Source organism: Melospiza georgiana, chromosome 1, assembly GCF_028018845.1.
Source record: "Melospiza georgiana isolate bMelGeo1 chromosome 1, bMelGeo1.pri, whole genome shotgun sequence".
NCBI classification, from domain to species: domain Eukaryota; kingdom Metazoa; phylum Chordata; class Aves; order Passeriformes; family Passerellidae; genus Melospiza; species Melospiza georgiana.
In genome coordinates, this window is record NC_080430.1 from 13,980,949 (window position 1) to 14,041,896 (window position 60,948).

At 38.7% G+C, this 60,948-nt stretch overlaps 1 protein-coding gene across 3 annotated transcripts; it reads left to right on the forward strand.

The window, feature by feature from the left end:
- Positions 1 to 2,691: 2,691 nt before the first annotated feature.
- Positions 2,692 to 43,177, forward strand: CUL2 (cullin 2). Of its 3 annotated transcripts, none has more exons than XM_058025754.1 (21): positions 2,692 to 2,711; positions 5,534 to 5,672; positions 11,532 to 11,634; positions 13,457 to 13,551; positions 16,148 to 16,253; positions 19,103 to 19,185; positions 24,338 to 24,434; positions 24,526 to 24,636; positions 25,871 to 26,033; positions 27,223 to 27,347; positions 28,902 to 29,009; positions 31,029 to 31,088; positions 31,472 to 31,600; positions 31,708 to 31,794; positions 32,301 to 32,453; positions 32,829 to 32,906; positions 34,670 to 34,736; positions 35,816 to 36,018; positions 38,361 to 38,462; positions 39,174 to 39,290; positions 42,376 to 43,177. In XM_058025754.1, exons 2-21 carry the CDS (start codon positions 5,554 to 5,556, stop codon positions 42,505 to 42,507), a joined length of 2,238 nt encoding a protein of 745 aa, XP_057881737.1. In that variant the 5' UTR covers positions 2,692 to 2,711; positions 5,534 to 5,553; the 3' UTR covers positions 42,508 to 43,177. The 3 variants fall into 3 exon arrangements, with proteins under 3 accessions (XP_057881737.1, XP_057881728.1, XP_057881718.1); XM_058025745.1 differs by lacking the exon at positions 2,692 to 2,711 and adding an exon at positions 2,795 to 2,816; XM_058025735.1 differs by lacking the exon at positions 2,692 to 2,711 and adding an exon at positions 2,823 to 2,919.
- The last annotated feature ends 17,771 nt before the right edge of the window (positions 43,178 to 60,948 follow it).

The window sequence follows — 60,948 nt, forward strand, 5'->3', positions numbered from 1 at the left end:
AAACCAGCTGTTAAATAAAGCAGTAGGTGCTATAGTGGCACATTTAATACACTGTTTGTATTACCATAGGGCTGTGGGATTCCTAGTTCTGTACCAGAATAATACAGTGTTAGATGTAGCATCAACATAAACAAAATAGACAGCTCCTTCCAAAGGAATTAATTACATAAGAGAAAAGAAAACAAGTTAATGCAAACAGACAGAGACACAGAAGTATCAGATAAGAGGAAACAACCGTATATAAACAACAGGGGAACTCGGGAAATACTGCAACACTGGTTAGGACAGTGAGCAGACTTGATAGCAGATGTAATCAAAGAAACATAAATTTGTGTATTTGGTGGCAAAGATGTAAGATGGCATATGCATGTAGTAGAAAATAACTTATGTCACTCACTACTGTTATCAACAATATATGAAGAACTGGTAAGAATTTACTGGGAAGAAGTTGACTTCTCCATAGGACTATCCTGCAAAAACTTCCAGAATTTCCATCTGTCCCCTATCTGTGTTTTCTCTGTCTACAACTGCTGAAAGACAACACTAAGCCTTGGTCAAACGGGATTTAAAGCAGTCTGCACATCTGCTGTCATCTAGAAATGCATCAAGACATGGCTGAGGTAGCTGAGGGTGCCACGTTAATTGGTCATGCTTTGCCAAATAGCAATTTTCATTGCTGGCTGTTTTGGGCACATCTGCACAGCAGGTTAATTCAGATTACCAACATCTGGGCTTCAGCAGGTAGCAACAGCCCCACCACAGAGCTAGCAGTGAACTGAACTCACTGAGTCATAAATCATGTATCCACTCACAAAAACATTGGTGCACTACACACAAGTTCTAGCCTTGCTCTTGGCAGATACATTATCATCATTTCTTAATAGACTGTATGAGAACCTTTGTTCTTTTGGAAGCACAGGCAGCACTGTGGGAGTGGTGAGATGACCTTAGCAACACACACAGTAATGCTCTCAGCTTGCTCATCTGACTCCTGCAATACCCCGTTCTGTGCTTTCAGGTGGTCATTCTCTGGAATTCCTAAATATTTCTCTGTTATTTCCTAAATACATTTCAATCCAACAACAGTTTTTAAATACCTTACATAAAAGCAGTAACAAATACTCATGTTCTTCCTCTGAATTGTGACTCCCTAATTGTGCTTCCTCAACTGCAGCCTTGTAGAACAGAATGTGCAGAATAGGTACCTAATTGAAGTCTGTGCTTATTGTGAATATTCATTATTTCAGAAAATTGCTACATGATTCTTCCATGCTGAACAACCCAAATTATTAGTTTTGAAAAACACTTCCTTTCCTGTATCTGTTTCCAGTTTATAACAGTTAACTCAGGAGTAAACTTCTTCATATAACAGAAATTTACAAAATATGTACTTGGTAATGTTTGGGTAGTGTATAGATAAGGATGTTTTTCATTAATGGCCATCTAACTTGTGATATCTGATCTTGTACAATTAATACATTCACACAGCAGGTTTAAATAGCATTATTAAATTGTGCCAGCATATATTTGAACTTCTAAGAGTTTAACTCACAAGCTTGTGACTAACACTACCACTAAAAAAGAGCCTCCAGTTCTTAAAAAAATGAAAAAGTGCTGCAGATACAATTCAACACTTGCAGAAAATAACAAGCACTCAAAAGCTTAGTTACAACCTACCTCCCCTCAGCAAATAGAAGAGCTTTAAACTCTGCTAGTTTCTGTTAAACTAGCAGAATAGAAAAATAAAGGGGTTTAGGGTGAAAACAGAGGAAGTTGAAGCGCTGTTTAAAATGTCTAGGAGACCAATAAATTTAAAAAGAGAACACAAAGGAAAGCATTAAGGCTTAATGATAAAGCTGCAAGTACTGGAAATGAAATGGGCAAGGGCTTGATTTGAAAACAGGGAAAGCAATTATTTTGACGTGAGTTTTGAACAATAGAGAATTTTCAGAAATAAACATCTATTTTCCAGAAGGCTATTGTCTCCTACGGAGCGCTGCACTATGTCCTCTAAACGAAGCCCTTTTTTAATGTTTGTTTTTTAGAGCAGAGCTGCTGTGCCCAGTTGCGATCTCCCGGGCCAGGCTCAGTACCCACCGGGCCTGCGGCTGCCACAGCGCGCACGTGCGCCCGGGGCACGTGAGCCCGCCCGGCTACTTGGTCTCCACTGCGACTCTACTTTGTTACTCCCACCCAACAACTTTGTGTTGCCCCTTTCTTTCCGCCGGGGCCCGCGCGGGGACGGCGGCCGCTCTGCCGAGGCAGCCGGGGCCGGGGCGCTGCCCGGGGCGTCCCGCACCGGAGCAGGGCGCTGGGAGCTGGGGAAATTCCCTGCTGGGGCCGGCGGTGGGAAGGGGACACTTCCACCTTCTGAGGTAACGGCGAGCTGCTGACACGAAGCCCGGGAACGCCGCGCCCGCGGGAGAGGCCCGTTCCAGCCCCCGCGCCCCGCGACTCCATGTCGGGAAGGCGCGGGACGAGACCGGTCCCGCCATGGAGGCGGAGTGACGCGTGCGCTGCGACCGCCCCGCCGCTGGGAAGTGCGGCCGCCCGCGCTCGCCGTACAGTGCGGGCCGTACCAAACCCCGCTGCTCCGGCGGGGGAGGGTGCGATCAGAAAGTGACGGAGCGGCGGGACCCGTCGGCCCCAGCTCATCCTGCGGCCGACGGGGAGAGCCCGGCGGGGAGAACGCGGGGGTGGCGGCTCCGCGGGTGAGGCGGCGGCTCGGCGGCGACAGCACCGAGCGGGGCCGGGGGCCGCGCCCCGACCCCGGCAGTGGCGGCGCCGGCGGAGGGGCGGGGCGCGAGCGGCTTTGGGTAATGGCAGCGCTGTGAGGACGGAACGGGGCAGCGACCGCGGCCGAGGGCAGGAGCGAGGGAGGCCGGGCGGGGGTCGCTGACTCGGGCCCCGGGCCGCCAGGTAACGCCTTCGCCCGGCCCGGCCCGGCCGCAGCGCTGAGGGGAGGGAGCGCAGCGCTCGCGGGGAGGTGGCGGTCCCGACCCCGCCGGGTGTGCGTGGGGGCGATCGGGCCCTGCCCCCGTCCGGCCCCGGGGCCGCCGCTGGCCCCCGCCCCGGGCCCCCATCCCCGGCCGTGCCTGAGCGGCAGCGCCCGCTCGCCCGCCGCGTCCTGCCCCGGGTCCTGCCCTTGCCCCGCGGCCAGGGCGCGGTGCGGCCTCTCCGGCGGAGCCGCTCGCTATCCGCTGGCTGCGCCCTCCGCCAGTTTCGCTTTTGTTTTGGTGGAGGGAGAAGGTGGGAGCGGGCACCGGGCGGGGGCGGGCGGCACCGGTCACCTGTTTGACGCCAGTGCTCCTGCCTGTGGCTGCGCACCCGCCACGGGCTTGTGATGCTGCCGATCGAGGGGGTTAAATAGCTTGGAAATTTGGGGCGTTCTTTGATGCTGGACAGAATACTATGTTTGTTTGTGTGAACAAATATTTGCAGTATGACAGTGGTGTGGTTTAAAGAATGAGGCGATGGAAGCAGCATCCTTTCATTATCATGCCGAGTAAATGTGTTTCAATAACATCTGTTTACTTTAGGGCTTATCAAACAGGTAAGGCTTCCCACGGTCTAATAGTCTAAACCCTAGGGTAGATATTCTGCCCTCCTATAGTTCTTACCATGATCAATACAAGACATTTAATCAAAGTTGGTGGGCTTGTGCATTGCTGACACTGGAGCACAGCATACTTGAAAAAACCCAGTGTCTTACAGTAAAAGTTACACCATACTTGTTTAAATGTCTGTAAAACACATTTAAATTTATATTTCCATGAAAGTTGTAGGAGAATGCCTAGTAACAGTTATCTTAAACTATTTAACTCCAGAATACTTGGATGACCATGTGGATGCTTTACACAATATTAGGTTTTAATCATCCTGAACACGGTGATACTGATTAATGACATTGGGATATACTGTGGGGAGGACTTTTTCTTCTCCCTTCCTTCTTCCCCTCGGATTTGCTTGTCTTTGAAGAAAGGGCTCTTTTACCTTGGGTGTACCACATGTGTTTCCAAGACAGCAACTTCTAATGTAGCACAAGTACAGCTTTGTTACCACAAGCACTTATTATGATTGTTAATGGTTTTTGTGGACCATGATTATTTTTTCTTGGAGCCAGCTGGAAATGCTCTCGTGTTTCCCATAAGAAGGGTATTAGGGCTTTTTGAAGATTACTGCTTCCCCCTCTCCCATCCTGGAAGTGAGCTGTTGTCTGCCTCTGCTAAGGTCACATTTCTGTGAACCAGTGTGTTTTTCAGCTTACTTTCTTTGCTGGATCTTTGTTTAGTCACTTCTCACTGATTTTTCTGTGTAAGCTCCTGCTGACATGTTTGGATTGAATTAATTACCATGTTACAAATATCACAACATTTACAGCAGTTGAGGAGCTTAGTTAGAGGGGTGGGTTGTATGCCTGCATGCTAAAAGTTGCGTTTGATTTTACTGCTTTTTTCTTAAACTGAGAAGTGGTGAATCCTGTGAGAGCTGGTAGTGGTTAAGGTAGTAAGCTGGTTGCTAAATAGTTTTTTAGCATGACATTTGATTCTTTCCCTTAGTGAGGTCTGCCCCTGTGCTCAAAGTCTGTCACTAGCTTTCTACTTTCCCTTCTGACCTTGAAATTTGGGAAAGACAAGAGTCACTTGTCCATCTGTTTGAAATGGAAATAGAAGTATTCTTTCCACTTTTTATTGTAGTCTTACAATGTCATGTTTCTGAGCAGGAGCTAGACTTGCTTTGTGCATGGAATGTCACACATCAGGTCCTTTCTAGATCAGTGCACAGTTGTCTTTTTAAAATCACCTTACTTTTTCCCATAGTTTTGTTTAGATAAGTTAATGTTGATTGGGTGTTTTTTTTATTTTTTTTTTTGCAATAAATTTGCTGGTTTTGATAGGATATTACTAGCAAAGCTTCTGTATCCTCAAGGCATATCTTACTTGAAAGACGTCACTGTCCTACTGCACAGTGCAGTAAGCTGTGCACAAGCTCTGCATATTGCCCTGTGTTTTCTTTTTCACATCCCAATCAAAGCTTTCGGGTTTTGTGGCTTTTCAAATGGAACACCAAAAATGTCTTGAAAGCCTGAGGTGAACATAGGCTACAAACTGACAGTGGGAATTTCAGATACTCTGGTAACAGTTTAGTTTGTTCTTACCCCAAATTTTCTTAGATACAGTTGAAACAGTCTTGGAATAAAATTCAACAAATCAAAATTTACAGGAAAGTTGTTTTCTTCATGTTACATTCTTAAATGAATAGTTTGGTGAGATAATGAGCTTCACAAAGCATGATGCTCTTAGATTAGTTGGTGTTATGTTATAGGCTAGACATGCCTATGGAACATTAATGTTGCATTCCAAGGCATTAAAAATGAGGGATTGTAGCTTCATTTTGGAGGGGGTGGGTGTTCTTTGTGTCATTGTATCATAGTGGTGCAACTGTGTACAAAGTTTAAATTGAAAAATTCAAAGGAAGTGTATCTTTTTTAATGATTGTGCAATGTTGTCTGACACGTTTAATTCTTCTACAGATTAACACTAAAGCCCCACAATGTCCTTGAAACCACGAGTAGTTGACTTTGATGAAACATGGAACAAACTTCTAACAACGATTAAAGCTGTTGTGATGTTGGATTATGTTGAAAGAGCAACGTGGAACGATCGCTTCTCGTATCCTTGAAGTGAAAAATCTGACTTAACGTGTTTGTGTGATGTGTTTAGCCCAGAGTAAACCTGTGTTATATAACAGTGATCTTGAGCAGCTTGTTGTTAGGCTGCACCTGTTATTAGAACTGTGAATAATTTGAAAGGGATGGGAAATTCTGCATATTTGGGAAGTAATCTATGTGAAAATCATCATGCTGATAAAAAGTAAACTTGTCTCAGTTTTAGTCACTTTTGGAAGCTCTAATACTTAGCTTATGCCAAAGCTGTTCTTACAGGTATTGAGTGTCCCCTATTCTGACAATGAGGTTTTCTTGTATGTTTAAGTGTTTGTGTGTGGCCAGGGAAATACCCAAGACAGGGAGCACATCTTTAAATTGGAGATGTGAGGGATGATGAGGTTGTTCTGTGTAAAGATTTCTCTCTCTTCTTTGCATTTCTAACTGTACTGATAACTACCATACTAGACATTTCCACAGCAGGGATTTATTAAAAAGCCTTTGTCCTTTCCCTCCACTGTTACTACCTTATTACTCATGACAGTTAAGCTATATTTAAGAATAACTACTCTTTCTGCATTCATATGGTGTTGCTGTTCAAATCACAGCTGTACATACATTGTTGTAGTGGAAAGGTTTGTGTTTTACATGTAATATTTTGCAAGATTTAAGTTTCAGTGAACTTCTTTTAAAAGAAGTCTTATGTTTCTAACCAGTTATTCTGTGCCTTGTGTCTATATATTCATTAGCCATTACATCATGGTGAATAATTAGAGAATTTTAGGAGGCTTTGCACCTCTTCTGCAGGGATTGGTCACAGCTGGGTTTAATTGCAAGGGAGAAGAATAGTTTAGATTTATTGATTTGTTAATTCTTGTGGGTGAGAAAAGAAGCACCTGAGAACATCCTTAGACATAAGTTTTTACAAGATAAGCTTATTCTGTGGGCAGGGGCTTGACTCCAAAGTCTCATCTCATCCTGAACATGTTAACTATTTCTCAGAATTGCTTTCTCATGTGCCTGTGTTTTGAACATGTGTATGTGTATATGTGCATCGCTCCTAGTTCTTGTGATGTTTTGTGGTGTAATAATCTTAAAGAGCTCTTTCATTTAAAACCTTTGTAATTAATTTCTGGGAGCATGACCTGCCACCTTGTACTGAATTAAAGTTCAAGTGACTCCAGAATTAAAAAAAAAAATTGGGTGGGTACTTACATGCTGAGAAGTTGTTTTGCAGTCATTCTTGCTAAGCAGTTTTGAGGATTACATAATTCAGTCTTTATCAAGTGTTAAATTCTGCAGCTTAAAACTTTAAACATTTAAACAAGGGTATTTAAAATAGATTTGAATATAAACTAAGAATTGTTGCAGGAGATGTTGTGTTGATTCCTTGTCACACTGTTTTGGTTACAACTTCTTATGTGGAGACCTTGCACACGAGTTTGCTGTTGATCCTCTTTTGGGATTTAGTCCAGTTGATTGAACATCAGAAAAGGATTGCTTATGAATAGCAGACTTAGGAAGCAGTCTTGGAATAATCATTTGGCATGTAACTCTTAAGACCTTACTTAGTATCATCTCTTAATTACTTTCCTTGGAAAGTGGCACTATTAGTGCCTGATTTGGCACAGGCAGGAGCCTTTTGGCTTTTTGTCTGTGGCTGAATGGCCCAAGGAGTTTGTGCAACTTCCAGCTTGAGTGTTGGTTGTTCAGTATTTCTGCTTCCTGTTACCAAATTTTGTGTTTTAACGCAAGCTGCTCAATGAGTGCTCAACAACTTGGTGGAACTGGTAGTTCTATACAGCTGGAATAAAAGCTTTTTCCAGGTTTTATACATAAAGAAGACTTTAAGGATCTTTTAAAAAATTGGCATTTAAAAATACGTCATCTTGTTCCTTGTTAACTTTTTATTCTCTCTTAAATTCATTTTAATTGTAGTAGTGTTTCTAAACATCTATAGCAATTCTAAAGGAAATGTTCTATTAACTCTTTTTCTTATTGCTTGAATCAGCACAATAGAAAGATGGCAAATTATTTCAACAAAATCCATACAGGTTATTTCATTGATTATAGTATCAGTTGATCTTTGTACTGTATAGTCAACACAGTGATGTGGAAACAAAGGGTAAGATACAGCAAGCAATCACTGTTTCAATCTGCATCAGTGTATTCTAAGAAGTGTTAGCTTTCCCTTGTGCTGTTTAGGGCAGCTGAGATCCAGTGGAGTATGGAAGCTGACAGTATTTTAGGGATGACAGGCTTGTACTGCACATACTCCTCTTCTAGAACTAATTTTTGCCCCACTAGTTCCCCAGAACTTGTTTGTTTTGAGCATAGTGTTTCCTTTGTAACTTATGGTAATTTTGTTGTTAAACATGGCTTATCTTTAAATAAACATTTTACCTCATACTTGAAATGAGCTGGGAACCACAATGATGTAAGAGTTAAAATCTTCTGGAAAAGATCACCTGAAAGACCATATGTCACTTTATTTAAAATGTGAGTCATCCTGATCCACCTTTGACCTTCAGATTTCCTTTTAAGATTCTGTGCAGAAAGAAATGTGTATGAACTTGTTTCATTGTCTGGTAAGTGAGTGACAGTTATGTCTCTGTTTGAGGTGGTGTTGGGAATACATTGTATCACTTTCAGGGCTGCTCAGCAGGCACAGGAGTGCTTTTTAGGTTAAGGCTTGGTTAGAGAGTAGTGGGTAATTCCTCTGTGCTTTGGCAACTGCCTTTTAACTAGAACTTTTTTGAACAGGTAGGACATCAAACTCTTCCTGTTGTTGTCTTGGGATTTCTACCCAATAAGTTAACATAAGATCAACAGTACCCAGAGACAGCTGTACTTCAAACAGAATTATTTTAAAAGTATGCAACATGGCCATCTGCTTTTTTTCACCATTTTTTCTCCAAATTTGTTCTCCCTCCTCTGATGAACTGTTTTGCAAGGACCCTATGATAAACCAGAAACTTAAACATGTATCTTTAAAAACAACTGGTTGAGAAGGAAGAGTCAATAAAGTTTATATGATCGTGATTCTTTCCGACTAAGTCCTGAAATTCTATACAAATTTCTGTTCTGTTACAGAAGATTGATGAATAGAAATTTCCCCAAAGCTCTACACTGGTTGCCTAGAGAAGTCTTAACTAGGTGCTTTTTTAACTCCAAGGACAATATTTGTGAGTTTTTTTAGCTTTGGCTATAGTATTTTCTTGTTGATAGTAATTTTGTTGTTGGCCCTTCTTAGTTTGGAAGTGCTTCAGTTTCCCATTGCTGGGTAATACCTCTCAAATAGCAGCTACCAAAGCACTCAAGGGTCACAGAAGGGTTTTGATGTTCTTGTTCTCAATAAGAGTGAAGGCCCCTAGGCAGTACTTTGGCTGCAGCTTCCTCTGGCCTTTCTCACCCTGCAAAACTGCATGCTGAACTGGAAGCACAGATGGCTTCCACCATTAAAGATAAATTATTGAACAGTAAAGGCTTCTTCCTGTTGTTCTATGGGACAACAGTACAGGAAAAATATGCTTTAAGTTTATGGAGTAAAATACCAGTGATGATCAGTGAGATTTTTTTCAGAGATTTTTTGTTGTTGTTGTTAAGAGAGTCACAACACTTTGAATTTGACACTGAAATTTGGATTCTGGACTCAGAGATAAAATGCATAAAGAAACAAGTACAAATTGAGGAAGAAAGAACAGTTTTCCTTCAGCCAGATATATTCCAGTCTCATGATGGCTTTCTTTTGTATAATTCTAGAGAAACTTGATATCCAGCAAGTAGTATTTGATTTACATAGGAGGGTAGGTGCCTGCTCTAGTGCTTAAGCCGTGATTAAGCTCTTAGTTTGTGTATCTGCTGTTATTAAGCACAGTGGCAAATGTCAAGAAAGAGTACTAGATTCAGCTTTCTTCATTTGTAAGGAAATTTGTTTGCTAGAATAAGGAAAGGCATGTTTGGAAGATGTGCATTTTCATGAAGGAGTAGAGATAGCATTTTCATTCTTAATTAGGATTATTAAAACTAAGAAACTTGTTCACAAGGTAAAATCAGAGATACTTGTTTGGTGCTTTCATCAAATAAACTGTAATTGCTATATTCTTGTGCTGCTGTGGTGAAGACTGCCTCTTTCCTCTAAATTTCTAAGCTGTTCTTGTTGTAGAGATCTGTAGGTTGTGGTGATTCAGGTAGTGTAGTTGTGGATCAAAAGAGAAACAAATCATATCCCCTTTGCTTGTGAACAAATTATTAAGATTTCTAATTCTGAGTTTAATTTCTCAAAAATACCTTTGCATAATGAAGAGGCTTGTGGCTTGAATTCTATTTAGGATGCATTTGACTACTCACCATCCTTAGACTGAGAAAATTTTTTGGGGAGGGGAAGGTGTGAAAACCAATTATTCTTTACAATCTCTTTAATAGAATATTTCATTCTTCACTGTTTGTATTTGTTTTGATATTTTATTGGTCATTACTTTGCACGCTGGTGTAGTGCAATGGTAGCTACTGTTACAAAGCAGGGGATGTTGCCCATTATGTTGCACAGTGTTTCCATTTAACACTTTTTGCTGTTCTGAGGAGAGTTCTAAGCAAAGATGATCTATATGAGTGAAATAATGTACTCTAATTTAGATTCTGGTTGGGGTTGCAGATTCCAGTTGCCAGATCAAGGGTTTTTTCCTAATTAGTTCTCCTGCATCAGAATCTTCTTTGTTTTGAGTAGTAATTCTATATAAAGATTGAAATGTGCATTTGGACAGGCTGTGTGATGAGAGCTTGACACTGTTCTGTAGATTAGCAGGTGACTCTTCAACTGTCTGTCTTCTACCTCCTTTCACACAGGCAGGTGCTTTTTAGGGTAGAGGAAAGATCTTGTGTCTTCTCTTGATTGAAGTGATATACTAAATTATTGATTTCTACCATGGCTGGCTTTATGAAGTGCCTAGGCTTAGTGCTTAAGCCATGTTTTAAAGTAATTTTTGCACAATTAGTTTATTTCCCACAGTTGTTCATGTGAAGCTTGACCTAATCCTTGCTTGACTTTTCTGAAAGCAAAGTTCTCAGTCATAATTTCTCTTCCTCAAATTACTCTTAAAACTTGATAAAAACCAGAAGTGTAGCTCTGCAAGGCAGTTTAGGGACAAAACCATCTTAAGGGTGGCTTAGCAGGTTGCTGCTGCCTGTTTAAATTATCAAGCACAACTGTTTTCTGTGGCTGTGATCTAAACAGGATTACTGAAATTATAATAATGGTTAAAAAGAATACAGACTTTGTTTTATCCACACCACCATTGTGATTATTTAATTTTCAGTGTCCCCTGAAATTGTTTTACCTGTGGAGGTGAGGGCAAAATGCAGGGACAGTAAGTTATTTTGGATTCCAGGAAGGAAAACTTGAAGTCAGCTTCACTGTGTGTTTGCTCTGCTCTGTCCTTGACTAATCATGTTCTTAATCTAATTAGATTCTTCTTTCCATTAAATGAGAAGAGTTTCAGTTCATGTTGGTGACAAATACAGGATGGTGCCTGAAAGCTGCTTTTCACCTTGAGGTTACTGTATATTATACATGGCAAATAAAGGGTAGAAGCCACATCAGTATGAGGCTATCAGAAGTTTCAAGATCTTAGCTCTAACATTGCCTCAGCATCCACTATTTAAAATTTAATATTGATGCTGTAAACTTGGATTTTGCACAAGCCAATACTTACAGTAATTTCAGAAAATTATTCATTTTATCTTTTTTGCTTGATGTAAAAAAACCCCAAAACCTAAACTACAGGTGTGGAGAAGAAAGGGTTCTCTAAATCATAAACTTTGTTGCTATGTTTTCACACTTTATTACAAACCTTGACTTTGAGCCCAGAGACATTTATGCTTTGTGTGTGGCCTATCCTGAACCTCTTGGAGAGAGACTTTATACTGAGACTAAAATTTTTTTGGAGAATCATGTACGCCATTTGCACAAGGTAACCTGTACAGTTCCTGATATCCTGATCCTTTTTTTTGACTTTCTGTAGGTCTTTATGAGACTAAATCACAGATGACAGAGTTGCAGAGACACACTGTTTGAATGTATGAAATATGTAACACATGTCACAACATGTACACAAATGTAGGCAGGTATTATAGATACCTATTGATATGCAACGCAAAAGAAATAATTTTCTTTCTAAGCCAACAGTTATAGTTTATGCAATATATTCATTGGCTTCAAAAGCAAGTTCTTTCTTTTACATTGAATGCTTATAATCAAACAAGTTAGAGAAACATCTTCATTTTGCAAATGTTTAGTAGTTTGGCATTAACCTTCTGTTTCAACAGAAATGTATCTGCTCTAGTGTCTTGGAAACTGATTGTGTATACTGTTAAAAAATAAACAAAAACCTTCTGAAATATGTGAGACATAACACAAACACTTGGGAGGAGAGGAAATAATGGCAAATTATTTATTATGACAACAATATTTGTATGTCTGTATAGCTGTGAGTTAACTTCTGTTTCATCAGCTAAGACAGCAAATTTCATTAGAATTATGATTCATCGTGTTTAGTAGATAGGACAGGTGAATGGTGCCTCGATCTAGATCAGTAAAAAGAGAAGTAGATTTAAATAAGGTGCTTATCAGTCTTTAGTGTCTTTATAGGGGGTAAAGTATTGCAAATTGTGCAGAGTGCTGCTAAATGGCCTCATGCTTAGGTACTGAGTATTTGACAAGATAGACTGGTGTCTTAATGGGCAGTTCCACTGGTTACAGAGAGGATAATTCTGGCACTCTTATAGACTAAATCAATTCACTAAATAGCAGAGAACTCTGCCAAATAATTTCTTCCTCATTTATTTAGTGAGCTGAATGAGCTCACTTAGGATAATCAGGCAGGTGCCAGCACAGTGGAAGCTTTGGGAAGTAGCAGAAAGCATACATCAGGTTTTTAAATTGGCTATCCACTACTTTTCTTTGGAAAACTTTTGCAAAATGCATACAGCAGAGGAAAGCGTTCTCAATTCTGTTTTATCTACCAGCTTTCTTCTTTCATAATTTTTTACCCTTTTTTGCATTTTTTGCATGGGCTTCTTTGCTTCTTGAGCCATATTTTAAAATTATAAATTCTAGAGAGAATTAAAGTTGAATTCCTAGGATCTTGTCCCCCCTCACCAATCATACTCATTAGTTTAAATTGTTGAACGCCTCTGAAGTATGAATCTATTTTGATAAGTTCAGTAGCTTTTTAGATGATGATTTGCTTAAATTTCAAAAAATTTGGGCCTAGATTAGAAAACCCTTGATGTTTTTTTTTTCCATTTACATGTATCTGTGATGTGTTAAACTTGTTTTATTCTGTGATTCTTGGTAAGTATGAGGACTTGTCTATCCAGTAAGACATAGTGGTTTTAAATGGTTGTAGTTGGTCAGTTCTTCCAGTGTGCAGTGCCTGTAGCTGGGTGAATATAAAACTGATCTGTGTCAGTGAGAGAATGGTTCTGTGAGTTGTCTCACCAGTTTGATATGAGAATATGAACCAGGCTTATTTAAGCAGGTACTTCTGAAAAGATCAATAGAAAATAATTCAGTAGACAGATTGCTATTTTTAAATGCAAAATAAATCAAGTCCAGGTGTTCTAGCTGGCTTACCAAAACTTGGTAATATTAAGATGTGTTAGCTTTTTGGTCATTGCCACAATTCTGAATATGCAAATACTATTCCAAAATTATAATGCCATGATAACTTCCTAAGTATGTGTGCTATTTTCATACTAATTCTGGTGTGTGGGGTGTGTGTGCCTTCACAGAGAGTTCTGGAAGCTGAAGAACAAGTACTGGTTATGTATCACAGATACTGGGAAGAGTATAGCAAAGGGGCAGACTATATGGACTGTTTATACAGGTAAGCTTTGCAAAAGAGTTGTTAAACCTTTGAAATTAACATGAAATTTAACATGATCTGCAGGTTAAGTTGAAGAGTGTTGAGAGAGCAATAGATGAATATGCCTCAGGTTAATTTTGGAGAGAATATAGTTATGGTAGCAGAACATGAGCAAAAAGGAATAATGCATCAACAGGTAAGTATCCAAGATGGTTCCTAAAGTTCTTTCATTGCTAATATATTCTGCTTGATGTTGCAGTGCCAAATGTGTTGGTGCTAATCAACCCTGCAGTGTATAAGCTCATAATCCTGGGAGTTCTACAAGGATGGCACTGTACTGCAGTTTGCAGTTGAACCAGCATGGTTTGAGTCAAAGCTTTAGAATATTCTAGTTTTTATGAATCAGTTGGAGTTTGTTTCTTATTGCATGCCTGCTCTGAAAAAAGTACCATAATTTAGTTGACTCTATTGTATCCCAGGCTGTAGTTTGTATAATTCTTCCTGCAATGAAAACTGATTAATGTCTACAGGTGGTAATCTGAAAGTTATTTTCAAAGAGATTCCCTTCAAATTTAATTAGGCTTGCATCTCTGCTTCTAACCTGATAGGCAATATTTGAAATACTGCTCAAATGTGAGACACTTTTGAGCAAAATTCCTTAAATGTGAGATCAATCATGTAATTGGAAAATGAGTTAAATCTTTTCTTCAGTGTTGATTTTGGTTTGTTTTTTTTTTACCTATCCTCCTTGGTGCACTTTGCTAGGAAAACAAATCTGGATTCAGTTTGAAAATTAAAATCCCACATGTGCTTGACTAAACCAAGGTGATAAAACTGATGCAATAAGGAACACTGAAAAAAACTTCTTCAGATAAATAAATAAATAATAATAAATAAGTAAATAATAGATAAAACCAATGCTGGACATTAGGCCTTACCAGTGTCTTGGTGCTGTAACTGGTTTCACAGGTACTTTAAAAAAATCCAGTCTGTGTACTTTATTTCAAGTGATTGGGAAAGTTTCCTTATCCAGTAAATTGAAATTAGGTCATTAAAAAAAACAAAAAACAAACAAACAAAAAAAAAACACCCCAACTGTTACAATTTTTTGTAATAAAATCCTGAAAACTAAACACACATGGTGCAGCTTTTGCTTTGTTCCATTTTGTCTTTAAAATATTTATATAATACCAGCATATCATGATATAGCAATTTTTAGTTTTACATGCTACTCTGTATGTACTGATGCAAGAGAGAGTAAGTGAGGGGAGTGCAGGACTTTGCTTCTTAGCAAGTTTAATGAGAAAAAGCAGATTGGCAGCTGTTGGCTTTGTTCACATGGGAGAATATGGGAAAATGCCACCAAGGATCCTGCTTAAGGCTGGTGTTTGAGATGTTCCTAATGTCCTCACAGGTTTTGTATGACCTGGAGGCCTGAAGCCTTCTAGAGAAATCATGGTTTACAGTTCATGGTTGGTATCCATGGTAGCACAGGTTACAGTAAGAGTCTGAAAGTGGCTGCTGTACTCCAGTTTTTCATCACTGCACTATGACAAGTCCTCCTTCTTTGGACTCTGTGGTGTCCTAAATTCTTTCAAGTTCACAGGATTTCACAGTGTGTTCCTCCTTCTCTCCTTTGCTTGGCTTTTGCCTTCATGTCAAGGGTGTTCAGACATCTCTGGTCTGGTGCAGCCTCTGAAGTCTGAATCTCTCAAAGTGCTTCAGTAATCTGGTTCTTTTCAATGCCTGAAACTGAGCATCTCAAAACTCCTGGTTAGATCAGAAATTCAAAAAACCTTCTCAGTTGCCTTATTTAAACATTTTTAATATAAGAAATATTGTAAGTGTAGTTGGGAAATATATTACAAATTTTTTTCCCAGTTATCTGGGAGAGGAAAGAATGGTTCCATTTAAAAATGTTACAATATTTGTTCTGTGGGAATACTGAGAGTCAAGAGGAATGTTTTAGCAGGTCTTGCACAGAATCCATTCTGTGTTTTTTATAAAAACTATGCATACAGTAGTAAATACTGAATTTTAAAATAGCATTTATAGCATTTATTCTTTATAGCTGTTACTTAAAATAATTTCTGAAAATTCTTCTCTTTAAAATTTGTAATCTGGCTGTTAGCTAGCTACTATGACCTGAGTAAGGGATCATAACAGACAAAAGTTTGCCCTGTTAAAATGAGCAGTACTTCTGCATTTCAGTTTGAGAGAAACACAGAACAATAAACAGTACAGGTAGAAGGAAATACTTTTAAGTTAAAAGTTTGCACATATATGTATGTATATGGAACGCATGTATGTATGTATGTATGTGTAAGCAGTGCATGTTGAAAGATTGGGTTCTTACACAAGTATATTGCTCACCAAGAAAATGCTGACAGTGATATTTCAGGTTCCTGTTTGATCTCTGTTACCAACACTACTGTTTTAATGTGATGGAAGTTCTTTTAATGACATTTGTATTGTAACATTTTTCTACAAATAGCAATGGCATTGGTTTAAGGAGGTTATATATTTTGTGATGTGAAACACATTCCACAATTCTGAACTTAATTTTAAAAGCCTTTTATTTTTGCCTGTTTTGATGAGGATATCCTTATTTCTATAGGTACCTCAACACACAGTTTATTAAGAAGAACAAATTGACTGAAGCTGATCTTCAGTATGGTTATGGAGGGGTGGATATGAATGAACCTTTGATGGAAATTGGAGAGGTAGGTGTCTCTGAAAGTGGGGTGGGCTACAAACGGTATTCAGAATGCTGTGAGTTCAGCTTTGTCCTTGAAAATTTTCACTTTTTTATGTCACAGAAATATTGTACATGTAAGCACTGTTCCCCTTGTAAAATGAGATTACAGTTTTGGTGTAGAAAAATAAGAGTGACCTGGCAGGGAAAAGAAACAAATATGGAAACGGTTGGAAAACTTGGATTTAAAATGTGATAATGGAAGCACTTTGCAAATAAACTTCAGATTCTTAAGTGATACTGCTATCTAAAGAACATGTTGAAGAATTAGTATACTTTTGGTTTTGGAAGCCCTTGAAATATTAATTTTTAGGCTTCTATTTCTTGATGTGACAAAGTATAAAAGCTTTTCTTGCGAATCTCAAGGCAGTAAAGTTAATATCTGTTCATGACTGGTGTAGGATTAAGTTTATTGCAGTCACTCCTTTGTCCTGAAAAGTAATGGTGACTTGAGTCCTATATTCATGCATTAAATTTACAGCACTATTTTGGTGAATTCATTGCTCCATTTCTTGACCTACAAAGCACTTGGCAAGTTTGTCAAGTCTTTGTTTTGAAAGCATTTACTCTTTCATTATGGTTCCTGTAGGATTCTTTTATTCTTTGAATTGTACAAGGGCTCTAGTAGAAGTCAAATTATTTGTTGTTCGTCACTTTAGAATGGAAAGAATTACTGTTTATGCCATTTAAGATCACTGAAATGATCTGGCCTTTATCTACCCAAGGGCAAACATGTTTATTTTATGTATTGTTCTCTTCAGTCTCAGCATGAAGTTACAGAAATAATGCCCAGTATTTTTAGAAGCAGAACTGCACCCTCTGTTCTGAAGTTTCTGTCTCAACATCACTCTTGTGTGGTAACAAAACTTTGGGAGCTTTTCAGTAATCTTAAACAAGTCCATTCTTGCCCAGTTCTTCTGAGGGGTGTAACAGTAGGTCTGTACATGAGAGCAGAGCTGTGTGTGTGAGGTGTGGGCACAGCTTCAAACAGTTCTTCTTCCCCCAAGTGTTCCAGACATTCAGTAATTGTACTAGGAAATATACAGGATGAGATAAGTTAATGAAAATAGTCTGCCACTGCTTGCAAGTGCTTGCTTTTTTCTTCTCTGTATGTTATGAATGCATGGTGAAGGACACTGCTTTTCTGAGTTGAGCTCCTATCACTGATTTCAAACTCTTGAATTTTCAATGGCTCTGTGAGAGCCCCGAGTTTAAATACCTTTATTTAAGATGTGCCTTCTGGTTTTTTTTACCCCCAGAAATAGATTCTGAAAAATGGGGAAAACTGCCATGTTGAGTACTGCCAGTCTAGTTGGAGAAGTAAGATCAGTCCCTATCCTCAAGTGGGAGAAACTGTCTTGAACTAATACATCCAAGTTGCTGGATTGATCTGTCTATAGTTTATTTGACAAGAAAATTCCAATAGGTGATTGACTTTGCTTCCCACTGGTAGCTCATATGTGAGAAGGACCATGCTAGACACCACATTGCAGAATTGATCTACCTGAGGTTGTTTCTCTTCACCACATATTCACAAAATGTGTCAGTTCTTTTCCTTTTTTTCCCCCCTCCTTTTCTTCTATCTCTCCGCAGCTGTTTTCTTTCAGCTGGCTTCTTTCATTCTGTACTGGATGAGTTCCTGTTGTCTTACAGAAACTTGCCTGTTCTCCAGCTACTCTCCTAAGACAACTTTGGTTTCAAAACATGATCTGTGTTTGGATTTATAAGCAAACCTTTACCTCTCCTTTAGCCTGCTTATGGTGCAGTTGTGGCAGGTTTACTTTCTGTATTGTAGTGTGGGTGCTGAATAGCTGTGGCAGTTGGAGCAAGTTCATTTGTTTGCTTTTTAGAAAGGAAATTTATTTCACTGAGTGGATCAGATTAGCAATTGATATCTATGTGCCTGCTTTCAGTTAAGACATACCTCACTGATAGTTTAATTTTTAAATCTAATGACCTGTTAGTTGTGTCAAAGCTTTCTTAGAAGCAATATTCCCTCTGTCCTTACTGAACTCTGCAGTTTTATTTCTTCCCAGTCTGCTACTTCCTGGCAGGTGTTTTTGGAGGTCTCCTATGTGCAATTATTCTCTGAATATAAGGGATCACTTTATCCCTTTTGGGCTTTAAATCTGACTTTGATTCAAGTGCAAAAGCTCATTTGAACTATTGCAACTGTGTTTTTTTAAAATGGTATATCTTGGGAGCAATGGCTTCACCCATAAGAACTGATGAATTCTGGAATTGATTTGAATTCCATTTGAAGCCAAATGTTAGCTTGCCAGTGACTTTGCTTAAGATGTAAGCATCTTAGTTTGGAGGTGTTCTTTGTGTGTTGGTGAAGGGATTTGTCTTTGACTGTCACCTCTAACAGATTGGCCAAGAGGAATTCCCTTTTGTCACTGAGGCTTATTTTGCAGTCATTGTTAGAAATACTGGTGTTTGTACACATTAACACACTTTGATTAGAAAGGTATGTTACTTACATATTACTGTGCAGAGGTTTTGTTTATGTGTAGTCTCAAAATCTGCCCTTGTAACCAACTTGCTTGGAGTCTTTACATGCATTTGAGAATCCTTGGAGTAGAACCAAGGAATGAATCAGGTCTATGAGATGTGTAGGAAGAATGCAGGCTGGGAAGCCAACATTCACATACTGCCTGACTAGGGAAAGAAGAACTTACATAACAACTGAATTTTTAAAATCCTGAATGGGGAATTTTGTCATCTTTGGTACTGTTCTGAGTTTGGTGTGGTGGTTTTTAGGGTTTTTATAAAATGTACTTTTTATTGATGTAAACCTGTGTTGTGTCCTGACAGCTAGCTCTTGATATGTGGAGAAAATTAATGATTGAGCCACTGCAGGCCATTCTTATTCGGATGCTCCTCCGAGAAATAAAAAAGTGAGTGATTGTTTCTTGCTTTAACATAAGGTGGGGGTATTGCACTTTTTTTTTACTTTGAAAATCTGTGGACTTTGACAGAGCTGTTTTATGTTTGGTTCTTCTAAGGTAACTTCTTTTCTGATGGTGATGGTCTATTAGCTTTTCTTGTTGTAGCTGTGTATTTGTGGCTTTCATGTGTAGAAAAAGGCAGTGAATTCCCTGTAACCACAGAGCAGTGATCTTTCTGTTTCAGCAACCCTTCTTATCAATGGGTAGGAGAGGAGTTAGAATAAGTGTCCAGGTCCCATAGGATGCCTTTTGCCTTTTTCTCCACCTGATGCTGTCTGCCTTTAGCTTTTGTGCTGTCAGTCAAGTCGAGGACCAGACCTTGGGCAAAGATTTGCCAAAGCCAGAGAAGCTGTGTTTGCATGGAACCCAGAACAATTCTGGCAAATGACAAAGCTTCTGGGTTTCTATTTTTCAGATCAGTACCTTCACTTAACATTTTTGGTGTTTCACTTGAATAAAATGAAGATAAATAATTTTTGTAGTCTGAAGCAAAGTTATTATTTTATTTTTGAATATTTTTTTAATACTTCTAAACAAAGCCAAAGAGCTTGAGACTTGTAAAGCTTTGATTTAAAAATTTTATTTAACTTCTAAAGAAGCTAATTTATGAAAGAACAGAAATTCTGAATCTACTGCAGATCTTGTGCATAGTTGCAAGTTTCATCAGTTTCTGCACTCCTACCACTGTTGGGATACAACATTCTGGAGTTGTCTAATGATTGGCGTTTTTTAAGTGATTACTGAGGTGACCAGACTGGTGTAGGTAAACTGAGGGGGAGAGATAGCTTAGCAGATTAATTTCCTTGAACATGCACTTGGTCAGAAAAAGTCCTGTAAGGCATTGAAAACCTAATTTGTATTTTTCTTTCCTGAATTAAATATTTGACAACAAAGGAGGGAATATGATGTCTCTTTTGGATGGCATTTCTGAAGCCAGGAAGTATTTCTTTGTTTTCACTTGTTGAATCATGGTTCCTTTGTAACCAGGACTAATAGTGCTTTATCCATTTTTACTTCAATTATTTTTACTAAATGGAGATTCCCTAATTCATGGTGAAGAACATTCTCCTTTGTTACATCAAGCATATTGATGCTGGAGACTTGTCTTACTTAATGTGTTTATTTCACTGGTGGGTGGGAGTGGAAATGTGTGTGAAAACCTTTTTCAACAAACATCTGATGCCCCTTAAAATAATAGTCTGTATTTAGCTTGAAACTGATTGCAGCCCTACCCAAGGCCTTTAGATCAAGGCTGTCACTGGCTTTTGGAGGTGTTAGATCTTGAGACTGTAACAAGTTGAAATAATTTGTTACTTAACTATTTGGAAACTTTGAAATAAAACTTTGGTCCTTGTCTCTAATGGTTGGATTCGGATTTTTTCCCCATTCTTTATTAAGGAGTCTTTTGTGTGATCTCAGAGAAGTTAATTTAGTTCTGCTTCTCAAAATATACATCCAGCAATTCAGATTAAGTTTCTTCTAGCCACTTTGTGATCTGCACATCATTTAATTAATTACATATGAGAGAACTACTTCTTGTAGCTGTTTTTGTTCCTGCTGTCATGAAATGCAGTGCTTGCTATGGAGATTCTGAGGATGGCCTTTGCATGTAACAATAGGCTTGTTGCTTTTCTTTGCTGTAATTTCTGTGGCCAGTGCAGTTTTTAAGAGGCAGTTTTAAATATGCTGCTGCAAGTGATTTAAATGTCTTTTAGCACTGAGTTCAGTAATTCAGGGATTAAACAAGGTGGATATCCTAAGTTATATCTGTCAGACATGTAAGAATATGCATGGGAATCATATAACTTTAAATTTTTAATAAAATTGCTAATACATGTATATGCTTAAAAACTCATCTATTCTACACCTTCCTCATAGTAGTTGTTTGTGCATGGTTCAGTTTATTACAATGTTTTAAAAAAATGAAATTAGTGTGGATGGGTCAGTTGAACTACTTCATGGTAGGAAGTTTGTGTAGCATAGAACAGTATGTGGAGTTGATAACCAACACTGCAGTAAATTATTGCATGTAAAGGTAGGTTTCTTACTGTAGTGGAAAAGATAGGGAAGCAGAGCCACAAATTCTTCTTTCAAATGTTACTTTATCAGTGTATTTAACTGGATTTTTAAGAAGACCTCTGACTACAGCCTTGAGCACACCGACTTTTTAGAAGCTATAAGCTTGTGCAATACATTATACTTTAAAACTGACAATAAACTTTTTTTTTTCATGAAAATAAAGAAATACAAGTAGTGGCCTGTGGCTCAGCTGAACAACTGATCTAAGATTTTACTGACACCAAAAAGGAGCAGGCTGTGCTCTGCTACCTTTCATGTGGTGCTCCCCTGGTTCCTTAGTGACCCAGCTGAACTGCTAATGTGACAGAAAACCAACCTGGATAATGTTTCACCAAGTTGGCACAAGTCAGTTCAGCAAAGCATTAGATGAGTGCCAAAGCAAAGGAAGAGAGATGGAGGGCTGTGACTGAGCAAAAGGGAACAGGATTAGCCCCTTTGAGCAGCAGAGAATTCTGAAATCACTTAAGCTTGTCTTGTCTGACTGCACTCCTAATACAGAGTTCTGAGTGTAACACTTTCATCCCCCTCCCTCTAGCCCAAGCATTCCTCCTACAAGGTGAGCTGAGTATTAACTTAAGCATTCTTGTTTCAACACAACAGGAAGCTGACAAGATCTTGAATTGTGAGAAAATTAATCTATGAAATTCTTAAACAGAAATAATTTGGAAATTACTCAGGGGCTATATCACATGACAGTGTGATTAGTACAGACTAACTGAGAGACAGACCATCTTCTCTACTAAAGATAACTAACTCTTTCCAGCTAACTGGACCTATTCCTGTCTAAGCTGATACATTATCTGTACCATTTGTTTGAAATTAAAGCTATTGGAAATTAACGTTTTAAAAAGTGTTTGGAACAGTCTCATCTAGTTGACAATGAATTCTGTAGGTAATAGGCCTTGAAAGATCCTTGGTCTGACACAGCAGAGCACTTCTGAGTGATGGAATCTTGTTTTAATTAATTTGATATCTAATTATTGTACCTGAAGGGGCTGTAGTAATACACTGTACAATACATATTGAACACTCACTGTTAGCTTGAGACTGAACACAGGAACAAGATGGAGTTAATATAAACCAGCACAACTTTGTTGGGTGTGTTTTGTAGCTTTCTCTATTTTTTGGAAAAAAATAACTTGCCACCACCTAAATTAGTGGAATTTGTGTTTCTAGCACTTAATCTTTTTATCCAGATTCCTTTCCTTGTACCCAAGATATCCTGTGACATCCCTGCTTCAACCTGTGTTGCAGCTGCTCTGTAGCTTTATGCAGTTTGCTTGCTGAGTGCTGCCAAGAAAGAAAATAAATGTTTAATAGACTTCTACCTTTGCAGGGTCACCAGTTCCATTTTAGTGTGGCACTTGTTCTTACTACTACAGCTTTTGTGAAAGTCATCCTTAAAACTTCTGTCAAATTTTTTGACGTTTGCACTACACATTCCTGGGAGCAGAGTGCCATTGGAGCAGAGTGCCACTGCACTCATGCAGCTCTTTCCTAATGTTCCTTTGTATATTTGTATAATAGGTTCAGCCTTTAGTTCTGTGCCTTCCTGTGCTCCATGGCCCTGTGTTCAGGCTGCATGCATCCTGCAGCTCTCTGTGCTCCTGGGCCCCTCTGGGCTGGAGGTGCAGGCCCAGGGCAGGTGGGACTTCTCCCTTCTATGATTCTGTGCTGCTGCCTCTGCCATCATAAACCAGACCCTGCAGAGAGATGTTGGCAAAGGTGTCATTACATGTACCCAAAGCCAGGTTTATTCTATTGTTCATCTCCCACAACCAGAGGAAATCTTCTTGTTCCCTGTGTGAAAAAAATCAGACCATCCCTGATGGAACCCATCTGTTCAGGATAATAAAGCTACAAAAACCATACAGAGACTGTTCATTATCTGTTAAGAGAACTAATTCTTTACAGCCCTCCTAAGCTTAAGTTTTCGGATCAGAGAAAACAGTAGTGTTTGAAAGCAATATCAATGATTAACAGTTGTGAATACATGAAGATGGTCTGGTGTGCATAATACAATGGCTACTGGTGTGGCTGTCCTGGTAAACCTCCACAACTCATGGGCATCCTCTGGAGTTTTTCCTGATTACAAACCAAAATAAATGATATTAGCAAAATTACTTCTCTCTCATTTCACCTCAGCCTAGATGGGTATATGGTAATGTTTGTCTTTGATGCTTAATCATAAATACACTTTTATAAATCATATTTTAGTCCTATTTAACACCTTAGAAGTTAGAGAATATTTTTTGCTGAGTTGTAAAGTACATATGAAAAGTGGAATTTTTTAAGCGCTTTTCATGTCTTAAGAGGAAGTTTGTGCTGTTTTGAATGCTGGTTATTTCCCAGTCTTTGCAAAGGGCTAAACACCAGTCTTTTTAGCATGCAAAGCACTCATTTTAATTACTTCTATTTTCACCTAAATGGATCTGAAGACAACATTTTCTTACTTCAACTCCTTCATTTGAAGCTAAGAACTTGACTGGAAGATGTAAGGTTTTCCTTTTCTGTATGATATATGGTTAAATATTGTGACATAACGGGCCAGGTGTGTTATTTATTCCACTTGAAATCTACATGTTGAATAGTAGATATTCAGAAAAGAAAACTGCATGCTTCTTGTTGTGGTGCTGGTAAAAAGGATGGATTTTTTGGAAGGGGCAAGAGCGTGAAGGTAATTTATGTAATACAGGCTACAAATACAATATGGAAATTACTGTATCTTTTAAAGTACTTGCATAGGGTATATAATTTGGAATACTTAGATCCTTAGCAAATCCTTGGAAATTTAATGACCTTTAAGTGCTTTTGAATGTTTATGAATTACTATCTCAACAATTTAAATGTATCGGAGAGAAAGAAGTGCATTTTTTATTTTAAGAATAATCTTCTTTAATTTTACCAGTTTGAGCAGGAGAGTTTACTGGAAAATGTTTTCATCCAATTATATTTCATTTGGCTATAAATGAGTTACAACACATACCTGCATTCTCATAAATGTTTTCATTGTCTATTTCAGTGATCGCTGTGGAGAAGACCCAAACCAGAAAGTAATCCATGGGGTTATTAACTCCTTTGTTCATGTTGAACAGTATAAGAAAAAATTCCCCCTAAAGGTAGATACACATTTCTGATTATGTATTTTTAATTTGGAATGTTAATCTAGTATATACATTATTTGTCCTTTAAAAAACTTCTCTCTTCTAGTTTTATCAGGAAATTTTTGAGTGTCCTTTTCTGAATGAAACAGGGGAGTATTATAAACAAGAAGCTTCGAACTTATTGCAAGAGTCAAATTGCTCACAGTATATGGAGAAGGTAAGAGATTCTTCAATACACATGCAATAATTAAAATCATTTTACTGATGATACATGTTGTCCTCTACAGTTCTCATAGTTGTTCTTCATGTTATGCTTTCATCTAATTGAAATGGTACTTTTTAGTGACATGGTTAATCTGAATGTAGAGTACAAACCTTGCCATGGGTGGACAGTCAGTATCAAAATATTTAATAATAAATGATGACTCGATACAAAAAGTGAAAATAAAAAAAAAAACATATCAGGTTGATTAGTATTACTTTCTCACTTCCTTATTTTCTTTCAATTTGGAGTAGTGTAACATTAGAGTTTTAGCAATATGTGGTTAGAAAAGACTCTTAAGTTGTTACAAAACATTATTAAAAATTACTTACTCTGAGGTGGATTTACTTTCATTTTGCTTTGTGGTGTATGAAGTTATGTTGTGGTTAAACTACTTGTAATTCTTATACCTATTTTGAGAAAACAAAGATTGATAGAACACTAGGAGTCAGTTCTTGGTCCTATCCTGTCTGCACTACCAAGATAGCAGAGTTGAGAAGAGGGCTGTGGAATTGCTTTTAAGCTAATGGTTACACACCTGAGTTGAAATTCAGGGGCAGGCTAAGACTTTAACTAAACCAAAAACAGTTTTGCCTATCACTAGCAGTCTGTAGCTGCACTACTCTCCCTAAACCTCCCTTATATTCACAGGGTGTAAGTGCTTTTATGGCAGTACTCATATGACTTATCTTATGATTAAGCCTATTTCCTTCACTGAGTTATAAAAAGAGCTTTTATTAATAGCTCTGATGTACTCCTGTACCTATTGAGCAGATGTTTGCATATGAGCAGATGGACTTGGAACAGTAAAGTGATTCTTGGAGTTCTCTTTTTGTTAAGTATTGTGGTAAAATTTTCTCAGAAGGAATAAGAAGTATGGTAAGAGAAATTGGGGAAGACTAGTCACAATGTTAAAAGGAAGAAGAAATTTCAAGATGAAAACTATGGAATGCTGGTAGACATCTAGTAGTGACCAAGCCTAGTTAGTACTCAGACTAGATTATGTCCATTCAGTAATAGCCTGATTCAGAAGAATTAAAAAATTAAATTTTTCATCCTGCACAAATTCTTTTGTACCTCTTCTTACTTACTCTTGTTTCTCATTGTACATACATACACTGTTGTGTATTCTGGTGCTATATAGGTTGTCAGCATTTCTTCAGCTTGAAGTTTAAACTCCTCTGTGCAGGTTTTAGGTAGATTAAAAGATGAAGAAATGCGGTGTCGGAAGTACTTGAATCCCAGCTCATATGGCAAGGTGACTCATGAGTGCCAGCAGAGGATGGTAGCTGATCACTTGCAGTTTCTACATGCAGAATGTCACAATATTATCAGACAAGAGAAAAGAAATGGTAAGTCTCACTTGTCACAAAAAGACTGGAATGGTTTTTTGTTTTATTCACTTAGCATTGCAATTTCCTATCTTTTTTCAATGGCCTTCTGTGCATATAAGCATTTTCAACTAATGTTACTTATCTAGAAATCTCCATTAAACCCTGAATGACATTTTTCTTTTAGCATGCAACTAGTTTTTATTCCTCGAAGTATATAATCAAAACCTTTTTTTTTTTTACTGTTAACAATTCTTCTTTCAGCTAAGGCTCTTTCTCTTTCCTTGTCATAGTCATCTTAAAAACACACTGAAGTCCTGTGTCCTGTAGAAATGATAATATTTTATGCTTGTATTTTCTTTTGTAAACCAATGGCTCTGCCTTAACAGATTTCTTCTTCATCACTTAACAGGTCAGGCTTATGCAATATTTTGGCATCTTTTCATAGCCACTTTTTATTGTCCTGAATCTTTTGTGACCTCTCCTCCCAAATCTTTTTTACAGAAGGAGATGCTCTTGTAGTTAATATTCCCTGCCTGACTAAAAAAAACATGCTTCCTGAAGACTGCATGCCTCTTACCTTTGAAAGAATGCTTATTCTTGCATGAAAGATGGTGTCTCTTATGTGAAACAAATTATTTTTCACAGTCAAACTCAAATTGTATTTAATAATGGTGAGTTCAGTTTCCAGGGAATTTTGCAAGCTTGATCAGAGTTTCCATCTATTTTGTTTGGTTTCTTTTTTGGGGGTGCAGAGAGGCAAAATTATAAAAATAGCAGTTGCTTATTTAGAGCTTTTTTCATCTCAGAAAAATTTCAAGCTACCACTGGAGGCAAATAAAAAGTCAAGAAGATCTCTAAACTGATTTTAGTCAGCTGCTGCTAAGGGATATTAAGAAAGGCCAGGATTTAAAATAAACTGGCACACTATTTCTCCACACTAGCCCACCTCTCTTCTTAGAGTCTCTCCTAAAGAAGCTGTATTGGAAGGGTGAGGTAGTCACAATGGCAGGACTCAGGAAACACTGATAATAGCCCTACTCTTTCCTTGTTTCGTTTCTCAGTGATCTAGTTATGCTAATTTTTTGCTTTCAAAACAGTTGGTATTGTTTCAGTCTTTAGAAAGTTCTGTTTGAAATGATGGTACTATTTTAAGTGTTAATTTTTGGTGTTTCTAAGTGTACTCTATAAAAATGTATCTCTGTTATAGACATGGCAAATATGTATACTCTGCTCCGTGCTGTGTCCAGTGGTTTACCTCATATGATTCAGGAACTACAAAACCATATCCATGATGAGGGCCTTAGAGCAACCAGCAATCTTTCTCAGGAAAATGTGAGTTCCCTCAGGCAACTGAAATGACTGTTTGATGAATATTCTTGATCCTCTTTGTTGTTTTTTTTTTTATTTTTTTTATTTTTGCCTGCGTAAAATTGGTTTGGAACATGATGGATAAGTTGTAACTTCTCATCAGCATGGTTAGCTGTGCCACATTATCTATCCTGAGAGCTGATTGTTTTAATTGTTGTGATCTAACCAGAAACAACTGCAGCTAGATATTTCTCATTGTTTGATTAATACTGCCAGGGCAAGTAGGTCCTTTTGTTCCATGTATGCATTTTTTTTTCTGAATTTCTCTTAAGTCTGTGGCATTTGCTGTTCTGGTATGTTAGAAGCCAGTGATTCCATTTTGTAAAGGCTTGACATCCTGTCCTGATTTCAATCTGCTGGTTTTCCTAATAGCTTTGTAGTAACTTTGCTTTATATTGTCATGTAATTTCTAAAAATATTATCTTATTTATTTTACTAAAGTATGTTAAACTTTTTTCTATTTATGTCTGTTTAAATTACTCAATTCCATTTTTGTTTCTCCAGCATTGCTGTTCAGAGACAAACTACAAGCTTTTGTTTGACATTGTATTTGTGCATGTGTGCATCTTGCTGTCTAGATCTGTGCTCACTTTGGGATGGTGACTTTAGCTATGCAGTGTCTCTGTCTATAATAATGCATAAACACAAGCTGTTGTACCCTCACTCTGTTACTGACTGCACAGGAATGCTTGCTATTCTGTGGCTCCACTGTAACTTCAGTGTGCATACTGCAGTCTTTAGTAGTATAGTTTGCTGGCCAATTATTTTTAGGTTTATTGAACTTACTCTTTCAACCTAGTAGTGTCTGCTCACAGAAATATATACAGACTCATGAGGGTGGTGACAATTCACAGCCTTTTGTAGATAATTTCAGTGTGAAATACTTGTTCTATTGTATAAATGATGTACTTTGAAACATTTTTAGTGTGTGACCTGAGGATGTACTTGGGGAGTAATGCTAAAGAGCCAGTGCCTTTCACATTGTTGCACTTGTGCCTGCCAGCTTGTCTGTGTAGGGACTCCTCCAGCTCCTGTCAGTCATTTCTGTGCAGAGTATGATGCTGGAATGTGGTGCATGAAATTCAATTGGTAACTGCCCTATGTAGGAAAATGTAAAGGGATCATTCAGATTTTCTGTCTCTGAGGTCACTGTATAGGAGAAGCAGCAGTTTATTATATCAGTTGCTTGATTGCTGTATTTATGTTAGCATTAATGATTTTTGAAAAGGCTAGTAATGGATTTTAGGGAAAAAAATAGATTACATGAGAGCAGTATACACTCAAATCTTGGTTGGATAGCAGGACAGTAAATGTAGCATTGACTTTTTATTTCCAAAACATGCTCTAACATCATAGTGTGAGAGTACAGCAGAATCCATCCTCTCAAAATTCACTGTAGTATTAACTTTCTCAAAAAAGAGTTATTAGTAAAAAATCTACAACTAATGTAGATATGTTTGTGTTAGATACTACTACTTTCCTCACTAACTTGCTTTCTGTTTTATCTACCCTCTTTAGATGCCAACTCAGTTTGTGGAGTCAGTTTTGGAAGTACATAGTAAATTTGTTCAACTAATCAACACTGTTTTGAATGGTGATCAACACTTTATGAGTGCCCTTGACAAGGTAATTTTTACTTAAGTAAACAAAGCATTGGAAAACAAATTCAGGACCCTGATTCAGGCTCACCAAAACTCTTGATAGCATGAACACATGGTCAATGATAGTTCATATGCAGTCTTTCTTTTTTAGAAATGCAATGGAGCAAAAGACATTCCAGTGTAAGGGAAAATATAAATTAAAGGAGACCATTTTAATACTTGTTTTCTGAAAGAAAGACCTTTCTTTTCATCATATTTCAAAACACAAAAATGGTGCTGATCCATTCAGTGCAAATATAATTGCAGATAATGAATAGGCACAATAGGGTGAGGTTTGGGAGGTTTGGTAATTCTTGCATGCATTTGAACTTGAATTTGCTTGCTGAGATTATGTTTATCTCTGAATGCTATTAGTATTACTTCCACAGAGTCTTTGCTTAGATTTTTCAAGTTGACTGCAAAGAATACCTGAAAACTTAGATTACTTCAATCACTGCCACAATTGGTAACTTTTTCCAGGAGACAGCTGCACTTGAATTGAAATAACAAATTTAGGGAAAGAGGCTTGCTGCTCTTTTATTTGAAATGCATAGTCATGCAGGTATTCAAGATAAGTTCTAATTACCATAAACTTTAATATTAATCATTATTAATTATAACTAATAAATATATTTTCTTTCTTTAATTTCCTCTCACAGGATGCACATATACAGTTCTTTGCTCTTTTGTGGTGTGTGCAGTAGTTGCAGTTTGTAGCTTATGTCACAGTCTAAGCTTTGACAGTTATCAGTCAAGGTTAACCTGAAGAGGCACAATGGAGAAGCTACCAGTGATGGTACCAATAGTAGTTACCCATCTGTGTTTGTGACATTAATACAATAATTATTTAGCATTTTAAAACAAATATTTCAATACCAAATACATTTCTCTCTCCATTGCAATTAATGTCATGTACCAGAAGGTGGAGTAACACGAGACTGACAACTTCATTTGCTGGCACAAAGGCAATGTACTTTTTCTAAATACATCAGTTCTTCACTCCATTGATCTTTCTTACAGTAAATACTTAAAATATTGATTTGCTGTTAATTTTTGATGGTGACTATCAAAATCACTATTGCTGCCTCCAGTATTATTGCAAAAGATTGCTCCAAGCTTTAAAGAGTTTCCTATTTCTTGTCAAGTCATGCATTCTTTTCTCAGAGAAATTCTAGGGACCTATTTGCAAATTTTGTGATCTTGAGGTATTGTACAGAGGAGTTCCTTGTCAGTTTCTCTTTATAATGATAACAATATTTACCTTTTACAGAGGAACTGTAACTCCTGGGAACTATGATCTTGCAGTATTTTTGATTCACTGTTAGTTTACAACACTAATTTAAATGTGACATGTAGTTTAGAAACTCTGTTGTTCTGATAATCTTCTTTTAATTTCTAAACTGCCATTATCTCTTTCCTTTTTCATCATATTCAGGTTTTCTTCAGCCACCATATTGTTTGTACTCTACTACTTCAAATTTCCACTTTCAACAATATATTTTTCTTTTCAGTGTGTGGAAAAATCCAACAACCAAAGGTGCTTTCGTTTCTTACTGTTGTGAACACTTCATATAAGTTTTTCATCTCAACACACATGCTGTTGATGTGCTGCTGCTCAAATCTACTTTATCTGCACTTGTTCCTAAGATTTTTTCCATCCATTCTTTTGGACCATAATATTGCTCTATACCAATCATAATACTTTTGTGAAGTTTCTAATCAGAACTTCATTTTTTCTTTGGTTTTCTGTAATTATGTTTCTTCTTCTACTCTTTCCACTTTAACTGAATTCTCGACTTGAAAATGTTTAACAACCAAATTCTCATAGAGCAGTAATTTAACCTTTTTATGAATTGTTTCTTTTTTTATCCCCTTTTGTGTAGTTCAGTTTTTTAGGATCTCAGATGACCTTTGCTCTGAGGATATTTTTTATTTTTTCAAATTTCATAAAAGAAAAAAGTTTAAGTCAATGACAATTTTTCTCTTTGCTCCATGTTTTATGTAGGCTTTGACATCAGTAGTTAACTACCGGGAGCCCAAGTCGATCTGCAAAGCACCTGAGTTGGTAAGTGATGCACACAAAGTAATAATTCTTATCTATAACCATCCAGTGAATTGCTACAGGGTCCTTCACATGCATACCCAGCTCTCACACTGGGTCACACTCAGGTGTGTATTTTAGTTCTTACAGCTTAAGCTGCACACACGTTTTGTGAGTGTGCAAAATTGCTATGGTTCTAATTTCTGGTATAGACTGTATTTCTGTGGGTGTAGAATGGGTCATTTACCCATGAATGCAGCCCTTGTATTCAATGTGAGACAGTAGAGTGTGACTTATTTCATGTTTGAACTATTGTAGAAATTTGGAAATACCAAATACCGTGGCATACATTTGTTCTCAAGCTTGACAAGTAGTTTTGGGTTTGATTTTTCTTTTTTTAATTTGAGCTGGCCAAATACTGTGACAACTTGTTAAAGAAATCAGCGAAAGGAATGACAGAGAATGAAGTAGAAGACAAGCTTACAAGTTTCATTACTGTTTTCAAATACATTGATGACAAAGATGTATTCCAAAAGGTAACTTTTCCTATTCAATAATGGTTAAAATGTCACATTTAAAGCCTACTTGAAGAATGTGGTTATGCTTCTTAAAATGCCTGTCTCTGTTTTTTTTTTAAATGCAGTTCTATGCCAGAATGTTGGCAAAAAGATTAATTCATGGTTTGTCTATGTCTATGGATTCTGAAGAAGCGATGATAAACAAACTAAAGGTAAGGTAATATTCTTCTAACAGAATAAAAAAATATAGGAGTATGTAGTGTTAAGAGGGAGCAGCAGAGGGTGCCAGAGATAACTTAGCAGTTGGTAAATCTGTTTCCAATGGCTGACAGCAAAAGCTAGTGTTTAGGTTGTCTATGAAAGATAAAAGGCTGAGTGTCACCTAGACATTTGAGATTTTTATGAGGTTTTGGATAATTTTTTTAGCTGTATTCAAGTCATTCATGTTAACCTTAAAAAAATACCAAGGGCTTTCATAAACATGTCTATCTTTTGATCTTATAAAACAATATTTTTCAAATAGATTAGTGTATATAAGGTGAAACTAAGAAAAAGATAATTTTATTTCACAGTGTTTGGTTTTTATTATAACTAGTGTTTTCTGTAAATATAACAACACTTCTGCTGACTAGATTTTCATACTGTATTAGTAAGGGAACATAATTTATATGATGAGTACTGTTTTCACTTTGAAACCTGTTACAATATTTCTTCACAGCAAGCCTGTGGTTATGAATTTACCAGCAAGCTCCATCGAATGTATACAGACATGAGTGTTAGTGCTGATCTCAACAACAAATTCAACAACTTTATCAAAAACCAGGACACAATCATTGATTTGGGAATTAGTTTTCAGATATATGTTCTACAGGTACTAATGTATGTTTATTGTTGCTGAGTTATTTGTATTTACTTTTTATGTTCTGATAACAAATATACAATTTTTCTACTTTATATGGGAACTGATGGCCTGTGATCATTGGGGAATTACTTACCTTCCTAGTGTTTCTTTGTAAAATCAACCTACTAGGTCCCTAAACAATAGTGATAAAAATTTCAGTCTTAATTAATACCTCAGTGGGGTGTGCAGAAGGGGCACTAAAAAATGATCAGTAAAACTTCCTGAGTTAATTGATTGTCTTATGACATAATGCACATTATACATCCACTTAAGAATCTTATTTTTTTTCTTAATATATATGTTGTATGAAAATGTTAATGCTTCTATTTTTCCCAATACTTTCAGGCTGGTGCATGGCCTCTAACTCAGGCTCCTTCTTCTACATTTGCAATTCCTCAGGAACTGGAAAAAAGTGTACAGATGGTAGGTTAGTAGGAGGCTTCCTGCAAACATGTGGAAAATGTAAAATAACTCCAAACGAAAAGTCATCACTCTAACAGAGAAAAACTTGAGCTGCTTTTTTTTGATTGTAAATTATGTCTATCATGTTTCCAGTCCATATGCAATGTGAAAGGGTCACCCAAATACCTTACTGCACTTATGTATGTATTTGTGTAGCTTTTTTACATCTCTCTTCTACACTTTATGATTGCTGAAAGAGATGCTAATAAATGCAATCAAATGAACTAGGTTGGTTCTTTGCTTCAAAACCAACTCTTAATATTTAGATAAAAGAAGATTCTGTTTCTAATATTAAATCTGAACAGTCTTAATAGCAGATTAAGATGCAAATACAGGTTTCTTGTTCCCTGTTTCATAGAAACTGTTCAAAGTCATGCTTTGTGCAAACTTCTCTAAAGCTCATTTTATGATTTCTCAAAGCAGTAAAGGTTTTGCTTTAGCCAAATATTTTCTTTGAATGTGATAATTTCTGCTTTGTAGAGATATTTTGTTGCTTTGATAATGTTATTGTATTCTAAATGTTACCTGTACAATGTTTGTTGGAAAACAAAATATTTGTATTGATCTATACTAAGATGTATTTGATGGTGAAGTACAATTTAGGCAATACACATTTTGTATGATTGGCCATAAGAGATTTTTATAGCTGTTTTTATACCTTACATTGCTATTTGATGTAAGTTATAATTGTAAATGTCTTTTTTTTTTTTTGTGGTGAAGGATCTTTTTCTTGTATTACTGCTGAATATTAGGACTATTTATTCAGCTCTAATTTCCACTTAAGTGGCACTTGTCTTTAGCAATATAATAGTTCCTGACCCAGACTACAGGATCACCAGGTGTGATGAGATTTTGCTGTCTTTGTGGGTTTAAATAGGAGTATTGTCAGAAAGTATATTGCCTCAATTGGAAAATTGGTACAGAATTATGTGTCAGAAGCAGCTCAGAGTCTGGGTTTCTTGCCTAATTTCACCATTTTGCCATTTTAAAGGAGCAAACTTACTCATGTGTGACCTAGGTAGAGATCAGTGCTTTAAATGAGAATTCCCTAAAGAAACAGAACATGATCTTGAGAGGGGAGTACTTGAAAATTGTCTGACAGTGTCTTTATTTACTGTCCAATTCGATGATTTGACCCATGGAGAGAGTTCTCTTAGGATTCTGGCAAGGGTTTAGAAAGAAAAAAAAAGTATTGCAGTTGCACTCCGAAGTATCTGAGTGCCTGTGTAACTGGGCAACCTCTTCAGCAGCTTTTTCTGAGACTGATGAAGCTTCCTGTGAATGTATATTTATCTGAGTGGTGTACAAATACTGCTTTTCATATGTGCAAGCTTGTGGGGGGAGAAACACCTAATTCCTAAAGAGATGAAAATTCCCTGTTTTTATGTTCTTCTACAATGTTAATCAGTTTCCAGACCAAATCAGAACAAGCCAAATAGGTGTGTGTACACAGTGTTGGCATTGTGGGGTTTAGGGAGTTTGATCTTATTTTAGGGCAAGGTTTTTTGAATCAGCTGAAGTTCTTCTCTCAGAGGTAGACCTTAAATTAAGATTCAGTCATCACTCATCTTCTAAAGGAAAATGCTGTCACAAATGGATCTGCAATGTTTTCATCCAGTGTGATGGACATAAACGCAGTATTTCTTCATTAGGGTGGTAGGATGATGAAAAACTTTCATGAGTAGTTATATGTGTGACTAACTGATGTTCATTTTGTTTTGCAGTTTGAATTATTTTACAGTCAGCATTTTAGTGGAAGGAAGCTTACTTGGTTACATTATCTTTGTACAGGTAAAAATAAGTGCTTTGCTAAATTTATGATCTAACAGTTACTTGCTAAAAGTTCTTTTCAAATAACAAAAAACATGGGGAATTGGAGCATTATTTTGCATATAAAGTCAATGGACATATTTTGTGTTATAAATTAATATTTAGTACTCAGAATTTCCAAAATCCATGTCTTGTAAACTTGTGATTTACTAAACCCAAGTAAAACTAGAGTTCTATGTTGTTAACTGCAGAAAAGCACTGCAGAACTGCTGAGTTAATAACAATTGCCCTGGAATTGTTTCTGTAGTATAGATGTTCCTTACATAAATGCTAAATAATTTTAAGAGTGCATATTATACTGTTTTACTCAGGTATGTCAGTATCTACATAAATACATAATTTTAACTATTTAGTATTTATTATTGTCAAGTGTTTATTTTAGTAAGTGCCAGTCAATCATGTTTTATTTTAAGTGCTTTCAGTCTCAGGCTTTAACAACTGAGTGCTGCAACATACCACATGGAGATGAAAACCATAGCCCATGACAATGTAATGAAATGAAAATCTAGTTCTGGTAACAGAAGGTTGCTCTTAACTCACACTCACCTTCACACAGAAAATCTAAATTTGCTTTCAAGTAGATTTCTTCAGTGCTTTTTGTTTTTCATGGGAATTTTAAAAATGTAAGAATATGAAACATTTTTGATGGACAAGTATTTTACTTTGTTTTTAAGTCTTTCCTTTAATCACCTTCCTCATTAATCACTCTTCTGAGATTCTGTATAAGCTGTTAATTTAAGTTTATGCATTGCAATGTGTTGAGGCTACTTGGAATTTTTTTAATGGTTATTTTATGTTTATTATTATTATATATTGCACTAATTGTCTAGTATGCATAGTTAATCAGGGTGGGGCAGTTGTTGTGGGCCCCACTGTATATGTGTAAATTCACAGCATCAGTTGTCATTGTTCCATTTCAAGTGTTAATCACAGACTTGAGTTGAATGTCTGGAAATGTATGAGGAGCTCTGGTAGTTTGGCTTCAGATGACTTTTCAGCACCTTTCATCAGTTTATAAAATACTACTTGTATCATTACAGGTGAAGTAAAAATGAATTATTTGTGCAAACCTTATGTAGCCATGGTCACAACATACCAAATGGCAGTGTTGCTTGCCTTCAACAACAGTGAGACTGTCACTTACAAGGAGCTTCAGGACAGTACACAAATGAATGAGAAGGAACTGACAAAAACCATCAAATCTTTGCTTGATGTCAAAATGATCAACCATGACTCAGACAAGGTATGCCACTATGATATTAAAAAGTTTAATGTTTTCAGTCTCGTTATTCTCATACTTGTTGAGGACTTTTTTAAAATATCCATTGTTTACTTTTATTTTTGACCCTTGTGTCAATTCTCTACTTACAAGGAAAAAGACAGGAGAAAGTAGAGTGCCTGTCATACAGGCTTTCTATGCCCATAGCAGCATGAAAAGATAATAATGCAGGGACTCTTCATTGTTTCTGTTGCCTTGCTTTCAAAGTTATACTGAATCACTGGAAGGAGCCTGAGTAGTAAACCAGAGTTTTACAGTGATCCTGAAAAAATATTTGTGGGATTAAGAGACTGAAAGAAAGAGCAACCATGTCCTTGTGGACAGATTACAGAAGCCACAAGGAGAGCAAGGAGGACTTCTGTGAGAGGATTTTTGCTGCAGTTTGCCAGACTTATCATTCCATTAGTTTCTTGGAATTCCAGTAATATCTGAGCTTTGTTTGTGATTCAGGCAATGTTTGATACTTCTTTTTCTGACTCTCTCATCCGTCTGTGTAGCCTTTGTGAATTTTTTTTCCAGTACAGCAAAGGGCACAGACTTTACTCTGTTATGTAAAAATTACTGCAGAAGAGCCTGTGCATCCCATACAGACATAGCATGTGCTTCCAGCTCACCCAGAAAGCCCACTATGCAGACAGTATCAGACAGAAGGAACTGAGATAAGCTGTTCAGTTCACTTACAAGAAGAAGTCCAAAGCTGCTCTGACAGCTGCTTTTGTTTTTAACCAGGAAAATTTTAGAAAATGGAAAGTGAGATCACAAGGAAGATCTGGTGCTTGGCTGAAGCATAGGACATGCTTCCAATATCTAGAAATGAGCTCAGGTTGGAACAGTTGCTGGGAAGATGTCTGTTAAACCATGGGTCAAATAAAACACTGTTACAGGAAACAGTGAGACCTTTAATAATCTTAGAATGTTGCCTGTTATTTAAAGAATTTACATTTATTTATGTCCATTGTATAAGGTTCACCCAGTTCCTTAAAGCTTATGTCATAGAAGAAGGAATAATACAGCTTTCCAACCCTTTTACTTTCTAATGTTTACCACTGCATTTTCCAGTTCTTTGCCTTCCAGACTACTGTATTCAAGTGTCTTTACTATTTCTGTTTTCTTTGCACTCCATCCAACAATGTGATAGCAGATCTGTAGACAGTCTATCAGCTTACTTATTAAATAAACAAGTGAGCTTTAGTGGTTTAAGCAGTGGAATTCAATACACAAACTTCTCTTTACCTGTATCTGTGCCAAACAGAAAAGTAGAGTGCAGTAAATGTTGTAGTTTGCTTTTGCTTGTTTGTTCATTTTGTGACTGGGTGTGGGGAAAAGAGCATGAGAAGCTTCACCTCAAAATCTTCATTGGTTCATTCAAATTATGCTTTTTGACTTGATGCTCAATACACAATTTATTTTGGTTTATATTCAACCATGTCAGCAGAATAATGCTAGAAGTTAATGTTAGCCTGGTTTTTTTGTTAGCTTATTATTTTTCAAGCTCTTGGTCTTTCCCGTTTCATGTTGTATTTTCTATACTATTCCTGGTATCCTGATTTTTATATACATTGTAACAGAGGCTATTTGTTGCAAGATACAAAATTAGAGTTAATATTAGTTTGAGTGCATATTTAGATAAATATTTTCTGTGTTTAACTAAAATACTTATGCTTTAGACAGTTTGGCAAGATTTCAAGGTCTCAGAATCCCAGTAACTTTATTCTGCTGGAAATTGGTAATACTTGTACAGACTCTTGCCTGGAAACTGCAGAGATCTGTCCAGTCATGCTGTGTTGAATTTAAAGGTGTTTTTACCATAGGAAAAAACCCCTGAAATAATAATAACAGTAATAATAGTTGTTATTATTATTATTGTCATTATTATTATTATTATTACTACTACATATATATGTGGTAAAGAATGGAGATTCTGACAGGAAAAAAAATTTGAAATCTCCAGGTAGATGTGCACTGTCGAAGCTGCAGTTTGTCAGCTGTTTCTGCTATAACATATCAAAATGTTTAAATGCTTTTCCTTAAATTCTGGAAGACAACTTTTGTAAAAACTACGAAAGCAGCAGCTCCTCTTTGAGGTCCTCTCATAGATAAATGCAAATCCTACTTTCTTTGCAGGGAAAAAATGATGTTAAACTAGCTTTAAAAATTGACCCGGTTCAAGCAGCATTTTAGAATTTCCAGCTACAAATCTGATTTTTTTTTCTGTATATGTAAGACCCTAACTGTGACTTGTCAAAGTAAATTGTTACTATTTTCTGGTTCCATTCTTGATTTTTAAAAATGATTCTGTATTGCAGGAAGATATAGAGACAGAGTCTACATTTTCATTAAATATGAACTTCAGCAGTAAACGAACAAAGTTTAAAATTACCACATCAATGCAGAAAGACACACCACAGGCAAGTATTCTTTGGTGTTTCTAGCCTGAATAGCTTAGAAAGCTTATTTTTCTAAAATGGAATTTACTGTGTTAGTTTGGTGTAAGCAGATACCAGACTCTTTAAGATTTGCAAAAGAAATTTTGTAGGTTTAAAGCTTAAGCAATTCAATTTTTTTGTACTTGAAATATAGGCAAGAGAAGGTGAAATAGGGAACAACAAGAAGAAAAAGATGAACAAAATGTTAATGTCAAATGGTATTGATGTTTAGTCTATGTCATGAGACTTTTTTGTTGCTGGTGTTTATAAAGGAACTTACTGCAAGAACAGCAGAACCAATCAACTGTTTTCTTATGGTTTTGTGTCCTTTGGCAACTAAAATCAACTCCTGTGTTGTTAATCCATGTTCTCAATGTATTTCCTAAGACACAGGATTTTGTATGATATAGGTATGTGCTGCCAAACTCAATAAATTATAGTCAATTCTGATTGCTTTTCTCCCTAGCAAAAATATTGTTTTAGATGCCTCTCTCCTACCTTCTTACTGACTTTCATGAAACCTGATATCCTTGATTTATGGACATACTTTTACTGGTATAGAACTACACCTGCATACATTTTGTATTAGTTCATCACTTTTAGTAAAGTAAAAAGTAGAGATTCAAGATACTTTGATGCAGTCTTTATTGGTCTTACTGTGTTTTGAGCATTGCTGTTGTTCCTGTGTGGCAGGAGATGGAGCAGACCCGAAGTGCTGTGGATGAAGACAGGAAAATGTATCTCCAAGCTGCTATAGTCCGTATCATGAAGGCACGGAAAGTGCTGCGACATAATGCTCTTATTCAGGAGGTGAGAGAAAGTCCTTGAGCTTGATTTCATTAAAATCTTCAGGATAGTAGGGTTCAACATCAGACTACAAAACTCAGCTGTGTGGAAAACGGTACTTCAGCAAAATTAGTGAGAATTTCCCTGGAGTCTATTTTGAACTGCAGTACTGGAGCACGAGCTGGGATCCCTCAATCTCATAAATGTGTCTTAGCACCAAAGCATTAAGTTCTTGCTGTTTCCTCTTAGCTGGTTCAATGCCAAGAGATGTTGTACCCTATAAAAATCATTGCCAGAGCTATGGGTTCAGTTGAAAACCTGAATAGGGATATTCTAGTATGGAATTTCCACAGAAGCCCTTAGCCAGTTCTGTGTTCTAATCATTATTTTATTATAACTCCTGGTTTAAATTTTAAAAGTTGTCTGAGTATGGAGACATGCACTTTTTAATCTCCCTTTTCCACAAAGCAGTACAGTTCTCTAGATTTTTTAGATTCCAGATTAATGACCTGTGAACTGTCACAGCCTGGCTTGGAAGGAAGTGCTATTTCAGTAGTTTTTTTCCCACTTTTCCATCTGCTGGTTGCCTGCCTAATTGTATTTCTCATTCCAGCCTAACATTTGCTTCTTCCAACCAGTTGCCAGTTTTACTTTCCTCAAACTTCCATGGCTCTTTCTTCAGTTTAATTCATTCTTGCATCTCTGAGCCTTGCTCAGAGAAGACTGGTGAGAGGGGGAATTGAGATTCCTGATTTATTCAACCATTTTGAGCATAAAGGTGGAGAGATACTGAGTAATTTGTGGTGACAGAGGAAACAGTTTACCACACCCACTCCTTAATTTTTATTTCTAAAAATAAAACCTAGCAGCAGCAGGGAGTTTGTAAGCCCAGATGATGCAGTGTGAGACCTCTTAAAGATTTTGGATACAAAGGAAGTGTTTTTACACAAAGTAAGGTTAATTTGAGAAATCTGATTTTGAATATATAAAAGATGAGGTAGCATAGGTTCTGATATTTTTCAGAATCTTTGGTTTTTTGGTTTCCCATTATTTAAACAATCCATGCAATTATGATGAAATTGTGTAAAGATTTGCAATTAAAACTAGAAAATTATAGGCAAGCCCTTTCATCTTTGAGAATACATTTTCTGCCCACTGTCAAATTATTAGAAAAATTTCTTGAAATGTACTTTGCCTGACACCAGTTTATAAGGGTGAAATAGATTACAAATTGCTGTGTTTTGGAAACAAATCCTTTCTGGTTGCTTCTTCCTTTGTGTAATGGAAGGGCCACTTACATGCCCCTGCTGTGTTTTGCTCTTGCAGGGCTCTTGCAGAATAGTAACATTAGAAGATTTCTCTTCAGCTTTGCAAAAAAGGTGGATTTTTTCATGGTTACTCAGTTAGAAACTAGGTAGAAAGTATAGTTGTGATATTGTTACTAATCCTGGCGCCATTGTTATTTTTATCATGCTGTTTATATTCTTAAGTATAATGTATCAGTTAAAATGTGCTGTTTGACTTCTTGAGTAAGAAGGAGTATTTCTGAAAGAAGTCTGTTTACTATGAATAGTTAATATTTTCTCACCTCATTAGTATTTTTTTCTTAGCTATAAGGGCAGGATTATACTGTTAGAGAGATATTTGAGAGACTCCTAACCCTAATGTAGTTAGCTCTGATTCCAACACTACAGCACCACACATTTATTTAGGTTGAGGTGTTCAAGAAAATACTCCAGGTCCTTGGTAGACCTGTATATGTCAGCATGTGGTCTTTATGGAATTGTTAATTGTGTTAGATGCACCCTGGTAATTTCAATTCTAGCTCAGTGTAGCAGTCCCCTTCAGGGTGAGGTAGCTTTTCCTATAAAATGAGTAAGACTGGAAGAGTAGTGGAGGGGCGACATCAGAACAGTCATTCCCAGAAAATTTTTATTCTGACCATCAGGTATTTCTGTCTATCCTTCTTACTTGTACTGTCTTTGACTAAAAAAACCAACAACAATGAGAAAACCAGCACCAATACAAAATTCCCTCTTTTGCTTTCTCTGTCTGAAGTAAATACATGAAATGTGGTGATGCCAATCAGCTTCAGTGGAGGGCTGAGTTTGGTGAAATCTGAGCAGATCTATCAGCTTGTTAGCACCCAGTTTCTCCTCACTTGTGCTGCTGTGGCACATACCAGACCCTTGGCTGTTAGCCCAACAAAACTCACTCTTTTGAGGCTTTTGTTTGCTTTGTTGGGTGAGTTCCACCTGGTGAGTTCTGTTGGCTCACAGAGAGACCCAGCAAACTCTGGAGCTGGGACAAAGCCAGCCATGAGAAGTTGTAAAGAAAACTGAAAATTCAGCTGGAATAAAATAATTTTCTTTACAGAAGAAGTAAGAACTACAGGCAAAATATGTTGTGACACTTGAGTAGTAAGGTCTTCTGTTTGAAAAAATTTCCTGCTTACAGATTTGCACATTCTGTTGGTGCAAGAACCCTTCAGACAATTTCTTCCCCTTCTCTACAAGAGAAGTTTTCAGTCTAGAGAAACTTTTAAGAGACATATAAAGTTTTGCCTGAGTGGCAATTTCTTCCACAATGCAAATATAGATTTGTTTTCACAATAAGTAACTTCTTACTGCATGTATTAAGAAATTCTAGCATAGCCAGATGGAACTCACTAAATTGTAGGTCTGTCTTCAGTGACTAAGGAAAGAGAAGTTCATCCTGATTTTCTCCAATTGTGTAGCAAAGAAGGTTAATGGTAGGGGAACTCTACTGTGATAGTAGTGAAGAAATGTGTTAATATTAGATTAATTTTTAACATGGATATGTCTTCATTTGTACTGTGACAAATGAAGCAAGTGAGAGAAATGAGGAGATCTGGGGAACATTTGGCCAAAGTAACCAGTGAGCTGACCAGTCAGTTTCAGTGTCCTGACACTTATACTTAGAGATATTTTCTTGTTTGTTATAAATTAACTATTCCAGGGTTATTTAATCCTGTCTTTAAAAGAAAAATATACTGAATTTGCCTTAAAGCCTTTAGCAAATATTTAGATGGCATTTATAACTGTGAAAAATAAAAAAATAACACCAAAACTGTGTCTTTCTTTTGCAGGTAATTAGCCAATCAAGAGCTAGGTTTAACCCAAGTATCAGCATGATTAAGAAGTGTATTGAAGTCCTGATAGACAAACAGTACATAGAGCGAAGCCAGGCCTCTGCAGACGAGTACAGTTATGTAGCATGATGTGCTGTCCTGCAGGTATGATTGTAAGGAGATCATTGCTGTCACTGTTTGGTGTGTTCCTGTGGGAAGAGGCAGGCCTGTGCCTCCATAATTGGTCACTTGGCAGCCCCTGTTTTTCTGCTGTTTACAACATCACCAGTGCCATGTCATGAGCGTCAATGAAAATGCCTATAGATATTTCAAGCTCATGTCATTATGACATTTCTTAAAACTTTACTAAAAGAATGAGTGAAGTATTGCTGACATGTGGAGAATTGGTTGGGTACCATGCTTTTTTTTTTCCCCCTCCCCTTTCACGTTTGCAGTTGATGTTTTTTAATGTATCTTAAGACAAAGTAAAAAAAAAATCACACAAAAAACCTAAATATTGTAATATGACAGATAACCTAATAATTGTATCTACATTAAAATGTAAAAAAAATGACGAACATGATACTGCTGCTTGTCAAATAAAAAAATAAAGTTATATAATGTGTCTGGAATGATTGTAGAGCTGGATATAGCATTAATGTCTGTAAATATTATTCAGGCCTGAAGAGTAGAAATAATGTTACGTGTTTGGGTTTTGGATAACCTCAGAAGTAGGTCTGACATAACAACTAATTTATATAAAACTGAATACCAGGTATGTCATGTTTGATGTGATTATAAAAAATATTTATGGTTCAGTGCACATCTTGTTTTCTTGAGATTAGGCTCATTTACATTCTCGGTGCCCGAAGGCCTCTGCTGTGTCTGTTAATCCCACACTGTAGGAATATGTTACAAGGGAAAATAAACTGATGTTTGAGGGGATTTAAATGGTGTAGTTCACAAACACTTAGGAATAGTTATCATGAACATCAAAGATAGAATTCAGTGGCTTGGGAAAGCATAAAGCAGGCTGGTAACTGAAAAATATTTTTTCTTTAATGTATTGGGTAGAAACACTACATGGATGGGTGTCTATGTTTGTTTCCACAAATTCATACTGCTTGTTTCTTGTTTTCCCTCCTGACTCCTATGGTTGTTTTTATCATGTTTTGTTTTCCTCTGCCCCAATTAGATTTCCAGCTGTTAGGGTGAGACAGATCCACAGGCTATTTCATGTCTTGTGTTGTTCACCAGGGTTGGCATGGTGACTGTGCACTCTTAAACAAGCAAAGTATAATTTAAAAGTACAAACTCTACCACTGGAAGTGAATGGAATTTAAGAGCACTGAGAGTTTGAACACACTGAATGCCTGCTGCAGAAGAGTTTCCTCATGGCTATGCCTGCAATTATGATTGACAGGATAAATATTAAGTTTAAATGTTCTATTTTTGCCAGATTTATTTGCGTGCATATAAAAATACCTATGTAGATATATACTATTTGAAGTATTTTTTTAGATTGTGTAGTATCACCTACTAAAAATCCACACATCAAGAAGTAATTTTAAAGAAAAGCAAACCTTTGGAGGGAGCTTTTTACTCTTTTTTTCTTTTTCTGGTTCTTCACTGTATGAAAGGCTTCTCTCCAACTCTTAGATTGTTGCTGTCTCTTATTTCTTAAATGGTATTGCATTCACATACTATCTAGAGGGTATAGGAAACTTTCTATGGTTAACTAGGAAATGCATCAAGAAGTGGTGCCATGTTTTTCTGATGTGGATTTTGCTAAGGATGAATAAAGGGCAATAAACAATAAAGTGCAATAAACATTCCTTCCATATTGGTGTTTTATCACACTATGCTAAGATCTAAATTTTTATGTGGATTTATGTCTTCAAGAAGTGAGGTTTTTTAACTAACTGTGATATGGTGCTGTAGATCATTGTCTAAAGTGTTAGTTTAGAGGTGTCTCTGTGTGGTGGGACACAGCACAGGTGCTTAGACTGTCACCAGCTGTAGTAAACAGGAGATACAAAATCAGCACAGATTTTGACTGGAGTGACTTCTAATCTATTGCAGTGTGGAGCATTTCTGTGCTTTATAAAAGAAATTATTCATTACATCTAAAGACAAAAAAATAGGGGCAATATTCTATTACATAACACACAAAAAAGGGAAAATTTATTTCATGAATGCTGAATTAGCACATCCTTTTTCCAGAAAACAAACTAACACTGATGCCAAAGTTTCTGGAAACAAATGTGGTTTATCTTGTAACTTGTATTTGAGTCAGCACATTTTAAGCTTGTTCATAAAAGAGTTAATAAAAGCTTTATTTAAATGTAGATTCCAGTAGCAAAATTTTAAGGCTGAATTTGAAGAAGGTTTAACCAATTTATTTTCAGAATAATTTCACAGGCAACGCAAGAACTTCCCTGCTCTAGCCCAAACGTGCAAGGTTTTAACATTACCTTATCTCTCAATTTTTGCATACCTAAACCATCATTTTAGGTTTTAGGTAAGCATGCTGCTGAGTTGAGACATGTTTAGTGAGTTAAAAACATTCATCTATTTCAGTGCAGTTGGCATCCCCAGATGATGTCTTTCATAATTACACACAAATTCAGTCTTTTCAGTGGCTCTTAGGAAATGTTGTTATAGCTGGGAAACATTATGAATTCTACTTTATAACTCACACCTTCCCCCTCAGGAAAAAAGTAGTGCAAATCCAGACCCCTGTAGCTGGGTTATGTCACTGAAATCATTGCTGGCACACAGGGATGCAGTTTATAGTTGGACCTTCAGCCTGGCAGCCAATACCTTTGGCAAGTGTAGGTTCAAAATATTAAGTGCTAATGGGTATTAACAGGAGGGGCAAATTGTAAGAAAGAGAAGATAGCAAAAAATGCCATACAGTTTTAATTTACTAGAAGAAACTGGTATTTTTTTGTTTGTTTGTTGTATGCCTGTTGACATGTGTGACCTGCTAGTGTACAGGAAGCCATACAGCTGAGACACAATGGTTTCATACATCCCATACATGCCTAATATCTAAGTGCATTTTACCTCTGGTATTGAGTACTACTGATCATTCTTGCACTAACTGAAAAGGTGTTTCCTTGATGTTCTAATTTGTCTTGAGACTGATTGTCTAGCTCTAGGAAAGAAAAGTGTACCTGCATTTTAGTGTGTTCATATACACACAAGGCAACCAAAGCTATGAAAGATATTTAATCACCATAAGATAAACTGCTTGCAAAGTAGTGAGTATTATTACTTTCCATGAGTACATCACCTTTCCAAATAAACAGAGTACAGAAATTGGTCAGTGGAGAAACAAATTTTATGAACTGATATTTTTCAGTTATGCTTAGAAAGACATTTCTTATGCTTAAAAAAGATAATTTTGAAAACAACCACTGCAACATAGTATTGATATCGAGCAAATTCTAATAATAAATATAAATTCTTTGTACCCTAGGACAGATATTTTAGGACTGTCCATGCTTTACAGATATGGTAAGTACTTAGAGTTAATTAAGGTATCACGATGTATGAAAACATATTCTCCAGAAACAATTGTTATTACACTGATTATTGGCTCTTATTACAAATCTAAATTTGTCTTTACTTGTTTATGGTAAGTTGTACTGTGCTTCTGAGCTGATAAGAAAATGGCATTTTTCAATTTTGTCAGGGAAAAGAAGCAGAAGGGTCAAAAAAGTGTTTGAGTATAATAAGTTTAAAACAGCGCAAGACTTTGGTAGACATGTGTGTGTGATTTTAAAGAGGAGGGGTGTGAGAAATGGATTTGTAAAGGATTCTTAGAACCTGGCTCAAAACTCACAGAGTCTTGTACATCTGTATGTAAACTCTGAGATAAGGTGTGCTGACTTGGAAAGGCTGTGGAATAGAAATGACATTGTTGAGAGAGAGATTGAACTAGAAACAAGTTTCAAATGACAGCTTTGCAAAAGGACCTGATATTTTGGAGAATTAGAACTATGAAAGATGCATTGTAGCAAGACTACAGGAGGTAAAATAATAGGTGATTGGTGTTAGAAGTATGAGCAGCATTGTGTGGCAAAAGCTAATAGGCTGAAAAACATTTATAAGGTATTGTAACCAGGAAATAAGTTGTCTTCTAATAGAATGGCATCGAGTTTTACATCTCTTGTGTCTCACCCTTCTGAGACTGATAACAGAATAAAATCTTTAAAACGCCTCTCAGTTGCCCCATTTCTGTAGAACTGGGATTTTCCAGCAAGGGGGGTGAATAATTATGATGTTAAAAATAGTTAAACATATCCATATCCATATATATGCTTGGATGTGCATTTGTTCTTTTCTCCATTCTGTGGCATTCACAATTGCATCAATAAGGAAGAGCATAACAGGCAGCAAAAGCAAAGAGGGAGATAAGAGATGCTGGTTGGCAGCTGGCAGCCGTGTTGGTGCTGCTCCCACCAGCTGTCCCAGGAGTACAGCACAGCTATGGAAGCTCCCTTGGTCTCCCCAGCAAGCCCAGCCTTGCATTTGCATCTGGGAAGTGAAGGACTAAGCCTCAGTAGTACAGAGCAAGCCTAAAGGTACTGTTGGTCACTTCTAAAACAGTCCTAGTAATTTAGGGAATTACTTCCACCACTCATGTCTGCACTCTTTAGGATCCCTGTGACTGAAAGCTGAGCGGTGATTTCAGCAAAACTGAGAACTCACTTGTTTGGTTGTTTTGGCTGGAGTAACAAGCAGCTGGCATTAACACCATCCTAAGTTCTGCCTCCTCAGCTGGGGTGCTGTGCTGGGTGCAAGCATTCTGTTACAGTGTCAGCTACAAAGTACACTTGAACACTGGCAAACTTGGTGTGTGTAAACCCTTTTCTAGAGCTTCTGGACTAGCTGGAAATCTCTGATATTCTATAGAGAAAGACTATATTGGCTTTGTGTGTCCTTCCTTCCACTCTTCCACTGAGATAAATAAAATCACACGCTGGTATTCAGTAAAATTTGCTCTCCAAATCTTTGATGCAGTTGTATACCATGAACAAAAAATTATGTATTTTAGGACTACAGAAAGTAATATAGGACAAAATACTTGCCAATGTCTGTGTAGCAAAGGCATCAGTTCTTTCAGTCTGACTCTTATCCAACCAAACGTTCGATATATTGGTGTTTACAGGAGCAATGGATACATAAGGAGATTGTTTGGCATGTTCTCATCTGAAAGAGACCTTGTTCTTACCATAATCACTGACCAGCAAACACTGTAATTATCACCTTTTGGTGGAAGCTGGTGGTTCTGATGTGTGTCAAACTGGCTTTTTCCAGCAGCTGAGAACAGTAGCACTGTTGCTGTCAACAGTCAGAAAGGAGGAGTGATTTGAGGGCAATCCTGAAACTTGGCAGATTGCTGTTGCCTGTCTTTTAATGTTGGTTATATAATCTATAACCTACTTGGTATATATGATTAAAAGTGCAGTACTTCTCTGGTAGTATTTCACATTATATTGAACAGTTGCAGTTGAGTTTCATAAGATGTACGTGGTCTGTTTTTTAAAAAACTCTACTCATGAGTCCATTTTCATTTCTTCTTTCCAGTCACCAGCTTAATAGAATTTGTGATCTTCAAAACCTGAGTTTGAGAGAATAAAAGAAAAAAACCTGAAACTCATGATACTGTGTATTCATCTGTATATTTGAAGCCAGTTCAGGATGTTTTATGAGATTTGTTTGAAGAAATGCCAGGCATTTGGCTCCCTCAGAGTGGTGAGATCCATGGAGGGAGGTGCTGCCTGGAGCTGATCAAGAGGAGCCTGTCAGTGGGAGAATATGAATGATCCTCTGATCCTTGTGCTTTGGAAGCTGATGTAGTGCACAGAATCCAGTACATCACATGCTCTCCTCAGCGTTTGGTCTCTTTTAAAGAGAGGCACAAGTGGTGATGCTTGTGAGCATTTAAGAAACATGACACTTGACCTTTTTGAGTCTGTTCTCATTCTTCCCTTGAGCAGAAGAGTGCCCCAGTCTTAATAAGGCAAGCAAGGCCTGTCACCTCTCCTGGATGTGTACAAACTTAAATTGGTTGAAGGTAAATCCAAAAGGGTGAGCTCTTACATCTTTCCCATGGCTTTTTGTGTATTTTTCATTGCAATATTCAAGGGACTAGAAAACAATAATTTAGACAAGGGATGTGTAATTTAGTCATTAATATATTCCTGTGGGAGCTGGGGCTGGGGGTGTGGGTTCCCATCAGTGGGCTGGCAACTGAAGAGCCATCTGCTTCTCGGTGCAGCAGGAAAGTGGCAGTGGCCAGAATTCTGTATGCAATCTGCATCCTCTGTGCTGGTTGATGTTCTTAATAGACTTAAGTGATAGCTAGTAATCTAGATACTAGTAATGAATATTTGAACATTTACGTTTAGGGGTCATCTCACCATCTGGTGATTCAAAATGACTTGGAAATTGAGCTTTCAAAATGATGCTTACAGGTTTGCCCGTATGTTCTGCCTGACTGCCATGAAAAGGAGTCATGTGAACCTCATCTGTAGCCTTGTCTCAGTGATTCCAAGTGAAATTCTCCCTTCCCCCATGTGGGTGTCTGCTGGCACATGTTTTAGTGTGCCTGTAATGGTGTATCTAAGCCTTACTGCAGCCATAAGTTGAGGAGAATAGATGTACACCCACAAAACCTTCCCTGCTTAAAATCTGAGTCATGGCTGTGAATCAGAGATGTGCCCGTTGCAGCTGGTGAAATAGATTTGGGAAGATGTAACATTCCTCTTGGGAATAGCAGTAGTCTGATTTTGGGCTAAGGAAACCATCCATCTGCATGAAAATAGGCTCTAGCATTAAAAAACCTCCATCCATGGAGAAGACCCCACAAATTATTAGCTGTCATCCATCCTGGAAGGGCTCAAGGATAGACTGGATGGGGCTCTGAGCAGCCTGGTGTAGTGGAAGGTGTCCCTGCCCATGGCAGTGGGATTGGAACTAAGGTGATCTTTAAGGTCTTCTCCAACCAAACCCATTCTGTTATTTTTGAGTGACCTAATTGAGAAACTCCACTAGCTGCTCCTCAACCCTCTTTCCTCAAGGCAAGTAGCCTTGCCTGTTTTGGGTGCTCTCTCTCTTTCAGAGCACTGGGCATTCAGCTTTTTACAATGTGCATTTTAAAGGACATATGTTTGGCAGATAAGATGGGAGAGAAGCAGAGCTTGCGCCCCTGAGCACGCCCGGTATTACTGCAGTGGGGAGGGACGGGTGGGGACGTGCTCTGGCCCTGGCAGCTGGGGCAGCAGAGCACAGAGTTTTGCATGAGGACTGGCAGACCCTCTTTATTCTTTCCCACACCCAGGCACAACCTTTGAAAAGCAGACTTGACAGGCAGAGCTGGAATATCTGCTCCTTGCCTTCCTGGTAGGGTTCCCGTGCGCTAAGGGCTGCGTGTCGGAACAAGCCTGGCTCTGGCAGCAGAGCCCAGGGAGAGAGGGAGCAGGGGGCAGGGGGGGAAGGTGCAGGGACAGCCTGGCTTTGGCAGCTGGGGAAGGCACAGGGGCAGGCCTGGCTCTGGCAGCAGAGCCCAGGGAGAGAGGGAGTGCTGTCACCCTTTGGGCAGGGGGAAGGTGCAGGGACACAGCCCTGGGTATTCACAGGTGGCAAAGGAGGTTGTGATCTGCGTGAACCTAATTTTAATATAGGGACAAAGATCAGAAACTGTGCATAAAAACGCCAGGAAGCATGGGATAAACTTCTTAATCGTGTATTAACTGAGATGGCTCAGGAAACTGTAGGTTTTGTGGGTCATCTCCAGTGACAAAGATGAAAATATGACAGGTAAAATAGCTGGTTTATGCTTGGATTTGCCTTTGACTTTTTAACTTTTTTTTTTGTTGCTGTTGTTGTTGGTGGTTTATAAATCCTTTTGTAAAATAAATACAGGTATTTGAAAAGATCTTCAAGAAGTTTGTTTTGAAAGAGATTTTTATGGAATATTTAATCCACATTTCCCGTCGATGTGCACTCTGGGCTTTGCATCCTTCAGAATTCCCTTCCACACTGTCTGAAATGGCCATTGTTTTGTTGCACCTCTGCAGCAGTGCTTGGCTACCTGAGCTCCAGACACAGGAAAGTTGTTTCTCTTTGCAGGGGCTTTTCTTTCTGCATCCACCTCCTCACTGTGACCAGCTCCTTTCATGCCATACCTTCTAGGCTCTAGTGCCTACATAGCATGTTTTGTACATGACAATTGTACATAGCACATTTTGTATATGACATTTGTACATAGCACCTTAACACTTCTTTAAAATCTGTGCCTATAAAGGTATGTCACAAGCTCCTACTCCTCTGTCTGCTTCTGTAGCAAGTGGTTTGGCCTAGCCTTCCTTAGAATGTGGTTTTATTACTGTTGTGCTAAAGTGAGCTCTTGGATACTTAAACCAGGTTTTCTTCAGGAGTTTGCTATGGTTGTGTCTGGTTTTTAATTAAGAAACTAAAAATCCCATTAAACCCTGTCCATAAAGACCAAAGTTTTGATACCACTCCTATAGAGCACTGAAAACCAGCATTTAGTGCTTCATGTGCTAGAGAGTTGTATTTTGAATCAACTTTTTTTTGTCCTCAGAAATTCTTTGTGGGGTATATTGTTCATTTTTAAGTGTATAAACGCTTGTGAAAACTTCCAATTAGCTACATGCTAGTTAAAATATGGACAACAGAAATGCTCTTCAAGCCATCACCTGTGGTAATGGAGGAAACAACTGTGACAGAGCATCTCGGTATTCAGACTCTGCTGGAGGCTGCAAAAGCTTTCAGAAATTTTAAAGCAGTTACATTTGGTGACAACTGCTCTGAAATCAATATTTTTACCTCATGTTACAGCACGGAGGGGAAATATCCTTCCAGTGTTCTGGTTTTGCACAATGAGATTGTTCTTTACTCAACAGGGACATTGGCTGATTGCGAAAATTTGGGAAAGGTGGCAGAAAGTTATCAAACCTGCTTTTAGCAGTTCTCACCTTCCCTGGAGCCACTGCTGCAGTGTGATTCCCCTGCTGGCTGCCAGCAGAGCAGCAGAATTCCTTGTGGCCGTGGGAAACGGGGGTGCTTTCCTCGAGGTGTTCCAGCAGCATCTCGGCTGGTTTAAGGACTTCCCACCGCAGTGACAGCGTGGGGGACCAGCGTGGCCATACATTCTGCTGGAAAGATCGAACACTGAGAAGACAGATGTGCAGAAATGGAATTGTATTGCTTGTCCCTGGTGAGACTGAGGCCAGGTTCGGGGTGCCCGAGGCTGTCGGTGGAGCGGGGGCCCCGCTGCAGCCTCCGGCCAGCAGAGCTCGCTGCGGCTGCTGAGCTGGGTCCCAGCGGCTTCAGCCGCCTCCTCGTAACTCTGTTCCAGGAGAGGGAACCCTCTCCATTATGGACCCCGAATTTGGCAGCTGCTGCAGCAAGGTGAGCTGCCCGGGACCCAGCAAGGAGAGCTTGGAGGGCTCAGGGCACGAACAGAGTGAAACTTGTGCACACACGCTGGGAAGCTGGAAAGACAAACTCCTGCTGCTGCCATGCTTTTAAGATTTTGGGTAGTGGGGTTGGAATTCATAGACTGCCCTGTGCAGGGCCGGACTTCAGCAGTCCTTGTGGGGCCCTTCCAGCTCAGAATATTCTGGGATTTCAGTGTTCCTAATGAGTATTAGGACCTGCTGTGATGCATTTCTGCTGAGACAGCTGCAACCTTTTAGCAAATTTGGGTAGGAGGGGAAAAAGGGGAAGGAGCTTTGCATCTCCATCAAGTGTCTTCTCCATGCAAGGACAACACATCTTGCAGAAATATGTACTTTGCTTTTCCACAGGAATCCTGGCTGGAGGTAACCATTTGTTGTTGTGGGAAGGGGAGGCTGGGGGAGAACTGCAGCTTTTGAAAGGTGTTGAGCATCCTCTTGCCAAGACCAGAGAAAGAGACAGAGGGCTAAGAAACAAGATAGATGTGAAGTTGTTCACAGACAGATCAGAATAGAAGGGCCCTAGAAAGGTGTGGAAAGATACAATTTTGGGGTTTAAGGGTTTATGGAATGGAGAAATAGGCAGATGCAAAGATAACAGTGCAGGAATATGTTGTGTGTTTTGATGTGTATAGTTTTGTGCATAATTTTGTCTCAGGCAGGAAAAATCCCTAACCTACAATTCACCAGCTGGGTAGTTTCTAAGCACAAGTAGTAACCAATTAGAAGCTTCATGTCTGATTCCCATAATTTACTCCTCTCTTAATATCCTCATTTCTCATGTCCCTGTTAGCTGCTTCCTCAATCCCAAACCATCTTTCTTTGAGTTCTGTGTGTTATCTCATGGTCAGTCTCTGAAGCCTTATTGAAAGTAAAGAGCTCCTCATCTGAGGATGTTGCATGTCAGTTAAATGGGGGATCTAAACTTGGCTTAAGGAAGAAGCTGGAAATAGTGAAAGCAATGAGAGTTACAGGTGCAGATACCAAACTTTCTTTCCTAGCCTTTTGAAACGGCTTAGCAATGTTGTTATGCGAGTTCCAAGTCAGCAGGAGAGAATGGGAGAAGCCCTGAAGCAGAGAAATGGATTGGGAATGGAGCCAGAAATCTATACTTGTCTTAGCATTTGAAACAGACTGCAGCTAATTGGGGAAGGGGGAGGTGTGACAGTAGCAAATGGTTACAATAAATCCTGTTATTTGAAGGCTGGTCCTGCACCACTTAATGCCTTCTTATTTGTTTTGAGATTTTCTGTTTGAAAGCTGTTTGTTTTTTTTTTTTTTTCGAAGTCTTTATGGGTTTGTGGTTTTTTTCCTGTATTTTGTGGCAGAAACAAATATTAAGAAAGGATTTTTAGATGCTTGGATGTAGTAATCTGGTTGGAATAGACAGGGCAACCCTATAGTAAGAAGATTTAGATATTTTAACTTTTTGTATTATGGAATACTTGTCTTTGTTGATTTATCACCATGGTAGGCAGTGCTATGGATCTGAAGAAATGTGAGGACTCATCTGGGAGCAGAAGCCAAAATTTGCCCCAGGCAGCCAGGACATGAGAATGTGCTTTCAGTCTGTCCTGGTGGGTCCTGAGTTCCCTTGTGTTTGGCAGCTCCAGTAGCAGGGTTGGAGAGGGCTTGGTCTCAGATGAACCTTAGCAAGGTGCCCCTAAGAGGCTGCTTTGGATTACCCTGGGCTCAGTGTAGGGAACTGAGCCTGGGTCTTCTTCCTGGGTGTGTGCTCTCACCCCCAGGCTATTAAATAGGAGGGATTGGTGAGAAGGTTGCTGGCTTCCCTTGGCTCTATTTTAAAAGGAACTATCTGCCATCAGTGCACTTTGTAGGGCGCCTAATCTTGTTGTGTGTTCTGAAAACACCCTTCAGACAGAGCCCCTTAGGGGACACTGGGCTCTGGAGCCTGCTCGGGCTGCAGTGCTGAGCTGTTGGGCCCTGCTGAGGCTGAGGCAGCACTGGGCATGCACAGAGTGAGACATCACCTGTCCAGAATGTCTGGAAATCAAAAGTGAGGTGAGTCTCTGGGTGAAATTTCAGGATCACAGCTTTTGTCACTATTGGGTTTAGCTTCATAATATGGTTCAGTATTTTAATTTTGAATAAACCTTGACCTAATAAAGTCAATCTCCCTCTCTGTGAGAAGCAGGGATTTATTTTCCTTTATAACTTGAAGCAAAGGTTGAACATATTTTCATGGGCAACCCCATTGTTGGATTAATGCCCTCATTCAATCAGAGCGTGCAAAACACAAACCCTAGGCAGAGCTAAACTACAAAGCAGGGGAGATTTTCACAATGCTAAATGGAGTGAAAGCACCAGGGGAAAAATATCTGAAATCCTCTTACATGATGATTAAAACAAAAACACACACACACACGAAACTAGCAAAGTCTAAGGCTGGGGTGCCACAGGGAACTGGCGAGAGAACAGCCTGTTCTAGCTGGATGCCTTGTTTGATATTAGATGGAATCTGTAACAAAGCAAATATCCCAGGGCTGCTTGTAGGTCTCTGAGCCGACCATGAGTCCATTGGCCCCTTTCTCCTTCCATGGTTGATCCCAGCTACCTTCCAGCTCTCAGCACTGCCCCTCTCTAGTCACACCTTCCTTCCTTTTTCCCTTCAGGTTCCCAACCCTCATGAGGTGAATTTCTTGGCCTTTCCATACAAATATCCTTTGTCATCTACAGCTGCACCCATGTCTGTGGATTCCACAGAACCAGCATTCTCTCTCTGGGGCATCTTGCTTGCTTGCACTGGCCTTCTGTGCACACACCCTTTTAGCACAACCAAGGGACATCAGTATGTGCTCCTTCACCGGGGTCCAGCTGGCATTACTGCAGACTTTTAGAAATAGATTACAAAGTCTTTAGGAGTACAACCTCATTTTCTGGCTCTTTTCATCTGCATCCCTTTCCAACAAGAATGGTGGCATTAATAAGAGTAGGTTCCACAGTGGGAGACTGGATTGCTGAAGTTGTGTGAGGCTGTCTGAGAGCACAGGGTGGGATGGGACTGCACAGTTTACATTTTGGGCTGTTCCCATTAATGCTGCTCTCCACTGTGCTGTATGGAACCTTACAGGTGAGGAATTATTTTAATTTTGTGGAAATTGCAACTAGTTTATGGGGCTGAGGCCAGTGATTATACCCAGAAGATGAAATACTGTGTAATGTAATGAGCATGCATAAAACTGCATGAGAATATGAGATCCTAGGTGAGAGGAACTAAAGGGAAAACAGAGAGGATGAAGCTGAATGGCAGAATGAATACCATTAGATTTGCCAGGCTGGGTTCATATGCATTCCCTTTCCCAAAAGAAAATGTATAGGTAGAGGAGAGAATTTGGCCTTCAGGCTTTAATCAGAAACTTGTTAGGCAAATCATGAAGATTTGATAAGAAACATCTATCAGGTGCTTCAATAATGAATGGCCTTGCTCTGCCACATACCTGCTGGTGGCTTGGAGCATGGTGGCAATCCCTGAGTGTCTTTACTCCTCTGGATGATTCCAGGAGCAGAAGGAAGCCATGGTGACTGCCCAGCTGGAGAAGGTGGCAATGACTCAGGCTGGGCCTCTTGGATCTGCTGCCAGCATGCAAAAACCTCAGACAATGAGTGTGTTAATTCCTGCTGTGGATGAAGAGTCCATGGTGATCCCTGAGCCCATCCTGGCTTTGGAACCACTGGCAACATGGCATTAATGTGAGCCAAAGCTCTCTCCCTGCCTCAGCTGGGTGTTGGATTTCTCCTTTGGTGCAGCCTTGGCAGGAGGAGCTCCTCATGGCTCTGCTGCTCTGAGTTTTGACTGTCAGCTACAAGAACACAAGGAGCTGGTCCCTGAGCTCTGACCTGCTTGGGAGAAGAGCTGTGGGACTGTAGAGTCTCCTTGAGCGCCTCAGGGTTTTGAGGGATATATTTTGATTTAGAAATATTTGAAGGTTAAATATGAACAAGGAGGAGGGGTTGTTGTTTATGCTCCCCCCCTCAGCATAAACAACATGTAAACCATCTGGGGACATAAAAAAAGCTACAGTAAGGGACAGTTGGGTGAACCAAAAGAAAATTTCAAGCTGAACATGAGGGAAACCTTCCTTACCATGATTTCTAACTGTGCAACAGCATTCCAACACTTTGGATGCTTAGACCTAGGAAATAACAAACAGTAAGAAGGCAACTCAAGAGGGGCATTGGGCAGAGTTCAGTGAACTAGATCTCTACCATTTCTAATCTATTTTGACTGAGATGCTGCAGGAGAACATCCACAGAGCTCTGAGAAGCTTTATTCTTTGTCCTTTGCAGATATTGCATGCAAGATCAAAAAGAAATTAGATTCATTGTCTTAAATAAAATTACCCTTGTTTGTGCCTTTCTAAATGGGCTGCAGAGTAGTTGCAGCTATTTAGAAAATTCAATTATTTTCTAAATCTCTATTGAAAGCAAAAGCCTCTCCTTTAATTATTTAGGTTTTATTTTATTGGGTAGACAGTTTATAATAATAAACAGTTTTGCATTTAATAACAAATTTTGAAACTCAATGTGTAGGAATTGTTAAAATTTGTGTTTGTTGAATTAATATAACCTTTTATCTAGAAAAAAATTCCATTATTTTAGCAGCATGTATAATCCTTTTTTGATGTCAAGAGGTGTCTAACTTCAGAAGTCTGGAGTGTAAAGGTTTGCACCTGAGTTACTTATCTTCTATTCTTGTATAGTCAATAGGAAAAAGAAGGTATTTTGTGGTTTCCTCTGAGCTCTTCTGGCTCCTTTCAGAGCAGAAACGCTCCAGAGATGCTCCAGAGTGGATCTGTCCCATGGTGAGAGGAGTGCTGGATGAACGGGTTACTCATGGACACCCACATTTGTGTAGATGAATGCTGTGCTGGAAGCTTGGCCATGGGCAATGCTGTGAGGGCAAAACAAAACCGGGCCCAAAACCTGGAAAGGACCTTGCAATTTCTCTGAGCATTTGAGGATGTTTAGGGTTGGAACAAGACCCAGGAGCAGCTGTGGGAAATCCATTATCAGGATGCTGTTAGCAGAGGGGGCTTATTGTGATTGGCTTTGGTTGTGGGGGCTGGACATGGAGAAGAGGGCAGAGTGAGGGCTGAGCTGACGACTGAGCTGCTCCTCCCAGGGCTCAGGGCAGTAATCCCTCACAAAGCTCAGGCTGCTGCTGCTGCCTCGATTACTGGGAGCTAAAGCTCTGCTCTTTGAGCTAATGGAATAATGCAATTAGGACAAGGCACTGCTCATAAACCCTTATCCTTTCAAGGGCTGGTTGGTGATGAAAAGGAAGCCCCAAAGAAGGCCCTGCCATGGCAGCTACAGAGCCTGCCTGACCAAGCCTTGCTGTGTGGAGGGACACCATGGGCTGGCAAGGACAGATCCATGGACAGGAATCAGGGAGGAGGTGGGAGCAGAGGAGAGCTTCCCAAAGGTCATGGCTGTGAATGGTGTGGAAATGATGGGCAGGGATTAAGTTCTTTCCAACAAAAGCCATGGGACACCAAATGAAGCTAGCAGGAGCCAGGCTAAATGCAATAAATAGCAAAGTGGATTTTCATGGGATGGGTAATTGAGTGGTTAGACACTTGGCCTAAAGGATGTTGTGACTGCTGAAAGTTCTTGTGGCTCTGGAGGAGACTAGACAAGTTTATGGAACTCTGTGAAGGGCTACTAATACCAAAGAAGGCACATCTAGCCAAGAAATCCCTGAAAAGGCCTGGAGACAGGGCCAATACTGGCAGAAGTAAATATTCTCACACTCCTATCTGGGCTGGTGCTTAAGGAGTGAAGGTGCTGGGTTATAGAGGGACCTTAGTGCTGGCTTGTGCAACCACTCTTAAGTCTTCTCTCACCTCCAGAAAATCATTTAATCTTCCTTAAGTTGGTAACTTTTTTTCCAGAGCAACTTTGCATGTTCTTCATACCATAGAACCATGTTTTCTTTTCCTGTCATGTTATAATAATTATTTGTTTTGCTGGCTTTACTTATATTTATTTTTAAAATGAGATATTCATCTCAGGGGAACAAAACTCATTAAAAAAACCCTTCTTCATGCCAAAGCACTTCTGGGAGATCTGTTTTTGTACTTTAGAAGATGCAAAAGTAAATTTAACTCGCTGAGGTCAGACTTTCATCTTGTTTTCCAAAATAAGCTACAAAGAGCTGTTTACATTATTGTTACAAAGCAATGTGTGCATCGACAGCCTTCAGCTTTCTGTCCTGCCTGCTGGGGCTCCTATTGCCATCTCCATGGGGAAAACAGGGTGGGAGAGTGCAGAGATGGACAGAAATTCACGGGAAGGGAGGGCTGATAGCATGGCTGCAGCACACTGCCCAGGATGAAGGAAGAATCTGTGAAATCTGTATCATTACTCTGCTTGCACGGTGCGAAGAGTTGAGTTGGGAGATCTGTTTTTAATATTTTGAATATGGTGTGTAATTGTTGTTATGCAACTACAATTGTAAAATCCCAGGCAATTGTCTGAAAATGAAGCTGCTTCTGAGTGTTCAGATTTGAACCCTTGTAAAAGAGATGCTGAGTACTCACACAAAGCACTGCAGTCCATGAGTGTCTGTTTTGGATGGGCAAATCCTCTACAAAGTGCAAAATTCACTGGCAGTGAGCTGCTTGAATTTCTGGTTGGCAATCTAAAAATCAGCATATTCTCAGCAGTTTTGGCCTTTGTCGTCCTCTGCTTCACTGACTCACTGAGAAATGGGAAATGTTATCTGCTCAGCAGAAAAGTCAATATTCACAAAGTTTTTATAAATGATTGGCTAATACCATGCCTGGTGCAAAGACACCTAGAGCAGTGTGAGGAATCCTTGGGACTCTGCAGTGAAAGAAATCAGTATTTGGTGCCTCAGGAGTCCTGTGACAAGATCACCATGTGGTTGTCAGTCTCAGTTCCACTTGCATTTGTCCTTTTTTTGTGACAGCACAGTTACATTTTACTCCCTCTGCCACCTTTCAAAAATGAACATTGTACAGGCATTTGAAAATGGCACCTTGAGAAAAGCACTGTCCTTCCCATGGGCATGGAGACACAGAGGTCTTTTCTCAGTGAAGCCTTCAGGGATTTCAAATGCCTCTTTTATAGGAGTGATGGTGCTCATACTGCTGAAATGGAAAATAATTTATTTTAGCAGTATAAGGGGAGCTGGATAAATGCACAGGCAGTGTGAGTGCACCCAAGTCAGAAAGAAATAAACCACAAGAAGCCAAACCAAACCTATACTTGAGTTAAAAGCTATCCTCAAAGAGTGCAGTGAGCTTTTGTCCTTGGTGGCAGCAGGTAATAACACACCAGTGGTGACTGACACCTGGAAAAATGACCCTGTGTGAGGATGGATCCAGCAGGGTGTGTGCCCTGAGCTGTGTGAGGATGGATCCAGCAGGGTGTGTGCCCTGGGCTGTGTGAGGATGGATCCAGCAGGGTGTGTGCCCTGGGCTGTGTGAGGATGGAAGGATCCAGCAGGGTGTGTGCCCTGGGCTGTGTGAGGATGGATGGATCCAGCAGAGTGTGTGCCCTGGGCTGTGTGAGGATGGATCCAGCAGGGTGTGTGCCCTGGGCTGTGTCACAGCCTGCTGGCACCCCTCAGCACTCCCTCCCACAGGCAGTGTTCCATTCCTCACTCTGGAAACCAGGCAAGGAGAAGGAAAGACCAACCACTGTCCTGGAAAGCAAATGTTCATTTCTCCTTTTCCTGGTGGAGAACACTCTCTGCCTGGTCAGTGGATGCCAAAATTAGCAGGGAATGTGTAGGGTGAGCTGAGTAATCTCCAGAGGGAAATGCCTTTGGTGTGACAGCACAAAGCCAGGATGGAAATTCAGGTTGGTCCCTGCAGTGCTGTGCTGGTGTGGGATGCAGGAGCCTCTCCCAGCGCTGCTGCTCCTCCTGTGTCCTCCCTGCAGGAATGCAAACCCCAGGTGCTGCAGGGTGAGACATTCATTCAAATCTCTGTGTTTAGGGCTCTCATTTGTGTTATTTTCTCCTATTTGTGTTATTTGCTCTTGCACTTTATTTAGTTTATGACTACTGGGCCAATTAACTATAAGTTCCTGAAAATAACTTTTGAAAAGATCTGGCTTGTCTTTTTGGCTGTCAAAAATAGACATGATGCATAGTTTTAATGTCAGCTGAATGTATTACTGAAAGGATTAGAATTATTCCAAATTTTTGAAGATGAGTAAGAAAATTACCCTTTTTTTCAAATTGATTCTCTAGCAACAGCAGTTTGAATCAATATGGTAAAAAGTTTCTATTCATCTTCACAGTTTTTAGACTGCTGTTTTTCCTGGTTTTGAAGTAGCAATCAGTGAGACTGTTGTGGATGCCATGTATAGCACAGACTCCACTCCACACTCTTTTCCTTTGGGGGTCATGGAAAGCACATGGACTTGCTGCCCAGAGATTTACCAGATGCCATGATCAATCACCTTGTGAGACTTTTGTGTACCCTGCAAAGCTCTTACTTTCTCACAGAGTTTGTTATTCTTCATACAATTATATCAGACAAGTTGACATAACAAAAACAGATTTAAGGCCAAGAAATGAGATTGCTCAGTCCACTGAACCATTGCTTTAATTCCTCTTCACCACCCACCTGCTACTCTTTGCCTTATTTTCTTGTTTTGCTGCACAGCCACAGGCTGAGGCTCATGCTTAGTCCAAATAATTAAGAAAAAAACACCAAAAAACAGGAGTTGGACTTTGCTAAAAATGCTCACAAACCTGCTTAAGCAGCCCCCTACAATCTCAGTAGGATTGTCACTGAGCTATGGGGTTTTACTTTAGGCTGAAGTGATGCAATCTGGTGGAGAACATTGGCTCTCAGATCCAAATCTTGCTGTCAGAAGTATTTCTGTCTGGAGTGCATCCTGCTCACTGACACAAATTTGGCACCAGGGGCATCTGGGACTGACCCTTCAGAGGGAATTCGGATTAGCAGTGTGTGATATTCCATTCTTTGGGAAAGGTGAATGTTGTCTGGTTTTGTGCAAAGGAAAGCGAACTGTATTCAAAGGCAAGCCAAGATGTTCTCTGTGTTTGAAAAACAAAAGAACACTAAAACAA

Coding starts and splice junctions, on each gene's coding strand:
- CUL2 (XM_058025754.1), top strand. CDS start 5,554: ATGTCCTTGAAACCACGAGTAGTTGACTTTGATGAAACATGGAACAAA. Junction 26,034..27,222: donor CAGACAAGAGAAAAGAAATG/GTAAGTCTCACT, acceptor TCTCTGTTATAG/ACATGGCAAATATGTATACT. Junction 34,737..35,815: donor GTTACATTATCTTTGTACAG/GTAAAAATAAGT, acceptor GTATCATTACAG/GTGAAGTAAAAATGAATTAT.